Consider the following 70,027-nt stretch of genomic DNA (forward strand, 5'->3'; position numbering starts at 1 on the left):
TTGGAGCCGGGTGTGGGGGGGTATGGGAGGGGTTGAAGGTGAGGGTGTCCCAGTGGAACTCATTATGCCAAGACAGAGGAGACATTCACGCACACAGAGGCGCACACACACACACACACACACACACACACACACACACACACACACACACACACACACACACACACACACACACACACACACACACACACACACACACACACACAGGCACACACAGACACACAAACATACACACACACAAACACAAGCCTACACACACACACACACAGGCACACACGCACACACACACACAAACACACACACACAAACACAAGCCTACACACACACACACACACACACACACGCAATCACACACACACACACACACACACACACACACACACACAGACGCACGCACGCACGCACGCACGCACGCACGCACGCACGCACACACACACACACACACACACACACACACACACACACACACACACACACACACACACACACACACACATTTTAGGGCAAGTTATTGGTACACATAGGCGGGCACTGCATTGCTTCTTTAACAAACACACAGATGTATTACACTCCTTCTGCGGGCTTATTACTGAGAACCCATAAACACACACTGTTTTGCACACATAGCTATTGAAACCAACAGACCAGAATACTGGGTTTTCAGCAGTCCAGCGAGAGTTTGATGCCCCTGGCAATACCATAGAGTATAAGAAGCTCATCCTGAATCAGAATCCCTGTGTTGAAGAAATATACATTGCATTATTTTTCACAATGGAAAAACTAGCGTTTTATTAAGAATGTAGAGGTGTTGTGAACAGTGTGTTGACTGTGTTAACACCATTATGTCTCTTAAACAATGATTTGACAAGAAAATCTGGTTGTTTCCCCCCTGCTTCCCACCCTCCCTTTCTTTTTCTCTCTCTCTCTCTTTCTCTCTCTCACCCTCTCTCTCTGTGAACTTGGCAGCGCTTGTTTACAATAGTTGGTTTTACGACCATCCCTTTAATTGATAGTGAACCTTGAGCTCCTCTGCCATCTCTGGATTTACATAAACAAGCACTAAAGTGAAACATGTGTTCCCCCGTCCTTCATGTGTCCATGTGTGTCTGTGTGCGTGCGTGTCATGCGCGAGGGCACATGACCTAGGATGTCAGAGCCAGGAAAGCCAGACTGGTTTCATTACTGTTTCGACCTAGCCCATTATGGTTTGGAAAATAATCCAAAACCATATACAGTTACTATGGTAACCAAATCACCTCTTTTTTTAAGGGAGACCCCATCCCCCATGTCTTTTTTATTTTACTTTACTTCTGCTGCCCACCCACCCCTTTCAACTCAAAATACAAAGGTTTGTGTGTTAACACGTACGCACGCACGCACGCACGCACACACGCACGCACGCACGCACGCACGCACGCACGCACGCACGCACGCACGCACGCACGCACGCACGCACGCACTCACGCATGCACGCACGCACGCACGCACGCACGCACTCACGCACACACACACACACACACACACACACACACACACACACACACACACACACACACACACACACACACACACACACACACACACACACACACACAGTATTCCTCTTAACACCAGGCAGCGGTAGTGTTTCAGTGTGTATCAACTTTCCTCCCGCAAAAGTCTTTTGGGAAATAAACTACCTGGAAAGAAACAGATACAAAAACACCATGCTGTTTTTTTTCAAATGCTTTTTAGAAATGCTTTTTTTTTCTCTTGCTTGCCGATCCAGGTCTTGCTTGTTCTACAACATTTGCATTGAGCAATGATACCGAGCTGTGCTCCTCTATACCTTTTTTGTTGTTTCTGGGTTTGATCTGTTTAATAAGCTCCAGAAATGTGGAAAAGTTGTAATAAGAATACCCTTACTTACTTCAAGTGTTTAATATTTTAACACACACACACACACACACTGTGGCATCCCGCCACGTGGTCCTCGGCCTGGACGGGCCCGGGGTACCGTAGAGGACGGGGTGTACCACCCCCACCCACCAGCCGGCGAGAGAGAGCAGCCCTTTCGGCACCCCAATCAGGGTGATTGGGGGACACCTGGCCGAAAGCGGAGGAGCCATTTTAAGAGGAGGACCAGCACAGCACAGGACGGGCACGGGAGCAGGAAGGAAGGGCTCGTGGCAGTGAGAGAGCCTAGAGGCCCACGGAGGCCCGAGAGACCGCATCTCCTTCTTGATTTGATTGTTAAGTTGATTGTTAAATAAATGCCTGAAATGGCCAAAACCCCAAAGCCAAGCGAGTTCTGTACGTGGATTCCGGCTCAACCGAGCACCGGGATACCACAACACACACACACACACACACACACACACACACACACACACACACACACACACACACACACACACACACAGTTGAAATATTATAGAAGACTACAACACACTATACGTTGGGCATGGCGGATGCTCTTTAAGTGTCACTTTGTTGGATGTTTCCTGTTAATGGCACAGGGTCCACTCTGTTATGATGGCCCCTACACAACCACACACACACACACACACACACACACAACAGGCTCACTTTATTATGTGGAAAGCCATTTGCCTTGTCACCATGCATGGAGAAAAAGCCCTTGCCGATGCTGCGTTGGGTAGTTTTACACTCCAGACACCCTTGGGCCATTACTCAGGTGATGTGCCACCTAGTAGGTGATCAATGTGTCTCTAATAGAGCCACCGGAGGGAGGGGGTGGGGCCAGGAGACCGGGCAAAACAGGCAGAGAAAAGTGAGCCATATTGATAGGGAGAGATAAAAGATACGCATGGAGAGTGATTGCACTTTTACCTCCACATTCATCACCGCGCCTCCGGAGCGCTAACGAGCTCTCACCCGCGGTCACTTGTGTGTCCAGAGAGCGGCGGGAGGGGGACTGGCTGATGGCCTGTCGAGAAGGTGTATTTATGGGGCGCCATCAAAACAATGGCATCCATCTAGCCACTTGGATCATATGCTTTCATCACTTTTATTGTTATGACTCCTCTCTCCCGGTAGAGATGTGTACTTTTATGTCCCTGTGAGCGTGTGTGCGTGTGTGTGTGTGTGTGTGTGTGTGTGTGTGTGTGTGTGTGTGTGTGTGTGTGTGTGTGTGTGTGTGTGTGTGTGCGTGTGTTAACACACTTAATGACCCATACACTGATGGGAGTAAAAAGAGTCCAAGGGCAAGTATCTACTGGTTTCATATTTTGTCTTTCTCAAAGATTGCTTCTTATTTTACGTTTCCTACTCATTGCTCACTGTCTTGAACTGATTTCACATATTTTTTCAGGTTCAACAATACAATGGAGAGTTAGCAGGACAACATACATCTACATGGATCCAAGACACAAAATATGAGCATGCTACACAAAAGCGTGCTCATATACAATGGAGAGTTAGCAGGACAACACATCTATATGGATCCAAGACACAAAATATGAGCACGCAACACACAAGTATAACTATTGAGACACTGACCTTTTGAAACAACTGCAGTTTCACAGAACAATCCCTCTTCTTTACATGACCTCCCCTGGCCGTGATTAAAAAAAAAAGAAACACTGAAATAGTACTTCCAAAGATATTCACAGAGACACATTCTGTAATATTTCACTTGTAGGAATGATAGAGGGAGGGCAAAGTGGTGTTTGGATTTGATAAGAGGGATCAGAACTGTGTGTGTGTGTGTGTGTGTGTGTGTGTGTGTGTGTGTGTGTGTGTGTGTGTGTGTGTGTGTGTGTGTGTGTGTGTGTGTGTGTGTGTGTGTGTGTGTGTGTGTGTGTGTAAGAACGAGAGGGTGTAATGGAGGGTGAGGTGGTGCCAGGCAATGTGTGGGAGGGAGGGAGGGAGTGTTTCTGGAAAGCATCAGGATTGCAGTAAATGTATGTGTGTTAGGATTCTTTTTGTGCATGCGTTTCTGTGTGTGTGTGTGTGTGTGTGTGTGTGTTTGAGAGTGTGTATGTGTGTGAGTTTGTGTCTGTGAGTATGTGTTTGTTTGTATCAGGAAATCATGTTCTATTCTCTTTGATATGAAAGGGAGTTATTTATTTTGTCTATGGCTTAACCTTATGAAGGCTTCATGTGGGGTTCATATTCAGAACATTGGATGTATATACTATTCTTCTACTTAGCAAATACATGTGATAATGACTTAATGTGCACAGAATAAAACTGAGCCAGAGGGAGAGAAAATTGGATTCCAAATTTGTCTACATTTGCACTTTTCAGGAAACTCTTGACAATAAATCCATATCAAAGCCATAGTCAAAAGCTTTTGAATACATGATAAGAAAAGCTTTTTCCTCTAGAGGCTAAAATGGAAACTCCTTCTTGTATTCCTACTCCTAAGTTTTTAATCTTGCATTTGTGATTGACCTGAACAGTACAAATAACAGTCACCAAGCTAGACAATCACAGCCAATGGATCTCGTTGGGGAATATCCGTCCATGGTTGTCAGCAGAAAGGGCTGGGCCGTCGGGATTATGGAGCTTTAAAGCCAGAGTTTGATTTTGGATGGATAAATATGCATGTGTATTAAACTGTGATGCTGTGTGTCTGCATGTTCAAGCCATTTACCTGTATGTACATACATAGGTTATGTGCATCAGTAAAAAACTGAAAGAAGCAGGGGGTGAGAGGGAGGGATGTAGAGAGGAACAGAGGGAGAAAGGGAGAACGCGGTGGTGTACCAGCAGCTGGTACAGTGTTTGTGTTTTCCCCTGATAGTTGTGGCCAATGCTGGTGTTCGGTTACTCCCAGCTAGAGTGTGTTGGAAATGGGTGGGGATTGGGGGGGGGGTCGGAGCTGGCATGGGATTGGAATAGGGGGTTGGGGGAGGGGCTGGTGTGGGAGGGCAGTAGTGGGCCTTTAAGCCAGCGTCTAACAACCAGAGAGCCATGCATTCTCTGACACTGGGCATTGTAGTCTGGAATTTGAGCAATGTATTTGATCGCCGTGGCGCGTCTCTCTGGGAGTCACTTTGGGTGACACTGAGAAGTCAAGCATTCAATGCAGATGGGTACTAGATCTTTAGATAGAAAGAAGGAGGGGTTTTGCGTTGGACCTGATTATCACAGTGATAGTGAATTGAAGAGATCCTAGTGAGATCCCACTATGAGTCAGTGTGTGGCACTGCATTGTCTTTATAAAGGAGGATCACCGCAGGCTGATTCCCAGTAACACATCAACACAGACCAAAACAAAACGGTGAACTACTAGATTACATTGGGAGACAAAACATCAGGGACCTGCTTTGTGTATGGTCTGGAGGATTTAGTGAAGGGATGAACGCCCTCTTTCCTCCACAAACACACACATATATTAAGAAACCCTCCCTTTGTGGTGGTGGACAGTAGGTGGAGACAACAGAATTTAGTTGGGAGGGTCTGAAAATATATTTAATCTGGCCTCGCTTAGACTATGCTCTTCCCCACACTTGTAGGAAATCCCATCTGTTTTCTTTGGCTATCTTCAGAGTGCATTCCTGTCCAGCATGTGTGTGTGTGTGTGTGTGCGTGTGTGTCATGGGCATGATTGTTTTTACCTTCAGACTACTTTAAGTAATTCATGTGATTCTCTCACAGCTTTGTAGAAACAGTAAATGTTTTCCCCCAAAACGTTGAGTACTGAAGCAGTTTATTTTAGAATGTACGTCGGCATTGATGGGCCTATAATAATAATAATACATTTAATTTAGAGGCGCCTTTCAAGACACCCAAGGTCAATGTAAGTAGGGCCGTTCAAGCATAGCCTATGTTACTTCCGAGGCAGGGAGACCAATGGGAACACCTGATGCTATGTAGAATAAAGTAGCAGCTAAACGTTTTTCAGTACCTAAATGCTTAATAAATAGATCAACGTGATTTGCATTAATTTCAACTGAAACGATAAAATTACTAAAGATATCGTAGGCCTATGTTATGCTTTGAAAACATGAGTTGTAGGACCATTACAGTGTATGTGCCGCCCCCTGTTTGTGGTATAGGCCTATAGTACAATATTTTTTTATTTTTTGAGAGTTGTTGGGCTTGAAGAGAACGAGGAGGACATCTACTGGTCAAAGGGGAACACTAAAATATTGAGCATTGGGAAAGCTGCTTACATTTGTTTTTAATTGAAAACATTTTGTCTTGTTACTGTTACTGTATAGCACATAGGCAAAAAGGCTATTAGGAAAAACATTGTAGTCGAGTCACCATGTGGAAATTACTATTCACCCCATTTTAAAAGTGCATAATTTAAACATCTCTAAATGGTTCAGCTTGAACAATTAGGAACAATTACAGTCGCTTTGGTGCATTTCTCAGATCAGAATTGAAATTCTCAAAACTAACTGTTCAATCTTCACATATATTGTGTCACTTGTGCACATCAAAAAGGCAGTTTCTAATTTCTTTGAACAAGTTGCAAATGCTTTGGTACATTCATGCTAAGGATTATTTACAATTCTCTGCTCTTTCCTACATTATCATGTCAGGTTGATACAAATGTATTGTAATGGGTCTCTATTGAATAGTGTCACCCCAACAACATGTAGGCATTAGTTCATTGCATGAGTCTTTACATGCAAAATGGTTGAACAAGTTGTCATAATATGTCAAGCATATTTCTATACATTTACATATGACTTTTATTTTCTAAATCTGCCCTGTAAGTTGCTACCAGGTGAATCTTGCCTTTCTCTAAAGAAGGGAAATGTGTAAAGTTTTAGATCAACAAACTATCAACCAGTTTACTGAAATAGCTCAATGGTGTATCTCATGAACCATCAACTGGCAAGTATATACATAGCTGGAGCACAACACAATGTTACAATGTCTTACAATGGAAGGACAAGGTCAACAGCCAGAGAGAAGATGAGGAGGAAGAGGAGTGAGGCTGTGTGAGAATGGGAATTTGTTGCCCAACAGACGTCAGGTAGTGTAGGAAGACTGCCCTGTAATTCCTACAGCAATGCATGTAGAGTCGACAGTCAAACAGTCAAAGTGTAAATGTGAATCTTTTCCAGTCTCTTGCAATCAATCTCCCACATACACTAAGGTGTAGCCTACAATTGACAATAATTTTCTTGAAAGCTTTAGCCTTAGTTTACATCAGAACATCCCTCCAGAGTACTTTTATATTGACAACATGACTAATTTGACTGTCTTATCCGTACACAATGACTTGACATTCTGATGGTCAATGTTCATTGACAAAGATATTTACTTTTGAGAGATGAACTAAGGATTTTTAGCAAGAGACTTGCTTTTGCAGGTAATCCATGGTGTTTTGCTATTTGTACGAATTGTTTCGAGACATGCATTTACTGTTTTGCAAATGTTGATGATTCGAGAAATGTACCAAAGTGACTGAGAAAAACTGTAAAATGCATTATTTCACCCAGCCCCCCCCTCCCTAATTTAACTCCCTTCAAATTGGGATGTTTATATTAATTCTAACGGCATATACATATGCCCACAGTTTCAATCAGTACGCAGAAGTGTGCTCTGAAAGAAATAAGTCTTTATTGTTGTCATTCAATAACATGCATGTAGAGTATAACGTTACATGTTTGAAAACTCTAGAGTTCAGTTGATTTGGCGGTTTATTCTAAGTGCTCGCATACAAATCTTGGGATATCTGTAACATGATGAGAGTAGTGAACTCCATGGTGAGTTGGATTAGTGTAATTGGTGTTTGGGTAGTCTAATTGGCTGATCAGGGCTGGGTGAAGCGCAGGTATTTCTTCCCAGAAGGCAGTTCCTTGCATGTCACCCCATTAGGAAAAAGGGCGGTGGCCTCTGCCTCGGAAAGAGAGGGGATGACCATTACTTTATCACCAGGCTGAAAACAAAAAGTAGAAGAGAGGTTTGATTTGCATAACAATAATTACAATTTAAAAAATGAAAGCAGCTTTCGTCAGGACAAAATTATACAAACCATTTATAACCTCATTTTTTTTGTTCTATTGAAGTGTTCATACTATTAACTAGTTAAATTCCCTATGATTAAAAGTTTACTTCTAATATAAATGTTACTCTATCTGTGGATCTTGGCGTATCTATACCTTCCAGTTGACAGGGGTGGCCACCTTCTTCTGAGCGGTGAGCTGCAGGGAGTCTATGACCCTCAGCAGCTCATCAAAGTTCCTTCCAGTTGTTGCCGGGTAGAGAATGGACAACTTGAGCTTCTTGTCCGGTCCGATCACAAACACCTGGGGGGGACATAGTGAGTTGGGTTAAGTAGAAGATATCCCCACTGCTCAGGGATTAGACATCAAAGATTGTCTATGTCTATCTATATTTATGGATAGACATAGACGATTGTCTATCTATAGATATGTTACCACACGGTGGGATGTTAATTAGCCATGAGAACTTAGCATGCATCTGAGCGGACAAGGCCACATGTGGAGTCACTATAGGGTATTGAAATGGTGTGTCATGCCGTAACGGCATCGACCTTTAGAAAATGAGGATGGGCGGCTAAGGAAGACTCTTACACAGCGGGCAGTGAGAGGCATCCCATCCTTGTCGATCTCATCCGGGTCCAACATGCCCAGCTGGACTGAGAGCGATCTCTTGTCATCGGCGATGATGGGGAAAGGCAATGGGGTGCCAGTTTCACCGTTGAAGGCCATCACATCCTATCCAACAGAACAACAGGGATACTGTCACCTTAAGGAGATACATGAGCCTTTCCCCATCCCTTCAAAAGGGGGATTCCTCAATTGGATTGAGTTGAGTTTAGGGGTGGACAAAAAAATCAATATTTATTTCAATCTCGATAAAATGTACCGTGATAACGGTGACATTTTTTGTAGTAATTAAGCCGTCTAAGAAGAAATAGAAAAAGCAGCTGAACCCTTCAGTTGTGTTTATTTTTAATGCGGTACGTGACTATATGTTCAATTTGATAACATAACGGTGTACAGTTGTATTGTTACTGTGTGTGTGCGTGCGTGCATGTATGTTTGTGTTCGTGGCCATTCTTCTGTATCCTGAAGCACTGCTAAACTCTGTTAACATAAGATCAGCGTCGTTCTTTAAGATATACATTTTGTTTGTTTGGCGGTAATGATACGTGTACGTCTCTGAGAGGGGGGTTGACTTAAATTTGCAGGGTCACAAGTAATGAAGCGATGTTTTGACAATAAAACATATATTTATAGTTTACTATGGTAAAAATGGTTGAAAGGATGACATGACAAATAACATAATTAAATGTAGGGGTATTGTATTCGGCCTATTCGTGCCGTAGACATAATGTGTTATTGATTGACATGGGCTAAAATGATGTGCCTGCCATATCATTAACCTTCAACACTCATTCACTTGCATGCATAACACACACACACACACACACACACACACACACACACACACACACACACACACACACACACACACACACACACACACACACACACACACACACACACACACACACACACACACACACACCTTATCAATTTCATACACTCCCTCACGTTGACACTCCTCATTAAACCTGAAATACTGGTCTTTCTCTTCCTCAACTTTACTGAAAGGGGTATTCATTATTTAGCATCGGCCTCATTGTATTACCTGGGGGTACTCATTTCCTTGGGAGCAGTTACCAAAAGCAGGAATTGAAAACCACAGAGTAAGTGCATGACTCAAACCTTGCTCCAGTTGGTGTGGTCCTCCACACTGTCGATGGACAGCGCAATCATCTTGACTCCCCGTTTCTTGAACTCACCGGTGATGCCGGCCGCACATGCAAGCTCAGTGGTACACACGGGAGTGAAGTCCCTTGGGTGGGAGAACAGGATCCCCCACCTTCAAAATAAAGCATTATCGTTTAGAATAGTGTTTTTCAAACTTTTCCACTAGTGTACCCCCTCTAAGATGTTTTTTCAAGTGAGTACCCCCCTTCACCGCCACAAAATTAAATAATCTATGTGCGTTTTATTTGTCAGTGTTAACATGAACATTAAAAAGGGAGACGTTTCAACCACTTGAACCACTTGTACCACTCGATTTTCTATTCTCCAGCTTTCAGAATTTATAGTTATAGTAAGCTTTACATTATCTGAGTACCACCTGCTATATTCCAAAGTACCCCTAGGGGCACCACCCGTAGCCCCATTTGAGAACCAGTGGTTTAGAATGTCAGGTTAATCAACGATCATCACTAAACTTAAACCAACTTTCCCCACCAATGGACTGATTCAGTAACTTCAATAATTGTTAGGCGGAGTAAGTTGGGTGAGTGCTGTGTGTTACCATTTTGTTGAATAGCACCCATTCTGTATTCCGTCCTCATATATTATAAAAAGTTTCCATAATCCATATGTTGTTAAAAATGTGTTTACCTGCATCATTTGTTTATAATAATAACCAGGTACAGAACACTTGTAAAGTTCTCCGTAGTTGTCTTTATCTGAAATCCCTAAAACGTATATTAAAAGCTCTTGTTATTCATAACGTTAGCTGATGTAGGCCGGTTATGCAACACAGATGGGCCTCGTCATGCAAAATGATACAGTCAATTAAGCGAGTTACTAGAGTAGACCAACGAACTTACGAGTCTCCTAGGAAGTCGTGGAACTTAATCCTACCGATGGTGGTTTCGGCTTCGAAGTTAGGGAACACATCTCCAAGCAAAACCCCGGGCATGGTCCTGTCTCACCGGTAGGCAAAATTGGACAATGAATGGCGAGAGTAGTATTGGTTCGCTCGTGAAGTTCAACCGCACCATATGAACGGCCACAAAGTATGAGTGGTTGTGTGAACCCGGAAGAAGGCGTGATTTTCCCTGCTACGTAATTCGATAAAATTCGATATTTATTTTTCGAATTGAAATTACACTATGGACATCATTCTGACTAGCAAGGTACCTATTCTACAAAACCTGAGCAAATATATTGGCTACTCGAGGGAACTGTAGCGGAAGGTGCATAGCCTGCCTCTGAAAATACAGTATTTCCCATCTACCATTGCGGTAGGAACAACAACAATGGCGGCTTGAGGAAGTCGTTCGGGACGTGACAGGAATAGTCAAATGTGAAGCAATGAATTGAAATAAATAAATAAATCGACATCCTGCGCTCAAGTCACCGCAGAATACCGAAAAGCGTGGTGCATTTGGAATAGAGAAAACGGTGTATTTTCCAAGAGATACAAATGCCTTCTCCAAAAGCGAAAAACCCTTTACGGAGCGGTGGTAGTCCTGTGCTTGGCAACTCCAACGGCCGTTTCGAGTTCATGTCGCTGAACCGAACACCGCCACCGCACCTTATCCAGAGGCAGGGCTCCGACACTACTACTGCCCGGTTAAGAGCCTCGGAGAGCCCCACACGGCGCCGCGGCTCCGGTTCTTCCACCGGTTCAACCAGCGGCCAGGGGATGCCAGAAGAGGACTGTATGCGGCTCAACCCGTCTATCCTAGGAATAGCGCTTAGCTCTCTTCTTGCCATAGACCTGTGGCTTTCCAAATGCCTTGGGGTTTGCGCCTGTGAAGATTCCTCATGGGGTAGTATTCGACCGTTGATGAAATTGATAGAGATCTCCGGCCATGGGATCCCTTGGCTGGTTGGGACAGCCTACTGCATCTATAAGAGTGACAGTACTGCAGGACAAGAAGTCATGTTAAACCTTTTCATGGGTAACCCGTTTTTTGTTCTTATACTTTTGGCCTTGCCTACGATTCCAAATATTAAACATTTCTTTTACAAGATCTTTGGGAATTTTACATGCGGCACACTTCACGTAGCTGCAATCTGTGCTTGTTGTGAATGACCGTCAGTGTCGAAAATGTTGAATGAAATTTAAGGAATAGCCATTAGTGCAGCCAATGAGTCCATTCTCAGGAAATGCTGTGTATTCTCCACATCTTCCATGAGCGATAGAGATGTTGACCAAGCTTTTCCTAACCAAGACCAATTTAAGAATCAAATATAGATATAATCTGTCAACTATCAACGACTTAAAATCGTCGTCAGTCATTTTTTGTGCCACAGTGGGACCAACCAACTTGGTTGTATTGTATAATGTAGGAATTCGGTGGAGCCTTACATTCTCTCATACATCGATACATACTAATATGTAATACATTTATATATGTGCCTGGCCTATACATTCAAATTGTATCTTAGTTTATAACATCACATTATGCAATATCCATCTACATTTGTAGGCCTACTGCCTGTGAGTTCTGTTTAGAGATGTGAACTACTTGGTCAAGTTATATCACTATCAAGCCAGTGCCTTTCATTGCCAGAAATTAGTTACCTATTATATACCTTTGATGGTCTAACGTTCTCAGAGGTCAAAGGACAATTTGTGAAGAAATGTGTTGATCATAATAATAAAAACGCAAAGTAGGTTCTCTCACATTCGTTTAAACGTACAGATTGATGGCCTTTTTAAATCCATTATAATCCTTCGTCTCAAAAAGCAGGTCATTTTGGTACGTCAAGGTTTTTCCTTGTATTGAATAAATCATTACATCCATAAATAGAAATAGTAAAGTGAAAGCCAAGATCTGGAAGGAAAGGGGTAATGGATTCTGCATTCAGTCTCCAGTTTTACCTGATTAAGTTAAAGAAGATGTGTTATGACTATTTTAGAGACGTAGAATTCAGGCTCCAAGAAGAGTCCCAATAAGATTAGCTTATTCTGTGGTCCAGTATGACCTGCTATATGTAAGTGAATGCTTCTTTATTTATCTAAACAGGTGCCCTTGACCTTGTCACCATATACAACAATGTCTACCATTTTGTGCTTTACTGCCATTTCCCGGTTATAGGTTATACTGACATTGTTCTTCTCTCGCTCTCCCTTCACAGCCCTGCTACTGGACCTGGTCCTGGTGGGCATCGTCAAGGCTTCGGTACGCCGGCGCCGGCCTGTCCACAACCGCATGGACATGTTCGCCACTTTCTCCGTGGACCGCTACTCCTTCCCCTCCGGCCACGCCACGCGTGCCGCCATGTGTGGCCGCTTTCTCCTGGCCCACTTGGTGCTGGCGGCACCGCTGCGGGTGCTTGTCCTGCTGTGGGCCGGCACTGTAGGACTGAGCCGTGTTCTGCTGGGCAGGCACAACGTGACGGACGTGCTGTTTGGCTTCTGGATGGGCTACTGCCAGTACAACCTGGTGGAAATGCTGTGGCTCTCACCGCAGGCGCTGCAGGCGCTTCTGGGACAGCTGGAGTAATGAGGGTTAGAGAGTAGAGGGGTCCAAGGGTAGGACAGCAGGGAGCATGGTGGTTTTCACCGGCTGAAGCCAGTGTTTTGTTTTTCAAGTTAATGCATTCATCATTCCAGCCTGTGAAATAGCAATAGTTTTAGTTTTGCTTTTTCTAAATAACAAGAAGAAATGTAGGTGCATATTGACTAGACCTCAAATCTGAGCCAAGTTATTGCATATGAGAATACAATTTGTACATAGACCAATATTGCTCACATTCCATGAAGTTCTTCACTTAAAATAAAGTTTTTTTTTTTTTTATTCATTATAATTGTTAGCTCCCCCCCCAAAAAAAGAGTTAACAATAAACTATACATCCGGCATGAGCATCATAGGATTAAAGACAAAAGTAATTAATTAAAAGTGGTGGAACTCTGTTTCTATTTTTGCAGTATATAGGGGCACAATTTGTACCGTATTAAGTATGGACTTATTGTATATAATATATATTTAAATCAATCAAATAATTCAACTCCTGAACAAGGTCAAGATTATAATTTTGCACCTATTGAACTTCCTTAAACCAGTCAGATTCCATCTCCAGCCTGTAAAATAGTGCCAGAACACAATTAGCATTTCTGTCAACACATTGCATGTAGCATGCTTTTTTGAGTAGCATCTAAAAAAATACAAAGCCATCGTCTTATAACCTGCCTGGTGTATTCTTTAGGAGGCATTAAAGACTGACCAATTAATAAAAGAAAAAATCTGTTGCATATGTCCTGTGTACTTTGACAACTGAAAATTGTCAGTGTCTGAATATAGTGATTCTGTTTAAGAATAACTTGTTATATGGTACGAGATTGACCATATTAATGCTATGTTCTGTCAATAATCAGAGAACAGTTTTGTAATCTGACTTGCATGCAGAGTCTAGACACTGTAGACCGGTCATTTTAAGGAGTTGTAAGCAATCTCAGAGTAGGCCTTTGTTTCAAAAGCAATACAATACAATGCTGTTCCAAGATTTCTTTTTTTATTGAGAGACGAAGAGATGAAGGATCAATGAATGTTAATGTCCCAGAGATTTTATATGTTTGTGATGTTAATGATTAACATGTGGTGATATTCATGGATTTTCAATGTTTCCCCTGAGATTTTTCCCATCTACGGTGCAGAACTGTTTGTTCGGTGCGCTATGTTGATGTGTTTGACAGTGTGCAAGGTACTGATATGTGCGTGCAGTCGTCAACACAGTGCCGATGTGCATGTGCACAGTGCTGATATCCGTCCATTAATGCAATCATTCTTTTGCATTAATGTTAGCAGAAATATTGTTTTCTGTCTGCAATTTGTCCTCTGACCATCAGGTTTTCATTGTTCGGTTGCTTCTGTTCTACACAACCAAATATGTAGGCCAGCTTATAATATGGCGCTTGTTGGGTAACTGCATCCCTTAATGCTTCCTACATTTAGTCGTAAGCCATTCATGGACTAGTGCCACATACATTATCATCTGTCTTTCTTTATGGTCAGTATTTTTACACAATATTTCTCCAATGACAATAATAAAGACAATGCAACTCTTCAGGGCGGTGCAGTAGTGGGCAACTATGATATTACAGTTTTTCAATACAACAAATAGCTTTTGGGACGCCCAACATAATTTGTTATTACTATATATAGGTATGGTTTTCATGCCTGATTGCAGTGGCGCTAGTATTCCAGAAGCGGCGCTGTGCCACTGCTGGATGCGTGTAGGTGAAATACTGTCTTATTCACCCTTTGGTTTGATGGGTTTTTAAGTTTTTTTCTGTTGTCCTATAATCTGTGCTATGATCTTCTGCCATAAAGGTTCCCTAAATGCTCTCTTTTGCAAAATTTGAAGAAGCTGAAATTACCTCGCTGTTGGCCTTGGTATGAAATTGTATAGGCTAGTGCCTCCTCAACTTGATGAATCAGGATATTGAAGCATAGATAGATTCCGTAATAGTGGTGATATGGAAATACTTAAAGTAAGGTGCAAGAAAATAAAAACCTGCCTAAACAAACTTTTAACTTGTCACCCAAACAACTTCTCAACAATTCACAAAATATGAAGGGGTGTCCTTTTGCACGCTTGCTTGCCAAGTAGAATGGCTGTGAATTGGACATCTCAATCATAAATAATAAATTGAATTCTTATTGTCTCAATAATCACAGATGTCCTTGCACTGCACGACTGTAGGCAAGGATAGGGTCACTCGCTGGGACGCAGTGTTCGTTTTACACTTCGAGTCCTAGCCTTGTTAGCACTGCAGAATATGCCTCCCTGTCCTAAACTTCGCCAAACCTGTAGGCTACCCTAATGTATAGGTTCTACCCATCTGTACATTTATTCATAAACTCATAAATATCCAATTTCTAGTGAGAACCAAAACAGTTTCGGGCAGACACAATGCTCACAGACAAATTGAAAAGTAATTGGCGTTTTTATAGATGGACGTGTGAGCATGTTCATAGACAACATATTTTATTCTCTTTAAGACCCAGAATGGAATTAAGGATTCAAGACTAGAACTGGAACTAGGAATGAGGGCTCCAATTTTTTTTTTTCTAATTTAATTATATCATACTTGAGTTTGACGTTGTGCCCTTTACATCATATTAGGTGTTATATCTCTACTTTACTTCTGAATTAAACAGATTTCAGAATTGAATATAAATAATATGGACCACAGACACCTCCGTTGCTTGCCGTGTGCGTATTTAATTGAATAAAACTTCCTCGCCCCACCCATAATACCTACGAACATTCTGATAGGGCGTGTTCCTCATGGACATGAATTCCTGGACATCGCATTCCAGGAATTCTTTCTGAACGGTCAGATTTGTAACAACCACCAGAGAGGAACGTATACCTATTAAAAAATCAATCAATCAATTCAAATCACATCTTGGTTAGTACTATACTAGTCAGAACTCATTACTTAGTAAACATATTGCTTTCCTTTAAGAAACCTTAAAGCATGTGTGTTTTTATCTGTGTGTCAACGTAATTTCTGTTTTGTTGACTCTGAGTGTCTATGGTGTGTGTGTGTTCTTCTATCGCCTCGCTGGTTCCGGCATCATCCTCAGCTTCCTGTATTTCCCCCTTTTCTTGGAATGTCCCTTGCTTCAGTCCATTCCCTTCGTACTTCTTGACAAAAGTGGTGTTTCTCGCATACCTCGCTCCTGTTGCCGATTCCACTACCACCTTGTTTCCTGTCCTGCTGATTATCTTGTGTGGTGTTGCATTGAATGTGGTGGAGAATTTGTCCGTTTTGTCTTGTCTCAAGAGCACAGTTTCACCAACACCGACCTCTGATAGGTGTGCTCCTCTGCATACAGCTTGCTCTTTGCTTTTTTCTCTGTCACGATCACAAACTGCCTGATCAGTGTGCACTTCAATCAGTTCAGGCAGCTTTCCTCTTACTTTTCGGTTGAAATGCAATTCAGCAGGGCTTTCACCTGTTGTCGGATCGATGATGGTCCTGTAAAGTGTCACATACTTTCTCAGTTCTTTTTTCCAAACAAGTCCATCTGATTGAGCAATCCTGATCCTTTTCATGAGTTATGCGTTTGACGCTCAACCTCTCCATTGGCCTGAGCATATTTTGGAGTGTTTGATGCCATTTTCTGTCTGAATTATTCAACAGTCTGAATTATTCGGATCAGAACTGAGGACCATTGTCAGACTTACACGTGACTGGCAATCCGTGTCTGCTGAAGATTGACTCCAGACTGTCTATAATTCAGTCCCTCCAGAAAGATGGACACGGTGCAGCTTCTGGTGCAGAAAGATGTAGCGTTTTTTGGTGATTCTTGTGGCCAAAAATGAATGAAATGAAATTGCGGGAACTTGCAAAAAATGCAGCTTTTCGATTACGAAATCGGCAATTTATGCGGTGAAAGTGCGGCATATTAGAAAAAATGCGGCCCCCGCATGAATATGCAGACTTTGGCTAATTATGTGTTGAATTATCGCATCGATCGCATAATCACGTTTTTCTGGAGGGTCGGATAATTGTCTCTGCTGTGGTGGTGGTCATGGCATCATATTCATAATACCGAAATAATCTACTACCACCAGTATGGAGTGGTTGGACGGAGAGGTCCCAGTAAGTCAACTGCAACGCCCCGCCAGGGTCCATCAGGTAGCGTTGTGGGCCTCAGTGGTTCAGGTGGGTCAGGTCTAGCAACTATCTGGCATCCGTGGCAGGCTTTGCAATGTCTCTCAGCTGCCCTGTCCACGCCAGGCAACCACACTTTAGTCCTCTGATGTTGCTTTGTTCCCACTATGCCCAAATTTCCCTCGTGGGCTAGTGCAAGCAGGGCCGACGGACTGCGGGGGAAAGTGAGGCAGTCCTGGGGGGGCCCAAGGCAGAGGGGGTGCCCATGGCAATCCAAAAAAAAAATATATATATTTTTTAAATATTTAATTTAATTATCCACCAGCCCATAGTGTTAGGAGTCGCGTCTCCTACCTCCTACCCCCCCCCCCCCCCGGTCAACAATTGTTCTCTACCCCCCCCCCCCCCCCCCCCCCCGTCAACAATTCAGCGCAAGGGGCTGGTAGGGGGAATCGGGGGGGGCCCATCAGTACCTCTTGTATACAGGGCCCAGGATTTGGTGCAACGGCCCTGAGTGCACGTGTTTGCAAGGCCTGGGGCAGCACTATACGTGCGCCTCTTAGAACAAGATATCCTATTTTTCATAGCTCATTTGTAATGATAGCATAGGGGGATTTGCACTTCGCAAAGTGTCCAGTTCCTATGGCTTTGCGCACCTCCTGGAGCTCTTGATCAGTGGCAGATCCCTCCTCCACTTCTCGAGTAGTGAGTGTCTTTGGAGTCGCGTTCACTGCCACAAACCTTATGTACTCCACAGCTCTGTGCACATGTTTCGCCTGTTCCACGTTGTTTGGCAGGAGTCTTGATAGCGAGTCAGCAATATTGTTTTTCCTGCTATGTGTACTACTTTGAACTGGTACGACTGTCGGCGAAGAACCCATCGCTCTATTCCTGCACATGGTTTTGAGCGGGGACCATATATTACTTCCAGTGGCTTATGATCTGTGACTAGCTCAAACTGTCGCCCATACAGGTATGGATGTACAGTAGTCTCTCACAGGCCCAAACTAGACCTAATGCCTCTCTCTCTGTCTGAGAGTATCTCTGTTCGCATTCAGTTAGGCTACGGCTTACATAGCACACAGGGACTTTAATTCCTTTCTGGTTTTGCACTAGGACTGCGCCTAACCCCACAGGACTTGCATCCGCTATTACCTGGGTGGGTGCCTCTTTGTCGAAGTAAGCAAGGGTGGTTGCTTTAGCAAGACCTGCTTTCAGAGCACTGAATGCTTGTTTTTGCTCGGGGCCAAAATTGAAAGGCATGTCTTTCCTTGTCAGGCGCCTCAGTGGCTCTGACAGAGTTCCAAACTGCGGGATAAACCTATTGCTGTATCCAACGAGGCCCAAGGAATCTACGCACCTCTGTGGCGGTCTCCGGCTCCCGTGCTTGTCACAGCTCGCATTCTCTCCTCTGTCGGGCCAATGCCCTTTTCAGACAGCAGAATGCCCATGAAAATCAATCTGTCCATGTTGAACTGACACTTTCCGGATTCAGTGTTAATCCTGTGTCTCTGAGTCTTGCCATGACTGCGTGCAGCCGTCTGTTGTGCGTCTCTTGGTCAGATGCGTGTATGATCACGTCATCAGATATGTTCTCCACCCCTTCAATACCAGCTAAAGCATTGGCTATCTCGTGCTGATATTGTTCGCTGGCGGAGGACACACCAAACAACAGTCTTTTATACCTGTACACTCCGTTGTGCATAGCAAATGTGGTGATATCACGTGAATCAGGAGTCAGTTCGAGTTGATGGTAGCCCCATTTTAAATCTAACTTGCTGAATACGATTAAGCCATTCATGCCTTGAAGTACCTCATCCACTTTGGGGATTGGAAAGTGTTCCCTCACTATGGCCTCATTGGCCCGTCTCATATCCAAGCAAAGTCGGACATCATTCCGAAGGTTTTTGGACAATCACAACCGGGTTCACCCACAGGGTGGGTCCGTTTACCGGCCAATGATGTTCAAGTCCACCAATTCTTTAATTCTGGACTCTACTGCCCCCCTAAGGTGGAATGGAATGCGCCTGAGTGGCTGGGCTACTGGTTTCACCTCTGGGTTAATGTGTAGACTGACCTGTCTTGTTTTTAGTTTTCCGACTCCACTGAACACTTCGGGGTACTGCTGCTGGAGTGTTTGCTTAGTGCTTGTGATGGCAGCAATGTTGGCACCTATTCTTAGGACCCCCCTTAGGACCCCCAGTCCCCTCATTGTCTCTTTTCCCATCAGTGGCTCACCACTTTCCCTGATTACGATGAACTCAGCTTGTTCCAGGTTTTTGGCTATGGACATCTCACACGTGAATGCCCCCTTGACTGTTAGTGGCTGATTCGAAGAATATGAGTCAAGTTTCCTCTCTGTCTTAGGAACGTATAGGAGTGGCACTTAATGCTTTCTGCTTTCAATTTTCCCCATGCATTTTCTCCCATAATATTACTTGTTGCACCAGATTCAATCAGCATTTTTACATTTACTCCCCCAACTCAAAAGTTGAGTCTCTCTGGCATGTGGAAATCTTCAATGGCAAATGCAAAGTCCTCACGTTCATCAATATTGTTCACATTTTGTTTTGGTTTCCCTTAGTTTCCTTAGTTCCCTTATGCCTTTATTACGGCATACTTTTGCAAAGTTATCTTTTCCTTGGCACTTGTGACACACTTGCCCTCGTGCAGGGCATTTCGGATCACGGCCAATATGATCGGTATTCCCACATCTGTAGCATTTCCCATCATTTTTATTGTCTCTGTTTGGTTTACCTTTTGCGTTCCCATATCAATGCTTTCCCTTTTTTTCTTTAAGAGCAATTCGGGTAACAGCGTCTTTGAAAGGTCGAGCCAACGCACAAGACTTGTCCGCCATTTGTTCATCGATGCTCTCACAACGGGCAGCTATTTCCAGTGTAGATGCAAGCATCAATCCATGACCCTCTTCTATAAGTTTCCGTCTCACATATTCCGACGTTCCTTTCCTTTCCTATCGCATCCCTTATCTGATTCTCCGCCGTAACCACCCCGTCTCTCACACCTTGTCTCTCAGACGTGTAGCAAACTGCTGTACCATCTCACCTGGCTTCTGGTGCATTTTTTGAAATGCATGCCTTGCCAGCGCTGTGTTGACTTGGGGTACAAAGTATGCATTCAACGCCTTCACTGCCTCGTCGTATTGGGTTGCCTCACCCGTGTCCAGAAGAGCTGAGAAGATGTCCAGTACGTCTGGTCCAGCAAGATGAAGTAGCAGTGCACGTCTCCTTTGCCTCGTAGCATCAGGTGAATCCGCGGCTACGATAAGCCCTTTGCCGTCTGCATACAGCTGGAATGACGTCAGCCATCGCTTCCATCTGGAACCAAGTGTGGCTGGCTCGGTGTAGCATGCAAAATGCTGAATCCCTGATTTCTCCATGCTAACTAACTAAACTGTAGTTTCCAACTAGCCAACTCAAATGAATCCTCGTCGCCATTTTTATATCTCTACTTTACTTCTGAATTAAACAGAGATTTCAGAATTGAATCTAAATAATATGGACCACTCTTAGACACCTCTGTTGCTTGCTGAGTACGTATTTTAATTGAATACAACTTCCTCACCCCACCCATAATACCTACGAACATTCTGATAGGGCGTGTTCCTCATGGACATGACATTCGGTAGCCTCAGTATACCCATACCCATACCCTTTTACGCTGCTAGGCAGCCTGGATTCCATGGATCCGATTTTCTCCTGAGATAGGGAACCAATCACAGAACGGGGAGGGACGGCAAGACGATGACGACGCCTATGCGACACACCCATCGTCTTCTTCCTCATCGAATTTCTGTAACTTTACATACGTCATCTGGTATAATTGATACGATCGGCTATGAGCAGTGTTCACGTTAGCCGGATATAGCCGGACATTGGCCGATTGCACGCACGCATGGCCGGTATAATAAAATGTAAACGGCCCACATGTCCGAGAAAAAAAAGAAAGAAGTTCGCATTTATGTATGAATTAATCAGTAGCATATGAAAACCAGTAGCGGTTCTTGGCCGAGCTAACCAGGGAGGCAAACACGAACGTGCATTCATGAATGCGCGCAGTGCACCCGCACATGCATAAACATGTCACTCAGTGGCCACGCTGTTTCAACTCGAGCGAATTTGTCGCGGCACAAATCCTCGTGAACGCGCTCGCCTGTGCACGGCGAAAGTGTGGCGCGACAAATCAGAACTTGTTGCCGGTTTTCTCTCACGAAAAATTTGCCTGATGCGCGTCTCTGCGTTCACTTTGTATGGGATCTTGTCGCCCCGTCGCGTTTGGTGTGAACGCACAAATCTTTCCCGACTGGGCAAAGCTGGCCAAAATCACAAGTACAATCCCCGTGTCCAGTGTTCCTGCGGAACAAGCCTTTTCTCTCCAAAACAGGATTAAAACATCTATCAGAAACCGCCTAGCTGAGGAAAAGGTGACAAGGCTGATGCGCATATCGAGCCCTGGGCCGGGGTTGAAAGACTTCAACTTTTCGCGAGCAGCGGAGCACTACCATGCCATGAAGTTGCGCCGAAAGTAGCCTGCAAGAATTGCAATTATCGAATTAATTATTTTATACCCGTTTACCATTTTTGCCGAGAATGGCTGTTATGTTTTTTTTGCCTAGGCTAATTTAATAAATGGCATTTATTGAAGCAAATTAGTTTGTGTCGTTTGTCGTTTAAATGTGGACTTCTGGTGATTATTTAATTATTAGTGAATAACGTCCGGAAGATATTCCAACTGTCAGATATTCTGGAATAGTGTCGGACATTTGTCCGCCCAAGAAAAAGTCTAGCGGGAACGCTGGCTATGAGCTACATACAGCCTTATATGATAGAAATTCGTAGCGCCCAATAAACGGCTCTGGGCAATCGTAAACCACGCCTCAAATACGAGAAAATTAATGTATGGTTCCCAGACTTCTTCTCAATGTAGATTGAGATGAGGTCTGCCGTTAGCCAGGCTAGACATTAGGCTACTTTAATTCAAAGCTGGGCCTGACGTAGCCTACCAATGCATTCGATTTCACTTACATAATTTTCATCAGTTTAAAAATATAGCCTACTATGAATTGTATTGTTCTGTTGTCGAAGATAAACCGAGATATAAAACACTTAGACTAATTCAAGAGAGAGAGTGTATAAGAAATCGAGGGGTCCGGAGCAAGAATTGAAAAAAGACTTTATCTTGAAGAAAAACAACAACGATAACAGCCTGAGTAGATCTATAGAGTCACTGCTCGTCAACAGATTCGAGCCTCTTCTTAAACACACAATAGCACAGTCCTCAGCAGTTTCTTGTTTTTTAGGTGTCCACACATAATCAAACACAAATACTTCTAAACAGATGGTCACCGAGATAGTCTAGGGCCCAGGAAGTGGAGTCAGCATGCATTGTGTCAGTAGCTTCCTGCTCCTCCCAACCCCTGCTCTGACCCAAGACTCCCAGGCCTCGTGACCAGCCCTGGATCAAAATCCAAGACGCTTTACATGTTTTCTACCATTAGATATACAGGCCTAATAATAATCATAGTTTACCATATGTAGCGGTTGCGTACTCTCTCGTTGCGTTGTGATTGAGACCACGATGGAACCATTGGCAGCCAGCCGTTTATTCTGGTGGAATATTTAACATGGGGAAATGCTCGTTGAGAACCCTCACAATGGCAGCCTCTCCCAGCCGGGGTATACATAGACTAGCCATTTACATGGAAATAAATATCACATTAAACAAATTTATATTTGAATGGGCGTTTGGTGACATACCTGGTGGAATATTTAACATGGGGAAATGCTCGTTGAGAACCCTCACAATGGCAGCCTAACATGGGAGAAAGACATGCTGAAGTAGCCTACACATTCTTGGCGAAGTCCACGCTAGCTAAGTAGCTACGACCAAAGCACATGGTAGCCAAGCTAGCGATCCTAAGCCTAAAGTCCATTTAAATGTAATAACCGATTCCAAGGAACACAATATATATATGTACAAGCAACACTGAGGAGAGGAGGCAGCAACGTACAATACAACCCCCGCATTCCGCTAGGGGGAGCTCTAGCACTCCAACCAAGGCTCCCACTACCACAGCCAGCGCAAGGATCTCGCTGGCAATGGCAAGTGGGAAGCATTAACCCTGCTACACATAGAATATAATCATTAATTTCTATCACACTGTATCGTCTAGTCTGGCATATAGCAGAATGCTGGTTTGATTGTCGGATATATATATATGTCAGTGGAAGTCAAATGAGGTATGTGGGAAAGGCGCCATTATTACAAATGTTTACTTTTGGAAGCTTACACTTTGATGTGATTGTTTAAATAAAATATCAAATATGTATTCAGTTTATCATGAATGGTTTACGATGTAGGCCTAGGCCGAGGTATTCCGAGATCTCTATTCAGGGCTTTGACGGATTAACATCAGAAGTAACCAATGGAACATGCATTGATCGACGGGAAACATGAAAGGTGCTGACACAATACTTGTTCATCGGGCTACTTGAGAGGAGTGAATAAAGTTCACGTTTATTGCCAGACCACCAAACTGGTCAATTGGGAAATATTCTGCACTTTGGTCAAAGTGAAGTTATTTGGCCAAAGTAAATATATAACATTGTGCTTGCCCTTATAAGGTCATGATAGGATAGGGGGGGGGGGGGAAGTCTACACTCTCAGTATAAAATGTTGAACCTATTTGCCCTTTTCCCATTTGGCTTGGTAACGGATCAACCCGCAAGGTAGGAAAACCCCACAGCTTTATGTGGCCTGATATTGTATAATATAGTGTAGGCCTAATGCACATAGTTGATGTTGTCTTTTATAGTTTAATATTTCCTGCACCACTTAATCAACTCAAACTTACTATTTCATTTTTATCTACTTATATACTGGGTTTATATATGTTGAGGTTAAAATGTTTTGCTTGGTGAGCATCATAGCACCCATTGCCTTATCTAGAAGTCAATGATTTAAGTGTAGGATAGCCTACTATTGATATTTTTTAGGTTTGAACACAACCACTGTATCAAACTGCTGGTCGAAGACTGCCTTGGCATCCTTTGAAAGGCATTCCGAGAGCAGCCAAATTGAAAGCCTGATTTACTCAACCAGAAACACAGCTTTTACAGATGGCCTACATGATAGTTGTCGGAGAGATGATGTTCCATTTCCAGCAGAACAGTATAAACCAGGGGTGCCCAACCAGTCGATCGCGGTCTACCAGTAGACCGCCGACAGATCCCAAGTCGACCGTGAGGGGTGAAGAAAAAAAAAAAAAAAAAGATATATATATATTTTTAATAAAATACAATTTGCGCGGGACATATACGCGCGGTAGCGCATGCGCTGTCAACAGCAGTTGAAAGCCGTCAACAGTAGTTACGCACTCCTAAACGTTGGCATGGCTGAGTGGGAGGAAGATTATTGATTATTGTTGAGAAGGTGCCGTGCGCAGACGACATGAAACCCCCACCGAAGTCCGTAGGTCCCCCCCCCCCCGCTACGTTTCTATTATTAAGTCTCTTTTTGATTTCTCTTTATGCTTCCAACATTAAATCCAAAGACATTCATGAGCTAATGATACCCTACAATTTCATCATGTGTTTTTATTGTTCTATAGCAGATCACAATATCTTGCTGACTGTCAGTATTCTTCCGCAATATTTATCAATGACCATAATGATAATGTAACAGTTCAGGTTGTTTCTGTTGGGGTACCTGTGAAATATATTTATGCTTTTAAATAAAACTAATTGCATTTTGGGTATTGGACAAAGTTTTCGTGCTCGTGTCAAAACCACTCTAGGTAGTGTAAATATAATAAAGAGTTCCAAGGTCTCAGAATTAACAGAAATAAATATTACCAGTGTATTGTGTGTTCTTAAAGCAATTTTTTACCAGGTCTCAACCCAATAGAGAATTATTTTGACAATGGGGATCAAATTCCAAGAAAGTCCAGCAATTTGCGGGTCTGATTGAAGTGGCTCATAACACAATCTTTGAGGCGCCATTTTTAGGCCAACTGTAGTTAACATATAGCCATTATAGACATTACAAGATCAATTCGTTCATTTTAACTTTCAACGTTTCTGTGTCAACTGGCACAGACCAAAATGCCTCTGGATGCAATTAGATGGCTTTAAAACCAATCAGAGCAATACAATTGGTGATGAGGTACTTCTCCGTCACACACAAGCCACCCCATATTAGGTAGATGGTTGTGATGGCCTGACCTGGACCAGATTGGGCCAGACCATCTGCCAGAGCAAATAAAACATGACCTCACTTATTCGTCTAGGCTAGTGAACATATCCAAGAACATGAGGTTAAGTAAATTGATTGATATCAAAAATTAAACACTGTTCTTACAAATTAACAAACATTTCTGTATGTAAATTATAAATTATAATTTTTTTTCTTTTTACAATGATTTTAATTTGTCCCTTTTTAGGTCCTAACATGGTGAAAAGGGTGGCAATAATCGGGGCAGGGCCCTCTGGTCTGACCAGCATGAAAGCCTGTCTAGAAGTGGGAATGGTGCCCACCTGCTTTGAGAGCAGCGACGACATGGGGGGCCTGTGGAAGTTCAAGGCAAGACCATGTCCAAACCAGGGATTGGCAACTTGCACCATCCCTTCTTTGTGGCCCTGTTAGATAAATAGGTCCTTGTCTAGGTCGGGGCAAATATTGAGCCATTCCCAAAATCTATCAATGAATGAACCTCTGTTTTATTAGTGTGTCCCCCCCCCCCCCCTTTATAAGTGTCCCATATAAATTATAATTGCAGGAGAAAATGCAGTTAAGAAATACTAGAACTTTTTGAGTGAATTATTTTGAAGAGTAGTATAACATGAGAAATAAAAGCATCAAGGTGTTACTTTTCAGGCAGGAAGACAGTCTTCCTTGGTTTCCACAGTATATGACACAAGTCTTGGCCTCATTCTGATGTGACAACCTTTTTAGATGACAGTTATAACTACAACTCCAGCCATGTAAAGGTTGGAGGTAAAGCCTCTCCTAAAAAACCCTATCCTCCTCCAGGAAGTTTCTGAGCCAAACAGGGCCAGCATCTATCGCTCACTCACCATCAACATCTCCAAGGAAATGATGTGCTACAGCGACTTCCCAATCCCTGCCGATTACCCAAACTACATGCACCATTCCAAGATCCTCAAGTACTTCCGCATGTATGCTGAGCATTTCAAACTGCTGGAGTACATCCGCTATCAGGTATAACATCGGAAACTTGCACAAGGAAATCAGAGAGTAATATTAGCTTTTATTGATTGGTGAAATTTGCCTTAAATCCATAACATAATGATTTATGTTGTAATGCTTAGACCCTAGTGAAGAGTGTCAAACAGAGACCAGACTACTCCCGTAGTGGGCAATGGGAGGTCTTGACCCAAAGCAAAGATGGACAGGAGGAAAGACATGTATTTGATGCGGTCATCTGCTGTTCTGGCCACTACACTTACCCCCACCTGCCTCTCAAGGAATTCCCAGGTAACCCAACATCAGCCAATCTAACCAACATTTTCTCATCTCTGTGGATTGAAAATTAATGACTACCTTCTTGTTTCTCTCTCTTTCTACCATGTTGTGTGTATGTGCACATGTTTGTGTGTTTTTAGGAATTGAAACATTTGAAGGGAAGTACTTCCACAGCTGGGACTACAAGGGACCTGAAGACATGCAGGGGAAGAGAGTGGTTGTGGTTGGCATTGGCAATTCTGGAGGGGACATTGCTGTGGAGGGGAGCAGAGTTGCAGAGCAGGTTGGAAAAAATATAACCCCACTTTTGCCTTGAGATGTCTAGTTGTATAATATATATAAATAATACCTTTGCAGGCACACATCTACAACATGATATTGAAGCTTGAATCCACAGGTCATCTACGGGCTCGGCTTTCCCCTCTCTATGACTTTGACTTTGACTTTATCTGACAGGTGTCGCACTGTGTGTTCACCATGGTATCATTTGGGTGTCGCAGGTTTATCTAAGCACTCGCCGCGGTGCCTGGATTGTCCGCCAGGTCTCTGACAATGGCCTGCCTTTGGACATGAAGTACAACACACGCTTTGTCCATATCCTGTTCCAGCTGATGCCTGTCTCCTTCCTAAACTGGTTTGGTGAGGGGAAAGTGAATGCTATGTACGACCATACCATGTACGCCATCAAGCCCAACCACAGGTAAAATTTTTCAGTTCACTTTATAGCATTTGTTGGTGCATTTCTCATAATTATAATTGCTTCTTTTTTTTTTTTACATTTTTGTATAGTCCACACCGTTAATATTGGCCCAACATAGCACAGTACACTCATATAGGAAGAATGAAGAGACCCAGGGATGGAAAAGGACAGTATAGTTGAGGAGAAGGAGCATAGCATTATATCTGAACCAAATACAGATAGAAATAAAGTACTAAAGTACTGAGAGATGACGATAGAAGGTCTAGGAGTTATGTAAAATTACAAGGCTTCCAACAGGGCTACACAGTGGGGAAGAGTCTTAAGAGAATAACAAGGCAGTCACATATTTCACGAATTTACCTATCGATCAGCCACATTTTATTTATCCTGCAATATGGTTATCTGTTCTCTAATATCCCACCAACCTTTATCCATGTCCCCCTCTGTACCCCCCTGTCAAATAGACTTTTTAGTCAGATCCCAGTCTTCAATGATGAACTGCCCCTCAAGATTCTGTCTGGATCTGTGGTCATTAAGTCAAACATCAAGGAGATCCGTGGGTCTACGGTGGAGTTTGAGGATGACAGCGTGCTGGAGAAGGTTTGACGGAGATACATTGAATGTTTTTCAACTATAGGTCAACATCAGTTTCGGCCCTGATCTCTGCATCTGTTCACAGGTGGATGTTATCGTGTTCGCAACGGGGTACAACTATGATTTCCCCTTCCTCCCCCAAAATGCGATGTACAAGACTGGGCACCGCGTAGGCCTTTACAAGCACGTTTTCCCACCCACCCTGGAGCACTCCACACTGGCTGTGGTGGGTTTCATCCATGCCCTGGGAGCCATTATGCCCCAGGCTGAGATGCAAGCGCGCTGGGTAGCTAGTGTCTTCAAAGGTGAGTTTTAGTTGTTTTTTTATCTACGTTGTCACCACCTGCACTAAACTAAATTAGACTGTTTTTGACCTCAAGATATTATTATCCATTGACTCCAAGGCACGAAGAAGCTTCCTCCCACGCAGACCATGATAAAGTCTGTCGAGAAGGACACCAAAGTTATACAAAAAAAGTATGAATCAAGTTTTATATATTTTCTATATGTTTCCTAATAACCTTATACTTACATAATGCTGACTGCCAATGTTATGTCTCTGCAGCTTCATCGTTTCCAAGCGGACACCCTTGCAGGTTGACTTTGTCGACTACATGGATGACCTTGCGGGGGAAATTGGAATACGCCCCAGCCTTCTCTGGCTCTTCTTTACAGACTATGCCCTGTTCAAGAGGCTGCTGTGGGGCCCTATGACGGCATACCAGTACCGTGTGACGGGAAAAGGGAAGTGGGATGGGGCCCGCAAGGCCATCTTCACTCAATTTGACCGCATGTATGAACCACTGAAGACCCGCAAGGTCCGTAAGCCTGCCCTGCCACCCCTTTATGATACAATGGTTTAGAGAAGATTTTTCCTGTTAAAAATGTGGCCAGGCAGGTCGTGCGATTTATTCAAATTCGCTTCTTGTTCTTTTTACATCTCTCGTCAGGTGGACAGTCAGGACCAGGGAACTTCTCTTGCAGGTCTGCTGTTCAAGTTGAGCCTGACCGGCATGGTCGGAGGAGCCGCGGCATACTACGTCCATGCCCGCAACCCCAACACCATCCTAAACCTCATCGCCAGGCTGCGCCCACAGATGGCCTGAATGGGGTCTAAAGGCTGTGCTGGAATAAACATTATAACAATAGGAAACCATGTGTAGATGCTACAGCACATTTGGGGTTTTGTTTCTGACGTCTTCAGTGAAGTCATCTCAAGTTCAGCATCGTAGTAACAAGGCTAGGTCTTTGAGTATGTTCTCTTTGCCAGAGGTCTCTAATCTATGAGTTGATCTTGTTGGCTTTGATAACACAGCACCATTTCGATATGTCTGTCTTTGGTAACTATGTCTTTAATAGATAGACATTAGTACTTTTATTAATTTCTGATTGTTATTCATGATATCTTAATTGTTAACTACTAATGCAGATTACATTGGCATGTACTTCAACATTTTAAACAAATATTTCTGTTGTAGTTAAGCAATAAAGTCAGAATTTAATGAGAAAAATTAAACAAAAGTTTGCCCATTCTTTTGATCTTGATAATCAACCATTCAGTTGGATGACTATCAGATTTACGTCACTGTCAGTCCACTGCCGGTAGAACATAATCATTACTGGGAATTTGAACCTCATGGATGTCCAATAATTTAGCTGTTATATTGCATGGTCATGCATACTTTTTTGTATTTAATTGGATGACAACTTTGTTGATGATAAGTTGAGCAGAATGCGATGTGCCTTCATCCAAACCTTCAATCCAAAAAATATGAGAAGCATTTAGCACAATTTGTTCAAGATCTATTTTTATTCAACACAGTCTTTACAGCTCAGGCAAAGGTTCAATCGGCTCGCCTGTTTTTCTGACCTTTGAGTTCAATTGCGTTCCAACCAGTTGTTCTGGGTTTGGACTTCAGGACGATCAGCAAGCCCTAACTGCGCAGACTGAAGTAGGTGGCTTATTGTTTAATTTAAAATGGGTTTCCAACCTATGTGTTCAAGATAGGCCAACAATTTGTTTCTATTAGAAAAACTATTTGCCAATGGTAAATGGTGGTTTTTCATCAGCTGTGCCACTAGACTCGTGTAAGCTTACTACAGTCTTGTAAGAAAAAGGAAATAAGAAAAAGAACACCACAAAACGTTAGATCTAGATTCTTAATCTCGATTGGCAGGTCTAGATTCTCGACCTTATTGTTTAAAAGCCCCTAGCGATGTGCAGTAAGGATAATTGTAATGCCGCGTCAGTTCAGCCATATCTGATTTGTTGAGTATAATTTCTACAACTAGATTTTGGTAGTGTTTCGGTTTCAGTTGTCCTTCATACATCCCCCATACACATCCACCTAAATCTGTCAAAGTAGGCCTTCAGACAAACCTTCATATAATATTCATTTAATATTCATTTAATATTCATATAATATTCATATAAAGGAGCTCAGAACAAAGGAAGACTTCTCGATTTAATTCCACCGTGGGGTAGGCTACATGGCGGCTGGATCCCTACTGCACAGAAAAGCAGTGTTATCCTTCATCAAGTCTCGAAACGGGTGAAATATAGTCCATTTGTGTTTTCTTTTTTTCTTTGGGTGAGCTTCTGAAACTCCTGGAATTGTAGGCGCAAGCGGCCACCCAGCCGCCTCTTCCCCTGGAACTGGAAGAGGCATAGAGCTTCAGGATCACAACATTGGCTGGGGATTCTTCAGTTTCGTCGGGAATATCTGATCTGAACCGGAGTTAATAAACCTTATAGTAAGGGGGATGTAGAAGGCCTACCCTATTGTGCCAATTACATCTCAGTTTTATGTTGAAAAAAACGTATAAATGGGCTGCTCAATCGTCTCTTTCTTCCCATTGAAGTGCACAACAATGGTCCGGCGGGTGCTAGTTATTGGAGCTGGCGCTTCGGGTCTGGTCTGTATCAAGACCTGTCTGGACGAGGGTCTGGAGCCTGTGTGCTTTGAGAGCAGTGATGACATTGGCGGACTGTGGAGGTTTGAGGCGAGTTTGTACGGGTCTTGTATTAATGTTGTAAAATGCAAATGCCATACAATTACCTCCCGTAAAAAAAAAAGTCACTGTATTGCTGCACCAAAAAGAGAAGTTGATCTAGTCTCATATTCTTATGTTAATATTATTACATAGTCATAATGGTAGTCATGTCCGAAGTTGTTACCTTCAACTTCGTTTGCTTTTACTCAAACAGGAATCACAGAGTGAGTCAGAGCGCACTAGTATCTATCGCTCACTGGTAACCAACACCAGCAAGGAGATGATGTGTTTCAGTGACTTCCCCATGCCTGCTGATTACCCAAATTATCTGCACAATGCCCAGCTTCTGCAATACTATCGGCTTTATGCAGACCACTTCGGCCTGCGCAGACACATTAGTTTCCAAGTAAGTGGAAATTCTGTTTTCTGTGTGTCTGGTTGTCTATGGTATAATCCCCATAAAAAAATATTCTGGAGATGAATAAATTGAATAGATGAACGGTCAGGTGTAATAAGAAAAAACATGGCGGTCAGTAGGGTTTGGTTTCAATATAACCATAACTTATTTTGGAGTCAGCCCCGCAAAAATCATAGCAATTATTTTAGCCCCTCATAAATAATTGCTGTGTGTGTGTGTGTGTGTGTGTGTGTGTGTGTGCGTGCGTGCGTGCGTGCGTGCGTGCGTGCGTGCGTGCGTGCGTGCGTGTGTGTGTGTGCGTGTGTGTGTGTGTTTCAGATCAAGGTGACACGTGCCAGGCCAAGGCCAGATTTCTCCCAGTCTGCTCAGTGGGATGTGATCACAGTGGACCGGGAAGGACTGGAGGAGAAACACATCTTTGATGGGGTTCTGGTGTGTTCTGGACATTACACACAGCCAATCTGTCCCCTAGGAGAATTCCCAGGTCGGTAAATTGTAGTGAATGTGCTTGCAGTTGATCACAAATAAAATTGGTGTGTCTCTGATATCTGTGACACTGTCCAATGATTTTGAATAGGCAGAATACTTTTCACGATGACATTACATTATTTGAGGAAATCTCTACATTTCATACATGTTCTGCCACTTTCAGGACATGAGCAGTTCACCGGCAGATGCCTCCACAGCTGGGAGTATAAAGACGCAGATGATTTCAGAGGGAAGAGAGTGGTGGTGGTGGGCATCGGTAGCTCTGGAGGAGATTTAGCTGCGGAGATAAGCAGATCTGCAGCCAAAGTCAGGCATCGATCGATTACCTATTATCATTTTGATTTGTCAGTTATCATAGTTATTAATTCACTTGCGTTAATTCTGCTTCATAGTTCTGCGTGAATATTTCTTTATAAGAATTCTAACTACTATACATTTTAAGTACATTTAATATCTTTCCCCTATTGTGCACTCATATTAGGGCTGCACAATACATTTATTCAGTACTATTTTGCAACAATTATAAAGAGATAAATCAATCTGTTTTTGTAAGGCTCTTACATTAAACAAAATTACGACTTTTTATAACTCAGCGAACACTTTGTATATTTCGTGTGTGTATGTTACTCATAGACATTACAGAATACTAAGCAAATCAATAATCAGTGAGAGATAAATAACCCCAATCATAATATCCTTAAATAATCGTATCATTTTGGCATAACCGTGCAGCCTAACTCACATCCTTCTCTTCCTCAAACCATCAGACATTCCTTAGCACACGGAAGGGGGCCTGGGTGGTGGGTAGGATGTCCAGTGGGGGTCTTCCCCTGGACATGATAGCCATCAGCAGGTTCACCAACACCCTAAAGAACCTTCTCCCCAAAAGGCTGATAAACTGGGCGTCAGAGAGAGTCTTGAACCAGAAATATGATCACAGACTTTACGGGCTGATGCCAAGAAAAAGGTAACACGCGTTGCGGTGCTTTGGGAGGAACATTTCTGGGGAGGATGTACTTTCCGTTGGAGAGGGGAGGGGGTCATCATGTACAACTGTATTTATGATTAATCTCTCAAAGGTTCTTAGATGGAGGGGTGTTGATAAACGATGACCTGCCTGGCCGGATCCTACAAGGAAGGCTGGTGATGAAGACCCACCTGTGTGGCTTCACAGCCTCCGGGCTTGTGTTTGAAGATGGAACAGTGGAGGAAGACATCGACGCCGTGGTCTTCTGCACAGGATACCGGGCTGTTTTCCCATTCCTGCCCCTGTCTCTTTCTGATGGGCCAGGAGGCGAGTTGTCCTTGTACAAGTAGGTAACCATCATGGATTTAATTGTTTTTGTCTCTAGAACTGGAGTGGATATCACCTTTGCTAAATTTGTTTCTTCTCATGTCTTTGATATATGTTTCAGAAGGGTGTTCCCTCCTTCTCTGGAGCCGCCCACACTGGCCATCATGGGTTTGTTTCGGACCAAAGGACCGGTCATGCCCATAGTGGAGATGCAAGTCCGGTGGGCGTTAAAGGTTTTTACAAGTAAATACCAAACTGGAAACACTCAATTGCATTAGATCCCTGGCAAAATGCAAGCACACACAGACAAACTCACTCACATTCTCACACTCTTTCTCTATCTCACTCATTCACTCACTGACTCACACATTCACACACAAATAATAACATGTTTCTTTTCACAAGATTCATGCCATCTTGCCACTAAAGAGAGAATGCTGTGTGTCATTGATTCTGAGAGGAGGATATTCATGGGGAGGTAACTGGAATCATGATCACTGGTCCAACAATGAGACAGGGAAAACATAAAACAAGCATAAAGATCAGGATATCAATTATCACCATATAAATATTGTCAGTTACTAAGCAGAACATATCCGTCACATCACAGTAATCCACAAGACGCCGCATTGCAAGTGGAGTACATCCCATACCTGGATTCCATGGCTCAAGAGGTGTGTTGTCTAATGATTGGTTACGAATCCATTGTTGTTTAATACTGTCCAAAATGTAATACAATGGTCTTCAACCTGCACTATGTGTGTTCCCATTTCCCACCCTAGTGGTTGGAGTAGAAGTTGTAGCTACAATTATAGCTAGTTGACCAGAATAAACAATTCATTTCAGATTTAAATTTTCTGAATGGATTGACTGGATGCATTTTATTTATTTTTTCAGATAATGTTTTATGCAGTAATGAGCTGTATTAAAGAGTTACATATGCAGGATTAAGTGTTTGCTATCTGTACTTCACCTACAACTGTTGTTAATAAGACTCTCCTATCCCAGATCGGTGTTCGCCCAAACATTCTGTGCCTATTCCTGACAGACCCTAAGCTGGGGTTGAAGGTGTTCTTGGGGCCATGCACACCTTACCAGTACCGCCTCACTGGGCCTGGGCGCTGGAACGGAGCCCGCCAGGCTGTCCTCACTCAATGGGATCGGGTGGAACAGCCATTCAGGACCAGAGCAGTGCAGGATACAGAGTCAAGTAACTGCGGTGCCCTTTCCCTTTGGCTGCTGTCTGGGGCAGCCATGTTGATATGTGGTGTGTCGTGGTGGACTCTGGAATAAACTTCCAGCACAGCTTCCATTGTCAGCCCATGACAGATCCCTGTGATCCACAAAGCAGGACAATGTGCAGGGACAGGATGAAGACCTTGGGTCCAGGATGACCTTGGTATACAGGATCAAAATATATATATTATAATAATGTGATTCAAATATATATTCTTCACATCAGCAGAGAAGAGATCACAGCCTTCATGATTTATTTCACTAATATATCACCTAATTATCTGTGAGCCTTCTTTACCCTATACCCTTTCGACACTGTAGACCATATAATACTTTTGGACAGGTTAGAAAACTGGGTGGGGCTTTCAGGCACAGTCTTAAATTGGTTCAGGTCCTACCTACAAAATAGGAACTACTTTGTTTCCATTGGCGACTTTGTATCAGAATCAACCAACGTGACATGTGGAGTCCCACAAGGTTCGATCTTAGGACCCTCTTTATTCAACATCTACATGCTCCCACTAGGGAAAATCATGCAAAATAACAATATTGACCATCATTGCTGTGCTGATGACACACAAATCTATGTATTGCTATCACCAAATGACTATCGGCCCATAGATCTGCTGTGCCAGTGCATTGACCAAGTGAAAGACTGGATGTGCCGAAATTTCCTTCAACTAAATGAAGACAAAACAGAGATAATTGTATTTGGTTCTAAAACGGAATGGCTTAAAGTAACCCAACACCTTCACTCTCTGTCCCTGAAAGCCTCAATCAAAGCCAGAAATCTAGGGGTTATCATGATTCAGATTTACATTTTGACAGTCACATCAAATTAGTTACAAAATCTGCATATTATCACCTTAAAAATTTAGCAAGACTTAGAGGGCTCATGTCCACCGAAGACTTACAAAAACTTGTACATGCCTTTATAACTATTACGTTTCATTACTGCAATGGTCTCCTTACAGGTCTCCCAAAACAAACTCTAAGGAAGCTTCAGCTTGTTCAGGATGCTGCTGCTAGAGTTCTAACAAAGACCAAAAAATGTGAACATATTACACCAAGTCTTAAATCGTTACATTGGCTTCCTGTAGGTCAGAGAATTGATTTTAAAATCATGGTGCTAACCTATAAATCCCTACATGGTTTAGGCCCAACATATTTAACTGATATGCTTCCACTACATAAGCCTTCTAGACCACTAAGATCTGTTAATTATCCCCAGAGTAAACACGAAACATGGGAAAGCAGGATTTAGTTCCTATGCAACAAATAGCTGGAATAAACTCCCTGAGGATTTAAGACTTGCCCAAGCTCTGAGCACCTTTAAAACAAGACTGAAGACTTTTTATGTTTGCTTTAGCTTTCTGCTAAATCTTAAATACATTGCTTTTTTAACTTTGCCTTTATTTTCTATTTTATTACTAAAATGCCTTTTTAACTTACTATTTTACTCATTTCTTTGCATATGTTTTCTTTTACTTATCTATTATTTTATTTTATTGTATGACAATGTTTATATGTGAAGCACTTTGAGTCTGCCTTGTGTATGAAAAGTGCTATATAAATAAACTTGCCTTGCCTTTAATATTCTGAAAAACAAAGTGCTATAGATTAGGCCTGATGTGATTAATGCCTTTTTGCTATGTAGGCCTACTCACCTGAAGCCTTTTTAATTTAATCATGTCTGAGTGGGTAGGGTGATACAATTAGGCCTTTTGGAAAACCATTTTTCAAGTCTATCTGTTGAGGCAAATGTATTCTGTCTGGAGTCACCTAATATTTAATATTATCCACATGGGTGAAAAATATCCTCAAACAGCCTGTCCCTATTATGTTTGAGTGTCCCATGGGGTAGCCTAGGTTTTTCAGATTCTATGCAAATTTACAGCATAACTTGGTCCTTATACAGCGCAACAGTGAACGTCCCCTGTTTGAACTGCTCTGGTTCTGGAAGTTCATTTCCCATTCATGTTCTCCATTGACTTTCAGAAAATGAATTTAAAATTGTTCCTTTCTTGGGGAGCCAAACTTGTTGTCTACGCCTCATCCAAGTTACTCAGTCAATGAGAGGCAGAGTAGGGCGGGTCACGACTTCGCCCTTTGTCTGCTAAACTTGTTTGCTGCGAGCCACACTTCCAGGCAGCGTGGAGAACACAAAAACTGTAAGCAACTTTATTTTTTTTAAGTAATTAAGCGAATGATAAGGTTAGCTTGTCAACCTAAAGAGTAAGTGATTCTACTGTTTCAGCTGGAATTCGAACTCTGAGATAAAAACATTTTTATTTTGGGTTGACAGTTTGAGGAAAGAGGGGGGCGACCCATGAAAACTAACAAGCGAAGTTGTATGTAAAATGAGCCCCACACCATAGTTTAATGCAATATACATACAATATAACGATATAGTGGGAAGCCTAACCTTCACTCGGACACGGATGTGAAATGAATCGCTGCTTAGACGGCGCTTCACCATACACACACACCGTAACGTTATGCTATAAGGGTCCGAAAGCTAAATTTTCTCTTGGATGCCATGTCTACACACGGTGTCCTTTGTGTTTCAAGGAGAATGGCAAGCAAAAACATAGGATTTGAACAAAATTTGGGACTTATTTCATTCACAGAGATAAAAAGGCATAGATTACTATGTCGACGATCATAGAAAAAAAAATTAACACGTTAGGTTTAGTTAGCCATTGCGGTTCTCCATTGACCTGCACGGCCGATAAAAGAGTTTGTATCGAACCCATGCCGTGTTGTCTGTAGGGCTCGTTAGATGAACTGCTAATTGTTATGAACAAGGTTGAACAAGTCTGTGTTCTTATTTCTAAACTTAACTGAGTATTGATAGTGTTGTAGCATTAATAATAACAACTTATCTAATTCATTTCAACTAGCTAAAAGCAAGAGGAATCGGGGAGTCCAGGTCGAGTATAGATGGAGAGTTTATTGCCACCCGCAAATGAGAGACAACAAAGCCGAATGGTATCCTCGAATACACACTACTGAATGAATCCCAGACAGCTCCTTATATCCCCGAATTTTACACAATACAAAGTTGGACTTTCATCAAATATAGAATTTCCCATCAGGGTCATACTGTGTGGATGTCAGCATACCCCTATGTCTTCTGAATCCCAATGTGACCTTAGAACATATATTATCCTTATACAAACAGAGATGATGCAGACGTGTGAATGTAAGCATTGTCTTCAGAGAGTACATCAAAATGGGAGTAGACTGGACTCTCTGACTGATGTGTCACATGGCCCATCAGGTGAGAATGTCCTGGACCCACTCACTGGTGTCACACGGCACACAACATCTAGGTTAAAGGTGATCAGCTCTTCTCCACCATTAAAGTATATATATGATATGTAGGCCTAATAATAATCATATTTTAACATAGAATGTAAGGTTAATTTCTACCACAATAGCAGGAGAATTACTTATTGAATTGACAGTTTTGATGCTTCATATAATAGGTCTGAAAATCCCTGACAGGCTTTTATGTGTCAACAGAGTTTGTTTAGGAAATGGGAAGGGACCTGGGCACCGTGCATCACTACTTGTCTTTATTTTCCGGCAAAAAAAAATTCCCTTTTTGAGCCATCAGCAGTTTGCATGCCTGCAATTAAAAAGGGAATGCATATAATGGGTCATTTTTCAGTATTTTGATTTTGGGCAAAATGATTATCAATATGCTTATATATTTTTAAACATATCCAACACCAACACTGTTCAGAGTCGAAATTGCAACACTACAGTGTCCAATTAAATTAGTCAATTTAATATTAACTCATTAACCAATCTATTTACCAACTCTGGCTTTGAAAGCTACCTTTGACCTTTGACCTCGACTTTGATTTTTCTTTGACTTCTAGTAAAACACAAGGTATCAGCTTTAGGTTTGGCATTTTATCCCTTACCCTCAAAACAACACATCTGCTGCGGAGATGGTGCAGAGGGTGGCTGTGGTTGGAGCGGGTCCCTCTGGGCTGACCAGCATAAAGGCCTGTCTGGACGAGGGTCTGGATCCCACCTGCTTTGAGAGCAGCAATGACATCGGCGGCCTGTGGAGATTTAAGGTGAAATTCCATTAGGCACAGTGATAATGAACAGTTAATATTAGGGACTAACATTTTCCTCATAGTAGGGGTAAGTGACAAACCTCATTTATTTTTATGCTAATCATAATATTTCAATATAGTATAATTGTCCCGGACAGATTGAGGGGGTACCACATTCCAACATGTTGCTCAGACGTTATTATTTCCATAATAGCAACATTTATCCTATGTATCCCACGTTGTATTACATCCTATGTGTCGTCAATCTCATCGTTCCTCCACTAGGAACAGCCAGAGCCTGGCAGAGCCAACATCTACCACTCTGTGGTGCTCAACAGCTCCAAAGAGATGATGTCATTCAGCGACTTCCCCAGCCCTGCAGACTTCCCCAACAACATGCACCATTCTGAGGTGCTTTTGTACCTGCGGCTCTACACCCAGGCCTTCAAGCTGCTGCCACATATACACTTCCAGGTAGAGCAATCTGGCGAATAGGCCTCTGTTTGGTCCTTTTGGAATGGCCTTGAGCTGGAATTGTCAAGTCAGTTGAGACTATAGTATTGGATCCAAAAGGGATGGCTGCTGTTCTATTTCATTCCTAGTGACCACCAGAGGCGGTGCTTTAGCACTGGATGTTCCATCTTGTGCATGCGCAGGTCAAGTAATTATAACAAAAAAGTCACCTGTGACACCTGGGTGACCCGAGAAAGTCTATATATTCCGGAGTCACCCGAGGATCTGTTCTCCTTCTATCTTCTCGCGGTAGCGTACTAGCAGGACACACAAACATTGTTTGTTCTAAGAGATACCATATTAGCTTGTCGCAAGTAGCCTTGTAACCCAAGGGTTGGTGCCTCGATTTGACTTCGTCCACCAAGGGCTGCGACTTGCAATTTGTTCGATTTCGGCAGGGGTGAGTAAAGTGTGTAGGCTACGCGTAGTCGACTATCCGTCGGCTAGCGCGGCAGCTGATTTCACCTTTCTACCCTTTGCTTCAATTTTCTTAGAGCATTAATTGACGGCTAGTTTTCAGTCGCTGTGTTATTCTTTTGGTCTCGCACCGTTTCTCGTGTGCGTTCGCCTAAGCCCGGTTGCTCATTTGTATGCGCCAGTGCGCGGCTTGGGGTCCAAGCCGCCGTCACTGTATTTATTTAGCCAGTTGCGCTCTTTGATTTGATCGCCAGTGAGTGGCTTTGGTTTCCAAAAGCCGTCACTGTATTTTCCTGGCGCCGTCACTCTATTGTCGGGCGCATTATTGCTCAGGTGCTCTCGCCTGTAGCTTGATTGCCTAGCCTGCGCTGATTGCTCTCCGGTGGGCTGCTGGGATTACCAAGGCTCGCCGTCACTGTGTTGTTGCCGGGGTGTCGTGTCGTTGCTCAGGTGCTCTCGCCTAAAGCTCGATTGCCTAGCCTGTGTTAATTTGCTCTCCAGTGGGCTGCTTGGGTTTCCAAGGCTCGCCGTCACTGTTATTGTGGGAGTGTCGCGTCTTGGGTGCTCTCGCCTGTAGCTTGCCGTCACTGTTATTGTCGGGCTGTCGCGTCGTTGCTCGGGTGCTCTCGCCTAAAGCTCGATTGCCTTGCCTCTGTTAATTTGCTCTCCAGTGGGCTGCTTGGGTTTCCAAGGCTCGCCGTCACTGTTATTGTCGGGGTGTCGCGTCGCTCGGTTGCTCTCGCCTGTAGCTTGCCGTCACTGTTATTGTCGGGGTGTCGCGTCGTTGCTCGGGTGCTCTCGCCTAAAGCTCGATTGCCTAGCCTACTGATTAATTTGCTTGCAATTAATTTGCCGACATGCTAAGCGCCCATAGTTGTGTCGCCTGCATGGCCTCCCTGCAGGCGGAGGATGGCCATGACCAGTGCCCTGCGTGTCTCGGGGTTGAACACCTGAGGGAAGCAGTGTCAGATAACCCGTGCATGAACTGTAGTTTCATGCCTCATGCACTGAGGCTAGCTAGGTTGGCTGAGGTGGAGGGCAGACCAGGGTTGCCCCCTTCGGGTCTTGGTCCTAGTGGCACCAGGCGCCGTGCCTCGGCAGCTGGGGGACCCCCCAGGGAAGTCCCGTAAGGTCGAAAACTTGGCGAACCAAGTGGATACGCTCTCGGATGAGGTTGCTCAGATTAAAGCCCTCCTACAGAACCTCCAACCAGCTCAGGCTGTACCAGCCGCGGCCCCTGCGGCTGCGCAACCCACTTATACAGAGGATGACATGCTGTCTACAGCTGCGTCCTGTAGCCTCTTTGCAGAGGAGGAAGAGCAAGCGTCCCTTGCCTCTCAGGCGTTCTCTCAAGGGTCTCTGGGCGGCTCGGGTAGAGGGTCAGTGTCCGGCCGCGACACTGTTAGACCAGCCGTGCGAATGGCCCTGGCAAGACTGGGGTTGGATGAAGCTCCTGTTTCATCTGCACCTGTGAACGCCTTTTTTCCACAGGCCGCTCAACCTTCCGTTTTCTCTTTGCCCCCCTCTGAGCCGTACATCGCAGAGCTTCATAGATGCTGGCCAGATTCAAGGGCTCTCTCCCAGCACACTAGTGATAGCAGAGGTCTGGCAACTATGGCCAATGCTGATTCTTATGGCTTGGACCGGTTAGCTCCGATTGAGCCTGCTATAGCGTCCCTGGTTGTCTCCCCGGACGAGGCTCTGAGAACCGATGCGCGCTGCCCTCGGCCCCAGTGCCGGATTACAGAGGACCTCCTTACCAGGAGTTACAACATTGCTGCCCGTGTGGGACGTCTTGGGAATTTGCTTTCTCACATTGAAGTGGCGAACACTTTGTTCGCCCTATGTGTTCCTGAGGCAGAGGTAGTCCGACACACATTTCTTGAGAAGCACGCACAGAGATTGTTTAACTTGTTGTTGATTCATTTATTAAGCAATAACTCCGGTTGACTTTCCAGGAAAATAACTAAACATAAAAACTCCAAACAATGTATCTGTTTGCGGCCAAAACAGGGTTCTTTCGTATTGGACAAAAAGGGCTTTTCAATGTAAAATAATCTGTCAAAAATGCGTCCAATAATGCGAAATAATGCAATAATAATGCGAACTAATGCGAACAAATGCGCTAATGCGAAATGCGCTAATGCGATAATGCGGTCAAAAAACTGTTGGCTCTCTGCCTTCCAAACCCGAATTGCAGTAATTAGCCTGCCCTATATGAGGGCCTCCAATAGGCTCCCGGTAGAGCGTGACACACCTACTTCCCCAGGTGACACAACGGACTAATCACCACGTCATCACCAAATGCATAAATATACATATGAATGAAAGTTGGATTAATATTTCAGACACTTTATAATTCATAACTCATACTTTTAGCCTTAGACTCAAAATATATTTACTTAAAAATATTCAACACAAAAGACCTCTAAATGGCTCCAACACACATCGTTCTGGCGCTGTCTCAGACTATACAGGGGTCAGGTGCTGATCCTTCAGCACAGACCCTCAGTGATGCTTCACTGCAAACTTTTGCGTACATGACTAGGGAGCTAGGCAGGTTAATGTCAACTGTTAAGTTGGCGCGCCGCCAGGTTTGGCTGGCGCAGTCACCCCTTTCGGAGGGTTGTCGACGGACCCTCCGTTCTCTTCCAGTGGTCCCAGGCCAGACGTTTGGGCCAGCTGCTCTTCAGGCCCTGGAGCGAAGTGTACAGGTTGGCCAGGCTAGCCAGCAGTTTGCTAGCTTACGGCGTGCACCTCTGCTTCATTCTAGGCCGGGGGCCTCTGCGGTACCCCGTGCCAATAGCTCTCAACCACGTTCAGGTGGGCAATCGAGGGGCCAGCATTTCTCAGCACGGGCTGACCAGCGCCGTAGCTCTGCGCCACGGGTGGCATTTCAGGCGCCAAGAGGTTCGGCGCCCAGCCGCCGCCCCCCCAGGGCCCCTAGGGGCAGGGGGGGTAGGTACTGAAGTCCAAGGGCCGGTCATCGGACGCTTTTCTCAGCAGCACCTGAGCTACTGGCAAGAGCAGACCACAGACCCTTGGATAGTGTCCACGCTATCCAACGGGTACACACTCCAATTCCGACGCCGGCCCCCAACTTTCAGCGGGATCAAGGTTACTGTGGTCACCAATCCCGACAGATCCCTGGTCCTGAGACAGGAAGTAGCCACCCTCCTTGGGAAGGGTGCTATCGAAGTAGTAGAACCACAAGAACAGCTTGATGGGTTCTACTCAACCTACTTTCTGGTACCGAAGAAGGATGGCGGGTTTCACCCCATTCTGGACTTGAGAGGGCTGAATCAGTTCCTCAAGCTTCTTCCCTTCCACATGCTGCGTGTTGCGGACGTCCTCCAGGCTATCGCTCAGGGGGACTGGTTCGTATCAATAGACCTGAAAGACGCTTACTTTCACGTCCCTATTACCCAACGTCACAGGCGGTTCCTCCGCTTTGCTTTTCTGGGCAAGGTGTACCAGTTCAGGGTTCTTCCGTTCGGGCTGTCTCTGGCCCCGCATATTTTTACACGGTGTGTAGCAGCAGCCCTGTCACCATTACAGGCCACAGGTATGGCGATACTGCCATACCTGGACGACTGGTTGGTCATTTCCCCAACTCGGGAGCAGGCGGTCAGGGACACAGCCATGCTCCTCAGCCATGTGGACCGGCTTGGCCTTATGGTCAACTTTACCAAGAGCAACCTTACACCATGTCGGCTTGTGAGCTATCTGGGGCTGGTGCTCGACTCGGTGGCCATGCGAGCCTGCCTCTCTCCAAAGCGCGTAGCTACCATTCTGCAGCTGCTACAGCGCTTCAGGCGGGGGAAGTTGCTGGAATACAGCCTCTTCCTTCGACTGATAGGTATGCTGACCTCAGCATCCATGGTGGTCCCACTAGGCCTTCTGGAATTGCGTCCCCTTCAGATCTGGGTGAATGGTCTCCACTTGGACCCCAAGTGGCAGAGACACAAGATGGTCAGGGTGTCAGGGCGGTGCCTTCGGACCCTCAGACCCTGGAGAGACAGGGCATACCTGATTGCGGGGTCGCCCTTAGGGAGGATAGCCTCCCGGCGGGAGGTTGTGGAGACGGACGCCTCCCTTTCCGGCTGGGGTGCAGTATGGCAGTGCAGGACTGTCAGAGGCCAGTGGGATGCCCAGCAGAGACTGGAGCATATAAATGTGCTGGAACTCCTTGCGGTGTTCTTAGCTCTCAGGCACTTCCTTCCAGTTCTGAGGGACCGACATGTTCTTGTCCGGACAGATAACACCTCCACAGTCTACCACGTCAACCATCAGGGGGGCACCAGATCGAGGCAGAGCCTGCGGGTCACGCAAAGGCTCTTTCCGTGGGCGTTCCCCCATTCTCTAAGTCTGAGGGCTGCCAATGTTCCAGGTGTCCGGAACACAGCGGCAGACCTTCTCTCTCGCCAAGGGCCACCCCCCGGAGAGTGGGGACTCCTTCCGGAGGTGGTGGGGATGATTTGGGACAGGTATGGCAGGGCAGTGGCGGATCTCTTTGCTTCCGAAGAGACCACCCACTGTCCCCTTTGGTTCTCCTTGACGGAGAGGACCAGTCCCCTAGGGCAGGACGCTCTGGCTCATGCTTGGTCAGACAGCCTGCTTTATGCATTTCCTCCAATTCCCCTTTTACTGGCAACGCTGGACAGCGTGGCTGTCACAGCCTACTTCTGGTGGCTCCACATTGGCCAGGAAGGCCATGGTTCCCACCGTTACTGAAACACCTCAACGGAGAGCCTTGGTGCCTCCCAGAGAGACGGGACCTTCTGTCTCAGGTAGGCGGACGCATATGGCACACTTATCCGGGGCGCATGCGGCTGTGCGTGTGGCCCCTGAGAGCCAGGACCCACTGCTGACGTCTTGCGACCAGTCAGTGGTCCGTACCATTTTTTGTTCAAGGGCACCCTCCACTAGGTTGCTTTATGCAAACAGGTGGAAGTTGTTTTCACAGTGGTGCGTGGCGCGGGGCGAGGTCCCGGAGACTTGCTCAGTGGTAGTGATACTGCACTTTCTGCAGTCTGTGTTGGACAACAGAAGAGCTGCGTCTACCCTGCGCGTTTATATGGCCGCGATCTCGGCCACACACGCAAGGGTGGATAACCAGACGGTAGGGTCCCACTACCTAATCAGGCAGTTTCTGAAGGGAGCCCAGAGGCTTCAACTGCCGCGATCCCTGAGGGCACCATCATGGGACCTGCAAGTAGCTCTGAGGTCCTTATGTCTACCCCCATTTGAGCCACTAAGTCAGGCAGACCTGACGCGGCTGTCCATGAAGACGGCATTTCTCCTTGCCATTGCGACTGCAAAACGGGTCGGTGAACTCCATGCCTTGTCAGTGAGCCAGGCGTGTTTGCGCTGGCACGCAGATGGGTCAGGAGTGGTGCTCTGGCCGAACCCATCCTTCCTACCCAAACGATTGTCTCCCCATCATGTAAACCAATCAATCGAGTTGGCTGCTTTCAATCCCCCAGGCTCTCCAGGGGGTGCAGAAAGAGTGTCAGACCTGTTGTGCCCGGTGCGGGCGCTTAGGGCATATGTTGAAGCGACAACCAGCTTGCGTAAGACGGATAACCTCTTTGTCTGTTACGGGGGCTGCAGGAAGGGGGCTGCCCTGTCGAAACAGAGACTCTCCCACTGGGTTGTGGATGTGGTCTTGAATGCCTATAGGGCACAGGGGCTCCCTATGCCCTTGGCCGTTAAGTGCCACTCTCCCAGGAGTATGGCTACATCATGGGCTGCCTTGAAGGGGGTTCCACTTCAGGACATTTGCTCCGCGGCTACATGGTCCTCATCATGTTTGCCCGATACTACAGGGTTAATGTCGCTGCTCCTCATCCTGTGGCGACGGCTGTCTTGTCGACGGCTTCGAGCCCTTGATTGGTGAGCACTCTTCGTGACCTTTTTGGTATTAGTCATCCAGTGCTAAAGCACCGGTCAGTAGGAATGAAATAGAACGATAGTTACGTATGTAACTACGGTTCTATGAATTCCGGATGACCGCCAGAGTTCTCTGTCACTCAGACTTCTCAGATTCCGCGAGAAGATCCAGTTGGAACAGATCCTCGGGTGACTCCGGAATATATAGACTTTCTCGGGTCACCCAGGTGTCACAGGTGACTTTTTTGGTATAATTACTCGACCTGCGCATGCGCGAGATGGAACATCCAGTGCTAAAGCACCGCCTCTGGCGGTCATCCGGAATTCATAGAACCGTAGTTACATACGTAACTATCGTTTTCATCCAACTGTTCCACACATAAAAAATTGAAGATTCATCTGCAAATTATTCTTCTGTTTGAAAATTAAATTCATGCTAATACAATATTTCTAATAAAAAGAAATGGAAGCATGCTCATAGCTGGTTTATTTTATTTTGTGTAAGTGAAAAACCTGCACTATATGTGGGTTATGTGTGTTCATGCAGATGTGTCTGCATTTACTTTTGTGTCCCATTGTGTTTATTTTCAGAAAACAGTGGTGAGTGTGAGGCAAAGGCCAGACTTTCCTGTGACAGGCCAGTGGGAGATAGAAACAGAGGAGAAACCAGGGCAGAGGGAGACACATGTCTTCGATGCTGTGATTGTCGGCTCTGGGCATTTCACAAATCCTCATCTACCACTACACGACTTCCCAGGTACCCTATCAAGGACAAAATGGCCCTCAAACATGCATTAAAATCAGATCCATGATTCAACCCGTTTATGTTTTTTGGTAAAAAAATATACATGTATACTTTGCTTTTCCTTGCTGTGTTTTGTAGGCATTGAGAGATTTGATGGGAAATACTTCCACAGTTGGGAATATCGCAATGCTGACAGTCTGCAAGGGAAAAGAGTGGTAGTGATTGGGATTGGAAATTCTGGCGGCGATATTGCAGTCGACATAAGTAGAGTTGCAGAAAAGGTAAATAAATTAAAAATCTGCAGTAAAAGAGGAGTTCAATGACAGTTTATCAGGGGAATGCCTAGTAGTATTGAATAGAGGGAATGTTTTGTTTTCGGTTTTATAGGTGTATCTCAGCTCCAGAAGTGGGGCGTGGCTGGTCGGCCGTGTGGCGGAAGGGGGGCTCCCTTGTGACCTGGTGGGCACTTCGCGCTTTGACCTAGCGCTAGCGGGCTTACTGCCTACATGGAGCGCTAAGGCGTTTGAGACCAAGCTGAACCGGGCGTTTAACCACAGCCTCTATGGCCTCCAGCCTCAACACAGGTAACCAGTGCACAGAAGAGCTAGACGCTAAGAGCTTCCACAGGTCCATCTCTAAATTCATTTGTGGCATTCTGATCTCAAGAGGGAATGCCTGGAACTTAAAATGTTGGTTATTTTTGAGAGAGAGAGAGGGCAGGTCTTCTGAGCATGCTTCGGAAGGAGTGATTTCCGTTTCAGTTCCATGGGTTTTGCGGCACAAGGCGAGAAAGTGACAATCGTTTCCATCACGTTTTTTTCCATATTTATTCCCTCTTCTCTTTATTCTATATTCTTGTTGTTGTTCTTCTTGCCATGTTCATAATATTCTCACTCAAAGAACCATTAACTGGCTTACACAGCTCAGGGGGAGATGGAGAATGCGAATTGTGTTGGAGTACTCCGGGATAACGCTACAATTCTTGATCCTCTCTCAGCTCAGCTCTTACCTTCCCAATCATGGACCTTAATTGTTAAACTTTTCAGCTGTGAGCCGAATTCTCTTGAGAGAGCTAAGGTCAGAGATCACTTTGCATACATTAGTTGATGATCTACTAGATATCGTGGTTTGTTAACTGTACTCCAAACAATGCTCGACTTGCGATTATCCATATGGACGGAGGTATCTTTTCAATTATTAATTATTATGTAATGAAAGCATCCACCGTCTTGTTGGCAGGTTTTTTGCGCAGATCCCGCTAGTGAATGATGAGCTCCCAGGTCGGATCATCTCAGGTCGGGTTCAGATGAGGCCAAACGTGAAGGAGTTCTGTGATTCCAGAGTGGTCTTTGTGGATGGAAGCATTATAGACAAGGTGTGCTTTGATCATCTTATCATGTATTTTTCTGCTATTGCAATAATGAATTTCTCTTTTAAGTAGCCAGTTATTTTTGCATTTTTGTTTTTTGGTTTTGCACTGTGAAGGCGACACCAAAAATGTATAATTTTCCATACCAAACTTGTTAAAGCACATGTTGTCTTTCCATCCAGGTGGATGTGGTGGTGTTCGCCACGGGTTACCACTACAGCTTCCCCTTCCTGCCCCGAGACCTGCAGGCTAAGAGCGGCCACAGACTGCGACTCTACCGCCACGTATTCCCTCCTGGGATGTCCCGACCAACGCTGGCCGTGGTGGGCTTCATCCACGCTCTAGGAGCCATCAACCCCCTGGCTGAGATGCAGGCTCGCTGGGTCACACGTGTATTTAAAGGTACACTTGGCTCCTCGGGTTCAGGCTCCAGGCCCAAACAAGACCATAGGCCTACTCTACTACTGTTTGCACACACGTTCCATATCTGATTGAATCAGATGTCTTGCAGGATATCATTGATGATACTGATATACTTAATAGATATCCAGAATGTCAAGAAAAACAAGAATGCTACAATAGCTGTAAACTAACTATAACTCTTGATTGATTTTTCCTTAGATCTGATAGCACTTCCAACACAGGACGCAATGCTGCAAAGCATTGAGAAGGACACAGCCACCATGCATCAGAGGTGTGTGTGTGTGTGTGTGTGTGTGTGTGTGTGTGTGTGTGTGTGTGTGTGTGTGTGTGTGCGTGTGTGTGTGTGCTAGTCTACTTACCAATAGGCCTTATAAAATAGGATATTGTCAGCTCTGCAGGATGGAAGAATCATTTATTTTGTATTAATCATTTTCTTCTGCCATGCCTTTCCCTCTCCTAGTTTTGCCATCTCTGAGCGTAATCCCCTTCAGGTTGTCTATCTACCTTATATGGACTCTCTGGCAGAGCAGATCGGGGTACGACCGAATATCCTCTGGCTCCTGCTTAAGGACGTCCGTCTGGGGCTGCAAGTGCTCCTGGGCCCTTGTACACCGTATCAGTTTCGTCTGAGTGGGCCGGGACAATGGGTCGGGGCCCGTGAAACCATCCTCACCCAGTGGGAGCGGGTGGCCCAGCCTTTCAAGACCAGAGTGTCACCAGTACCCGAGCCTAGTCCGGATCACAATATGAGGCTGATGATGGCTTTATCGGGTGTAGCCGCCCTGTTCTGCTTCTGTCTCCACGCAAAATCCTTCTTCTGTTCTGTGCCCCCTCCACTCCTCGCGTGGAGGGCTCTTTAAGTGTCTCATTGGTGTTGAATGGGATGGTTGGTTTGCTGGCTCTCTGTCTTTTGCCTGTTTTAATAACATGGGAACATCACATATATTTTGGATGTTTAAGGTAACACTTCTGGCAAGCGTTTCATGTAGATAGATACACCGCCTCCTCCTTCTGAATATCTTAGCATGTCTTTGAGAAAAGCAGTGTCATTGTTGACTTGGTCTGATGTAGACGAAACGTGAAGCTTGGCATCATAAGATTAAAAAATAATTTAGTTTATCTTTAAACCTGAGGACACCAGCACTATTGCAGTTCAATATGTTAAACTATAATCTTTGCAGTTGTTGATGGAAGAGTGAGGCTGCAAATGATTTTCCTTCCCTTGCCTTAGAACATTTATCTATGTGGGGAATACAAACTGGCTTTATTGAACAATCTTGGAGAATCACATTTTAGTTACATTTTGACATGATACAATTTGGAATGATCTGTTTAAAATTGTTTATCCAAGTTTTAATGTATTTATTGATGTTTGGGATACCTTCCTTAAACCTGGTCATTTTAAACCATTGTTAAAAGAAAGTAATATATTAGGTACTACAATCCATGTTTTGGATACAATGCAGTGATTTTTGGTCTTGTTGGCTTGGTTTAATAAATAAAATTCATGAGATCTTAAATACAATAAATTTATTCTACCAGATCTGCCTTATAGCATTTATACCTGACTTGCAGTGGTTGACCATGCCTTATTCATACTACATAAGCAATTGGCAGATTTATTTTAGTTTCATAAATGTGTTATCTTATTCCGACCATGTATTCATAATTTATCCTCCATCCTGTGGTATATTTGTGTACGTTGATTTGTTTGTAGTAGTAGTTTGTTGATAGAAACTGTTTATTAAGTGAGTGAAGTTCTCAACTTCTATTACGATTTAAATCAATTGGCAAGGAAGTGTTAGGGGCCTCAGTTCAAATAGCCCATATTAATATGTTTATAATTGACAATAAACCACCACACGTTATATTCAACGATTGATTTAATAGCATGTTATTAATAGAGCGAATAGGATTAGTTTATCTCAATGCAGTATGTTTTAACACAAGTAACAACTGTATACTCCTGCATAATAACTAAATTAAGTATCTACATACATCTTACAAAAACGTTTAAATTATTAATGAGCTGACTGAGGGACTCTAGTGATCGGTCCTATCAAGTCTAGGCAAAAACAATGATTTAGCAAGAGATTATTTAGAGTTAATCCTTTCAATTGATATGTGCACATATTTGAACCATATCTATAGTATATTTCATTGTTTAAAAAACCTATTCTAACCATATCTACAGCATATTTAATAATTTAAGGTTAGAAAGATCCAAACCTTGCATCATCAATTTTGTTGTGTCAGGATGATTTGTTAATAGTTTTTTGGGCATTTTCTTGATCATGTCAAGTGCATACAATAAGCATGTAATATCTTCAGACGTTATTGCTACATGTATATATCTTATCACCTCTAAAGATTGATAAACTACCTCTTAATATTTAAATATGGATTATTTATCTTGACCCAATCGACTGAAGCAATTACTCTGAATCAAACCCTGAAGCACCAAAATGACATCAGCCCTAAATTTAGGAGGAGCATAGCACCTTGTCTTTAAACACAATTTCCAGCTCCCCATGAAGGCATAAAGCCCTGACCAAGAAATGCAGACGGGTCCTGCAGTATGGAGGGGAGGCTGTTCCTGTTATAATAGGAAGCCACACCCAGCGCAGCAGCCAGCAGAACCAAGGGCACTAGGACAGAGCGCTTGGGCTCAGGGTGATTACATCCATTGGTCATCATGGGTTGGATCACCCTGTCCCACTGTGTCAGAATAGCCTGACGAGCCCCGGCCCACTTTCCTGGACCTCTCAGACGGTACTGGTAGGGGGTGGAGGGGCCGAACAGTACACTGAGTGCCACTCTGGGGTCGGTCAGAAACAGCCTGAGAATACTGGGTCGCACCCCAAACTGGTCTGCTACCTCATCCATGTAGTCGACAAAGTCAACCTGGATGGTGTGCCTTGGACTGGATACGTACCTGAGACAGAAACGTGTGTTAAAACACATGTTTAACCAAACCAGCACCATTGGTAGACTTCACTCATCGCAATACCTTCTGGCCATGGTCTCCTGCTTGCACTCAACCTCTTTCAGCATGGCGGCGACCGAAGGACACTTAGAACATCCTGTGTGGAATAAGAATATCGTTGAGTTTGAGTGGTTTCCATTGTAGGTGGAGAACAGGGTGACTTGAGATGCTTAGACAAATAGAGCACGTGTCACCTTTGAAGACACGGGTGGCCCACCGGGCCTGGATCTCAGAGATGGGCATGATGGCTCCCAGCGGCTGCACGAGTCCGATGACGGCCAGCGTGTTCCTCTCCAAATCCGGAGGGAACACGTACTTATAAAGTGAGGCCTTGTTCCCAGAGACTGGCAGCACATTGGAGGCGAGAAACGGAAATGAAAAGCTGTACCCAGTGGCAAATACCTGCAACACAAGGGGATCACATTGATAATATGATAAAGAATACGGAATTGGGAAATAGCACTGTGTGTGTGTGTTTGAGGTACTGTGTGTGATTGTATTCACCCCTACCACCAGGTCAATATTCTCTACTACACTGCCATCATCAAACTCCACACTGGATCCTTGGAATCTGCGGATGTTGGGTTTCACCTGAACTGTTCCGGACAGGATGCGGTTGGGCAGATCATCACTGACGGTTGGATGTTGACTAAACAACCTGCCATTTGAGTGTGGATGCTTTAGTAAAAGGTTCTGGCAGGTTTGCGAAGCCCATTGGTTAATTGTTGGCATTATCAATGTCGATGATGATTTTGGTTTAATTTATCTCCTCTCGTGGTGTCTGGCATTCTGAAATTGGGAAGCAAGCAATTTACATCTATTCTATTCTATTCTATTCCATTCTATTTTCTTTTTAGCTCTCATAGATTTACGTTTGCTTTATCCAACACAAGTGAGTGCATGCAATCTGCCCTAGCTAGGTAATTTTCTCCAATATTGGACAAATGAAAAAAATGAAAAAGCGCTTTTAATGGCAAATGAAAAAAATAAGATTTGATGTTTAGATGCCACATGCTCGCAGACTGGTGACTGAGGCACGCAGTTGGAATTCTGAGCGAAAGATGTTGGCTTCGCTTGAGGTGATGTGATAGTTCAAAATGATGAGTGTAGACTAGAGCAACATTTCAATTAGTTGCAAGGGTCAGTGTAGGAGAGGGCAATTGATGGAATGCAGCAAAAGCGTTGACTTCTTAATAAAAAAGGAAGGGCATAGGTCCCGGTTGTATGAATGTATCTAGAAGCCTCTCAGTCTCCAAGTCCATGAGCATGCGCAGTGCTTGTAAATACCGGATCGATTCTTATTACTTATAATTTGAGATTTTTGAATATTTCATCGGTCAACATAGACAATGTCAGCCATGAACCTGGGGTCTTAGCAAACCAGCCAAAAGCCTTCATCTATCCAAAGTACGACTTTGGATACACGAAGCAAACAGTTGACACAAGACTGTTAAAACATGACTCAGGGCAGACAACATCATGTACTGAATACCTGTGTTTTGGTTTTAGATTGTACAGCCTGTGGTTGAACCGTTGATTGAGGCTTCTCTCTACCATGTTGCAGACGAGATTAAATGGGAGGAGTGATCTAAAACGTATCAAGGCCCTGCTGACAGTCATATCCCCGGGCCAGCCATTGTCTCCAACTCGGTTTCGGATCCAAGCACCCCTCCGAGTGCTCAGGTAAACCTGAAGGGACAGGTCAACAGGTTAAGAGATGCATGAATCATTCAAATGGATGACGATGATTAAGAATAAAAGATTCCAATGTGATTTAGCGAAAATAGGTAACACATTTAGATATTCCATTCTAGGTTTAGTTCACGTTTATGGGTCTATAAAGGACACGTGTGATGAACCTGCTTGGTGACCCTGCTGAGTTCCACAGCGATGTCTCCTCCCGAGTTTCCTATTCCAATCACTACCACCTTCTTGTTCCTCCACCGCTCAGGGGTCTTGTAGTTGCGACTGTGGAAGTACACTCCCTTAAACGTTTCAATTCCTAGGAGTATAATATTTCATACTTTAAGGACGCAGAAATCAAAGACTAAACTGACTTGTTTTCCGTAATCTAGGCCTACTAGTTGGCAAGATTCCTAACCCCTATATTATCTTATATGACATGCATGTGAAAAAACTAAATACACTGTATTGATATGCTTTGGATAAAGGTCTGAATGACTGTATCTGCTTATAATAATATAATATTGAATATAATATTGAAAACAGATTAAATTGTCGATTAAATTGTGCTCTGAATCAATGCTGGAAACTATGGCACACCCAACAACTATGACTGTATTGAATGAATATTTGTTGGGATTCTATTTTCATAGACTATGTACTCTTCGATATAGTTTGAAAACGTTGAATATACTGCATACAAAAAGCAAAATGCAGTCACACATAATATGCCTCAATTTATACAAATTGTACATTAAATGCATACTTGCACAATTTGGTTATTGAAGTCAGGCACCGTCTGTCCCGATTTGGGCAGTGTTAAGGGAGTGGTGTTTGAACAGTGTTGTGATGAATGGGGAGGCGATACCTGTAAAGTCGTGCAGGGGCATGTTTGGGTGACAGTGGTGTCCAATACAGATCATCACTGCATCAAAGATGTGCTTCTGCTGCTTCCCTTCACTGTTCTTCGTCTCCACGTCCCACTGACCAGAATGGGAGAAGTCAGGTCTCTGCGTCACCTTGAGCACTGTAGTCTGAGAACCACAGGCAGAGAGAGAGAGAGACAGAGAGGGTAAAATGCACGTTGTCATCTTACTACTGTAATAGCAGGCCTGTCGCACCAGTTACTCAAGTTACTCATGTGCGCATGTGCCAAGCAGCCTGCAGCTCACACACATACACAAACACTCACAAAGCTCGCGCGAACGCATACATAGACCCCTGACATTTGTACCCTGAAAATCTCCTGATTAATACTACCCCTGGTAGTACTATTTTCTCCGTAGGAAATGTTAATTATGTACCTTATATGTGAATGACGAGCAGAAAGTCTGTATTTCTCATACCACTTCAGTGGGCGTGTTGATGACGCTTCTGCATGTCACTGAGTGGCCCCCTCAATTATAATCAGCCTGTTGCCTTTTGTTCACTGAATGGTTAAAAAATATTTAAATGTTGGCACTGCTTTTAAGAGTAAATTGTGGTGAACGAATGGTATACGATGTAAAATTATAGGCAAAATGTTATTATATTATGCGCTCAGAAATTTGTTAAATTATCGACTGGGGTTTCCACATTATTGCTATGGGTTTAATTACAACTAGAGGTTGAGCGCTTTCATGGCAGTTCTTCTATCAGATATTGTGTCTAAGACTGATTAGATATTTAGATGCAAAAAGCAAACAATACTTGCAGGCAATTGCTGGTCATATATTTGTAATAATGGTACGAACAAAGATACATCACAACATGCATCAACAAACAATAAAACAGGCATACAATAAACTGAGGCCTCAGATGGAAGTTCGCCCTGCGTCTCTCTAAAGGTTCGCAAGGAGAAGTCCAGTGAGTGGCTAAAGTCAGGAGTTCTTATACACTTAGGCCCTGTCCACACAGAGCCGATTTTTGGGTGAAACCGCGTAAGTCTTGTGCGTTTCGGCCGACCATCCAGACCAGGGATGGGCAACTTTTATGATAAAGAGGGCCACATTTTTCATCATAACCATCGGAGGGCCACATGACTGCACACTTCAACTAAACGTGAGCTGAGAGAAGCTACACAATTTTGAATTTGGTAGATATGATTTCCTGTATTCTGGTGCATTTTGGGGATGGCCACTACCTAAAAAATCATCCAGAATCATAACCTATGTACGGTATGTTAATTGAACCAACATACATTCATTTCATGTTTTCCATGCTCAAACAGCCACATGAATGGTCAGTATTTTTATCAGTGCAAAGGGCTCACATACATCATCATTCAATGAAGTCAAAAAACTGAAAAACAGTGGCCCAACATTAAGTGCAACAACTCAATGAACTCAAACCCAACAAGCAGTTGTAGTAGTTGTAGTGGCGACTTAAGTGGATATCTTTAATGACTGATATCGCTTCTAAGCAAACTAGACCCATGGGTTTGCCTTCGAATTCTATGAATTCACATCTTTCTTGACCGAGTTTTCTGTAACTCGATCAATTATTATTATTCTTTTTGCATGCGGCCCGTGGGCCGCCAGTTGCCCATCCCTGATCCAGACGGAGCCGGCGAATCCGGTGCCCGAAACCGCACATTTATGAAACCACCCTCGGAGGTGGTTTCAAATCTATCCGGACAAATGCGGATTCGTGTTAGGATTCGGGTAGACGCCTGAAACGCAAACGATGACGTCATTAGCCCCCCACCAGCTGGGGGACGTCAGAGTTGTGTTGAATTTTTTATTTAGTATTTAATTTGTATTCTTTTTGTAGCTTTAAATAAAGCCCCTTGATAAATGTAATTACTATGTGTACATTAAAAAGTATTTCGGCTCAATTTAAAAGGTTGAATCTCCTCGTGACTGCACGCAGGCTTGATGCGCTCCACTTTTTTCTGTGGAAAACCAGCGCCTTGAATATTTACTGCAGTGTTTCTACAGCTCGATGCGGTTTCGCAATGACTCCGTCTTTACGGAGATATTCTTGAACGGCATAAAACGAAACCGGATCGTTTTCGCCCGTTTGGGCTCCGTGTGGACGGGGCCTTAGATCGGGTTCTTGAGGGCAGCTGTCCCCCAATAAACCAAAAGCCTTTGTTAACCAGATGGTAATCTATTGATTACAGTTCCTTAGGATGTCATAAAAGTGGGTCGCGGGCCGTGGCTGTGCCATGTAACCCTTTGCTTCTTGACGCTCCCCAGGGGGTCAAGGAAACAGGCCCAAACCAACAAAGGCAGTACGGGAAGAGAATGTGAAAACAGATTAGGCCTACATCAAATAAAACACAAAGGTTTACATTTTATACATCATACATACTGTTATACATCATATTTCATCATATTTATTTATTTATTTACACACAGGTCTCCTACAAACGGATAGTTACATGTATATAGAATGTTTATTTTATCTTATTCAAATAGATTTGTACTATAATTTTATTTTAAATTAGTACATTTATTGTATATATACTGTTTTCGCACTTCTCTTTTCCCACTGTACTGCTGGTCACCTGTGAATTTCTCCCAAGGGGAATTAATAAAGGACTATCTTATCTTATCTTTTAGCCGACCCTGAAGAAGAGCAGGATGGCAAGACCATACACGGAATAGTAAACAAAACCTAAATTCATAAAGAAAAACGTAACATGTGGTTTTTCCATCACAGCGTGTGCAACGCAAGCGTGAAAACTGTAATACAGAATGTCTACTTGAATGCTGATATTCAGGTCAGCACATTGTTCTCCCAAAATTTCCAAGGGCTTCAGTATCATTGCAGTCATCCCTTAGAAACACTTAATCGAATGTTTGCAAGCATGAAACTTGCTGGATCTTCCTCACCTTGAAGCATATGTGGTTGATGAGCTGGAAGTGTTCGGCGTACATCCTGAAGTACTCCATGATGCGGGAGTGGTGCATGTAGTTGGGGTATTCAGCAGGGATAGGGAAATCACTGTAGCACATCTTCTCCTTGGAGGTATTGATGATGACCGAGTCATAGATACTGGCTCTATTTGGCTCTGGGTTCTCCTGTGGACATCGTCATAACCACCAACACACCACCATAAGTCTCACCCCCACCATCGGAATCATCATCATCATCATCATCATCATCATCATCATCATCATCATCATCATCATCATCATCATCATCATCACTTGAATGGACTACATTTCTAATACTCCTATTTTTTTCAGTAATTTTGGAATTGTTTTTCATATTCTATTCAAATAATTATTCTCTAGAGGTAAATGCGACCGTAGAGGACATGTAAGGAGCTCGAGAGTATGCTGTACCTTAAATCTCCACAGACCACCGATGTCATCGCTGCTCTCAAAACAGACGACCTCCAGGCCCTCGTCAAGGCAGGTCTTGATGCAGACAAGGCCCGAGCTCCCTGCTCCAATCACGGCCACACGGCGAGCCATGGTAGGTTAATCAATATTGTTCCCCCAAACTTTTACTTAGAGCCAAATTAAGAAATAGAAAACCGTGTCAATAAATGAATTTAATGCAATACATGCTTATTTAATGAGAACACTACAATGTTTTTGGTCCGTGAATATTTTTATAATTTTCGCCACGCTATTTCAGCGACAAGCTTTTAATCTAGCAAGATAAAAAAAAATAATAATTCACCTATAGGCCTACCACTTAAGCCTACAGAAAAGTCGCTGTTTCACGGTGCACACATATACGAATAAACACGTTACTGACAATATGCATGCCGCGTTCACTTGGCACACAGCTATTGTAAACTTAAGAAATAATACCAGCGCCTACCGATTGTGATGGGATGAAAACAGCTCCTTTTGCTTTGATGAGTTGTGGTCACTGGGGTGCATAAAACTACCAGAGCAAAACAAGTCGTGTTTTTTGTTGCCGCCCACTTAGGGTTTGGTTCAAAATGGACCAAAGGCAAAGTCTTTGCTTTTCGATAAGAAGTTTCAGACCAAAAAAATAACCTGAGCATTGCAGAAATTTCATTGGTAGGGCTGGGTATCCTGTTAACAAACACGCGTAGCCAGGGGGCAATATGTTATGTTATTAACATACATCAAACTATTGTGGTTACATTTGCGACTACAGCATTGTAATCAATGTATAAACAAGGTTAGATAGCATTTGTCCTTGTAAAGCCTGACAGTGGAATGATAAAACGTTTGGCAGAGCAGAATTTATAGATATTGTTAACTTTTTGTGGCATAGTAGTGACACAACTCTTGCGTCCCTTACAACGCACGACGACGAGAGTTACATTTAATTGTGGTAATATAAATATAATTGTAGTTTTATTTTTTCCTAAATAATTAATGTTATTGTATTTGTAACTCAATGCCATGCAGGGCTCTCAAGTTTTGAACTGAGTTGTCACGCCGCGTCCTGCTACGCTGTCCATCACCCCCATCTAGTGGCCTCTTGACGCTACTGTACCTCATTCCGTCACACCTGTCTTCAATCATCAATCTCCACTTCCTTCTTCCGCCGGGGATCTCCATCCAGCCGGCGCCAGTTCGTCGTTTAGAACTACCCAGTTCGTATCGGTCCTACCAGCATTTGTAGTCCCAGTTCAATGTTCCTGTTCTCTTGAAAACCCTCTCCCCTCTTCCCTAGTTCTCCGTCCGTCACTCTGCCTACCTGTTGCCCAACCACTGCCTGCCTGACTACCCGCCTGTCGCCGAACCCCTGCCTGCCTGACTACCTGCCTGTCGTCGAGTCCTTGCCTGTCTGACTGCCTGCCTGACGCTGAACCCTCGCCTGCCTGACTACCCGCCTGTCGCCAAGTCCTTGCCTGCCTAACTGACTCCCTTGCCTGCCTGACTACCGCTTGCTTCGCCCCAGCTTGTCACCTACCCCGTGTCCCAATAAACCCTGTTTCCTTTTACCCCGTCTCTGCCTCCCTGTTGCCGTGTTCTTTTTGGAAAAAGTCTGCCGAATCAGGATCGCTTTAACTCACTTTATTTGGTAATGTTTTTGACTAGTCTCTATGAAGCAAAAGGAGGGGAATTGTATGGGCACGCATGGAGATACACTTAGTTTCTCTGAAGGATGCGTTACCTGGAGCGTTCTAGCCCCCTGGGCTATGTGTTGTGACTTATCTACTGGGCAGGCGTGGACTCAGTTATATGCTCTGATTGGCTAAGCATGGTGCTGAACTTCCGCCCCCCTGGATACCCGTATGTGTCTTTATGCTGTCCCTTGCGGCTATGTGTTGGAACTTGGCATTGCAACTTTGTTTGTGGCTATGTGCGGGAATTACACTTGTTCTTGTGGCCTTGAGCTTCTGGGTCTCTCGAACATCTTGACCGCTCGTATCTCTAGAATTGACACATGATGAATGGCCTCCTTTATGAGCAAGGGCATATGTGGCCTGTTGGTATGAATGTGTGAATTATGTTACACTGTGTCGAGCGCTTGGGTCCCCTCGCCCTGTCCCTTAACAGTACGAACTGGCCAACATGAACCCAGCTGACACAGAGGCATTCCGGCAGATAATCTCCCGCCAGGGGACTCTCCTGGGTCAACACGACCAGATGCTGCAGGAGATCACCTCCAACCTCCGTGAGTTGTCCTTATCGGTACACTCCTAGCGCCCCGTCACCCCGGAACCAGCAGTCCCAGTCCCGGGTCCATCGGCTTCATCCCGGGAGCCGTTCATCCAGCTCCCGAACATTACGAAGGGGACCTGGGATCCTGTCGGTCCTTTCTTCTTCAGTGCTCTCTGGTGTTCGAGCTGCAGCCCCTGATCGGCTCCTTGCGAGGTGAGGCTCTCGCATCGGCAGCGGCCGTGTGGGAACGTGTTCGATCACCCGGTCCGGGGCAGAGAGGCCTCAACGTCTTCGGCGTCTTCACTAGGGATCCCGTAGCGTCGCCTCCTTCGCGGTTGAGTTCCGCACCCTTGCGGCTGAGAGCGGCTGGAACGAGGAGGCTCTGCAGGGGCTTTTTCTGAGCGCGCTCAGCGGTGACATCAAGGACCAGTTGACCTCCCGGGAGGAATCCGCGGATCTGGATCAGCTGATCTCTCTTGCCATACGGGTGGACAATCGCCTACGCGAACGCCGCAGAGATAGGGGTCTACGCTCATTCTGCATGCCCTCTTTCGAGCCGCCTGCATCACCTCGGCCCTCCTCTTCGTTTTCCGCTACACCCTGCCGCGAGAGGGGACCCTCTCTTGAGCCCACGCAGATCGGACGCACGCATTTCTCCTCAGAGGAGAGGGAACGCTGTATGCGCTCCGGTGCCTGCCTCTACTGTGGTCTATCAGGCCATCCCCGGTCAGGATGTCCCTCACTCTCGGGAAAAGAACGGGCTTGCCAGTAACCCGAGGGATCCTGGCGAGCCGCTCCCGTAATCCCTCGGTCTACCGTCCCCTCCTGGAGGCGGTCCTCCTGTGGCAGGATCAGACCCTCCCGCTCTCTATCCTGCTGGACTCCGGAGCTGATGAGAACTTCATTGATCGGTAGGTGGTTCATCGATAAGATCGAGATCGGTACCGTTCCTCTTGACCAATCGAGACCCAGGCGCTAGACGGGAGGACACTCACGCGGGTGGAGAGCCGTACCGTTCCGGTCAACCGGCTCTTATCGGGAAGAAGGATGGCTGGCTTCATCCCTGTATCAACTACCGCGGTCTGAACGATATCATGGTAAAAAACAAGTATCCCTTGCCCCTCATTAGTTACGCCTTCGTTCCCCTCCACGGAGCCTTAGTTTTCACCAAATTAGACCTGCGCAACGCATACCACTTGGTCCGCATCCTGGTGGGAGACGAGTGGAAGACCGCGTTCAACACCCCATAGGGCCACTTCGAGTCCCTGGTCAACAATGTCCCCCGGGACATGTTGAACTGCTCCGTGTTCGTGTACATCGACAACATTCTGATCTCCGTGAGATCCGCGGAGGAGCACAGGGTTCACGTCCGACAGATCCCCAAATCGCTTGTTCGTTCCAGTTTCCCTGGGTCGAGTATGCCCACAACACGCCAGTCAACGCATCCTCCGGCTTATCCCCGTTCATGGCCTCGCTTGGCTACCAACCACCCCTGTTCCCCGAATTGGAGGACGAGATCTCAGTCCTGTCGGTCCAGGTCCACATGCGCAGGTGCCAGCGCACTTGGAAGCGCACACGCGCTGCGCTTCTCCGCGCATCCTCCCGCTCCCAATTGCAGGCCAATAAACGCTGTCTACCTGCCCCCCAGTACGCTCCCGGACAGAAGGTGTGGCTTCGCGTAAAGGACCTTAACTTGAAGGGAGTTCCTCCCAAACTCTCCCCCGGGTTTCATCGGCCCCTTTGAGATCGAGACTATTATTAACCCCTGTGCCGTTCGTCTCCGACTTCCCCCATCGCTCCGTGTACATCTGACCTTCCACGTCTCCCAGGTCAAGCCTGTCTCCACCAGCCTGTTGTCTCCCCCCACTCCGCCCCCATCTCCACCCAGGGACATCGACAACCACCCGGCATGGACAGTCCTTCTGGAGATACAACGCCGCGGCCAGGGTCACTAATACCTCGTCTGCCTCACAATATGTGACTGCTTACAAATGTGACTAATGTATGATAGTAAGCATTATTGGCCCTTAACACTAATATTCAAGAACGACACTGCCTCAAATGGATATTGGCCTAAGCAACACCAGTAGAGGCATATACTTTTCGCTGAACTTTTAAACGTTGCAAACGTGCAAAAACATAATTATATATTTATGTGGCATTCAGTCCAATGCTTAAAATATGGCATTCAGTAGGCCAATGCTGTGTTAAAATCTGTAAAGTATGACCAAGTGTTTCTTTCTGTTCAATAGATAGAACTTTATCAATCCCCTGTAGGAGAAATTTGTTAATGTTTGTCCCTATAAAACAATAATGGTAAAAAAATTAATACAAAACATGGCGGTAACTCTAAACTCAAACCGTCCAATCTGAATGCTCTACTTAACCACTCCCCCTACTCACTTCAACCAATGCAAAGCGAACAGAACTCAGAGTGATAGATATAACAGAGTGGCGACACTTCCATTGGACTCCGTTGTAGCGTTCTTTAATGGACATATTATAGAATGGACACCGGAATCCAAAATGGCGCCCATTCATTCCTATGTAAACTGCTCAATGGCGCAGGGCAACATCAAGGAGAGATATGCTTCCGCATCATGGGAGCCTAGCCACGCCACATTCATGACGTACCGGATGCAGAAATATTCTTGTTCTTTAGCATTGTTAGCATTGTAGCATCATAAGCGAGAGGTCTGAGCGATCACAGTCGCATTGTTTACTGACCATGGAAGTATAAGTTAACTTCATAAATATGAAAGATTGCTCCATATAACATATAATACCAACAACATATTAAATGTATGTTGGCCTAGAAAACCATACAGTTCAATGTTATTGCTTAAGAAACAGATTCCATCCATCTATTTATGAAAAATGCTATCAATAATTTATATACAAATAAATGGTTACATATCGATCAGCAACGAGGTTGGAGTAGCCTACCCACATAAATATTTGTAATAGGCCTACATCAACATTGTTAACTGTCATACATAGCTAAATAAGGAAATGAAAAATTAAATACTAACACAAATGAAATGTTTATTAGGCTATTAACAATATTATAAAAATGATACCGTAATGCACCCGTTCTTCGTCTTTGGATCATTTGATTAAATGGATCAATAAATGGTGAATCGCAATGATCACAAGCAGAGGTCGTGAGAGTCATTGAGCAGCAGCTGAACCAGTCTAAAAATCCCTTTGTCACTAAAATACTTTGGGTGATAAAGAGTCACCACAGCGCCTAAAAACCATCAACGTAATTCATGTTAAGTAAAAGGAAAAACCTCAGACACGAGAAGTTAAAGGAGCCGTGCACTAGGCCCTCTCGAATGCCGGGCCGAAACAACATTTGTTTCACTACGACTCCTTTCAGCTGCCCACCCCTCCTTCTCCAGCAAAAAATAATAACATAAAACGGCTAATGCTTGAGGAGGAGTTTTGAAAAGAGAAAACTTACATTTTTTTAGTACATGGCATAACGATAATTATGAGCCATTGATTGATATCCAGTAATTTTTTGCAGAGACACATTCCTGTTCCCCACTTTTATTGGAGTGAACAGAGATATCTACTTCTGGGCCCCTTGAGTCGAAGGAACCGTCCACAGCGGATTGGGGAAGTATGCACTGTTCCTGGGGGCTTGCGTTTTTTGCATGAACATATTATAAAATGGACAATGGATTCCAAAATGGCGCCCATTCATTCCGATGTAAACTGCTCAATGGCGCAGGGCAACATCAAGGAGAGATATGCTTCCGCATCATGGGTCCCTAGCCACGTCCTACTTCATGACGTACCGGATGCAGAAATATTCTTGTTTTTTAGCATTGTAGCATCATAAGCGAGAGGTCTGAGTGATCGCCGTCGCATTGTTTACCGAACATGGAAGTAGGCCCTACACGTTACTAATTCCCCGATGATTCTCTAAATGTTTTAACAATTATTATTTTAGATTAGTTGGCCCCTTTTTTACTTTGTAAGAAAAGCACCTTGTATATACCTTTTTGAATGTTAAAACAGAAATCATAATTGCCACTTGTTTTTTTAATATATTTCTGTTTCTGAAAACGAGAATCAAATGCCCAATATATACACAGACCCATCAGCTGGTGTACCCAGGGAACTCACAAGATGTTAGGAAGCAAAGGAGTCTGAAATGACCCCACATGGTATCATGGACCTATTAGGGTGCAATTAAAATTTTCTAACTTAAGATTTTCTAACTTAAGATAAAATAAAATATACTCTGAAGTTTCCAGTTTCTGCAAACAGAAGAGAAGGGGTTTAGTTAAGGCTTTGTATCATTAATAAGATAGACTGTGACAAACAATCAATAACAAACAAAAAAATATAAAAGGCCTGTCTTAGTTTAAAGCCCATTCACCACGTCAAGGTGCAGGCCAAGAGTGGGAGCATAGAACAAAGACTCACAAACTACATTTACAGTAACAACATGTAAAAAACATATAAATACATGAAACATGCACATAAATACGAGACAATAAGGTATTTTTGTGTTTCTCTTGTTTTATCTTAAAAACAAAATACACGTAACATTAAGAAAAGAAGGGAAGAAAATAAAAGTAATAATAGATAAAGCTAAACTCAGTTAGTGATGGGCATACATTTGAATGTACAAAAATTACAGATGTCACTGATCGGATGTGCTGTTCAAAAAGAAATGCATGATTAAACTATGCCTTGTGCTCCGTTATGCAAGCTCCAAGTCTGCAATTGAACAATGTCTTTTTTCAGTTTTGAGTACCTTGTGCCAACTTGTGCTCCGTCATGCAAGCTCCAAGTGTCACAATGCTTAAGAAACATATTCCTTCCGACTAACTATTTACGATAACTACTGACGGTACTTATGTACAAATAAATGGTTACATTTCAACCAGCAACGAAGTTGGAGTGGCCTACACACATAAATAATTGTAATACACCAACATTGTTAACTGTCATACATAGCTAAACAAGCAAAGTACCAACGCTACTGAAATGTTAATCAGACTATTAACAATAATATAAAATGATACCGTAATGCAACTGTTCTTTGTCTTTGGATCTTTGAATAAATGGATCAATATATGGTGAATCAAATGATGCAAGCAGAGGACCGTGAGAGTTATTGAGCAGGAGCACTGAACTAGGCCCTCTCGAATGCCAGGTCGAAACAACATTTGTTTCACTATGACTCCTTTCAGCTGCACACCCCTCCTTCTCCAGCAAAAAATAATTAGAATGAACGGCCAATAAAACGCTTGAGGTGGCGTTTTGAAAAGAAAAAACATGCATTTTTTTAGGACATGGCATAAAGATAATTATGAGCCTTTGATTGATATCCAGACATTTTTTGCGGAGACACATTCCTGTTCCCCACTTGTATTGGAGTGAACGGAGATATCAACTTCTGGGTCCATTGAACCGAGGGACCCGTCCACAGCCCGCTTAAACTGCTGCAATACCAGGCTTGGCCGCTGAGCACTGGTGGATTGCGGAAGTATGCACTGTTCCCGGGGGCTTGGTTCTATTTCATGTAGGCTACGCCGTCTAGGCTTCGCCTTATGGGCTTGTCCCGTGCGCGTGCTTGCGCACACTGAACATTTTCAACTATGCACCAATCAACATGGGCAACGGCCACATTCCCACGGCACCGTGTATATAAGGCGGCGCAAACCGCCGCCCATCCTCCCTTTTCTTTCAGCATTTGTACTGATCAACGGAAAACGAAGATATGACTTCCATTAAGATGACCGGTGGCAGCGGCGTGGACGAGGCCACGGACCAACGGCCCTTTTCAGGACCACTGGAGAGCGCTCCTGTAAGAGCTGGCGGGCCCTTTTCAGGGCCTCAGTGCGCCTCCTGTCCCGCCTCCCTGGCTCCGGGTGACGGACACCGGGCGTGTTTCAGGTGCCTCGGCGCTGAACACGCCGTGGCTGCCTTCGTTGCCCCCGCCTCCTGCGCCGATAATAGATAGATAGATGGGTAGATAGGTGAGCAGGCATTTACTAACTGGTAAATGTTTTTTATTATTATTATTCACGTTATCCCCATTACATTTAGCTATTACTGTGTAGGGAAATAGATGCATACAATACAAATATAAAGTTAGGAACGCTAATAAATGTAATTTGTAAAATAAGTGTTATCTGTCTTGTCGCGCTCAATGAACGAGTTTGCGAATGTTCTTGAACCTTCCTACGTCATTCGACGCGATCGTCCGCGATCGTCTGTTGCCAGGCAGGTTTGGAATGGATTAGGTAAGGATGACGTGCCCGGTACAAATTTGGCACCCGGTACAAATTTGGTGTGACACCGGCCTGACGGACAGGGTATTCGTCTGTGCCTCGCAGTCTGCGGCGGCGGTCAACAACATCGCCCTGCTCTCCTCTGCCCTGGTCTCCTTGTCGGCTTGTAGGGAGGCTTACGGCCCGGAGGAGGCCGCGAGATGGCTGGCGGTTTCCCGCATCTCCAGCGCCATCCTTCAGCTGTGCCAGCCGGTAGCCGTTTCGGCCGGCCGGCATATGGCGTGGGCCACAATGATCCAGAGGGCCATATGGCTATCTCACACCGCGGTTCCGGAGCGAGAGCGGGTCGGCCTCGTCCAGGGCCCATTAGCTGCGGATGGACTATTTGGGCCCCGGTTCTCGGAGGTGCTCGCTCACCAGCAGGCTGTCTGTGAGAATCGTTCCCGGATTCTCACAGGCTCCTCCCACCAGCAGGCGGCCGGACGGCGTGTCTACATAACCTCTGGTTCACCTGCTTCTAAGAAGCAGCGTCCCTTTGAGCTTCGTGGGCGGGCTGGAGTCTCATTAAACGAGCCTGTGGATACGGACGCTTGTACTAGTTTCCTAGTTTCCCACATAATCCCCTCTACCTCCCTTCTACAGTCTGTGGAAGGCGAGAAGACGGGTCTGCGCGCTGTGGTTACAGCCAGCAGACAACGCACGGTCATGAGTGCTATGGCTAGACGGCTCGTTGCCTGTTCAGCGGACACGAACGCGGCGTCTAGACAGCTCGCTGTTTGTACAGCGACTAGCTCTCTGATGTCTACCACGCTCGCTGAGCCTCCTCCCTTTCATGGGATGCCCCCCTTGGTCCACACACTGTGTGGAGGCGGTAGGGGCCGAGGAATACGGGTTATTCCTGGACAGCGTTCCTCAGCTGTCAGCTCGCCCTCTCTCCGACCGCTACGCGTGTTGGCTAGAGCGGTGCGTTCTACCATCGTGGTTGGACAACACGGTGGGATGGGGTCATCCCATACAGGTCAAGCGCCGTCCCCCACCCTTTATGGGGTTGGTGGAGACCAGGCTACGGGATCCGGGGAACCGTCACCGTAGCCCCCCCCCCCCCCCCGCTCGGAAGACCTGTCCAGGGCGCAAGTTGATTTCAAGTCGTCTAGGGCGCCGAAACGGCCAGCGCCGGCTCTGCTCTCACGGACGGCGCTTGTTGGAGAAAGGTTTGGCTTTCTCCACTATCAAGGTCTATGTGGCAGCTGTTTCGGCTGGCCATGCGGGCTGTGATGGTGGACCGATCTTCAGCCATCCACTGGTCAAGAGGTTCTTGCGTGGGGCTAGACGGGTTAGGCCTGTTTCGCGCGTGCCTACACCACGCTGGGATCTCCCCACCGTGTTGTAGGCGTTGTCCAGACCCTTTCGAGCCTCTGTCTCAGGCCCATTTGGATGCCCTGTCCTTTAAAACGGCAATCTTATTGGCTTTGGTTTCTGTTGTTTGTGTGTTATAGCGACGCTAGCAGGGGCCGGGCTCTCTCTTAACAGCGGTTTTCTCGCTGGATATGTGAGAGTGTTTGCTTAGCCTACGTTCGGCAAGGCTTATCGCCACCATTGGGCGTTAAAGCTCACTCGACCGGGGCGTGGCCGCTTCAACGGCTCTACTCAGAGGCGTTCCGGTGGAAGACATTTGCGCGGCTGCGCCTTGTTCTTCCCCCGGCCCCTTTGTTTGTTTCTACATGTTAAACATGTCCAGGGGCTCACTCTGCAACTCTGTGTTGGTGTCCGGTGCTCCTTCTACGGCTTCTAAGTAGGGATCGACCGATACCGATTTTTAAGGGCCGATACGATACCGATATTTTTTCATCAGCCTTAGCCGATACGCCGATACCGATTTTCTTGAGCCGATTTTTTTTAATTTATTTTTTAAAGGAACATTTATTGAACTTCAATATAAAAAACAATATTTAACAAATAGTAAAAACAGGTGAAGTAGAACAAGTAAGAACAAGTAGATGAACAATATTTAACAAATATTAAAAACAGGTGAGGTAGAACAAGAAAAAAAAATAAAAAAAATAAATAAAATCGGCGAAAATCAGCCGCGTATCGGCCGATACCGATACACGTAAAAACCGCGAATATATATCGGTCGATCCCTGCTTCTAAGGCATGTTCTTTTAAGCGGCATCTTTGAAATTCCTCTCGCCAGATGGCGAGTTGGACTTGAACGCCAGTATTTCTCTCCCTCCATTTTTCAAATGGAAAGCGGAGTAGAGAGGTTCCTATTGGCTCGCCGTTTGACGAGTTGGTTTTGTCTGCCAGTATGGCACTCCCGCCGTTTTTTAAAATAAGAAACAGACGAGAGAAGCTCCTTATTGGAGAGTCGAACTCCGTAGCTCCGCCCCCGGTGGTAGCGGACCTAATGGAAACCGTATTACTCTGGTTTTTCCCTTCACTTTCATGGATTCCATGAAGGACGGGTCGGGGCCAGAGTCTTTGCAGACTCACTTTTTTCTCTTGATCATCGCCTTGCTTGATCTAGGAGGAATTCGTTTTTTATTAAGCTGTTGTGTTTTGCACATCCTCGGCTTTTTTGAGTCTTGTGTGCCCTGGTGACTTAAGTTTCTTGACTGGGGTCCAGCAGGAGTACATTGATTGGGCTCCGCTCGTAGCTTCACCTTAGCCCATAAGGCGAAGCCTAGACGGCGTAGCCTACATGAAATAGAACGATAGTTATGATATTATAACTCTAGTTCTATGATTGTAGGCGTAGCCTTCTAGTTTCCCACCTGCTGTACCCTCCAAATGCTGAAAGAATAGCGTGGAGGATGGGCGGCGGTTTGCGCTGCCTTATATACACGGTGCTGTGGGAATGTGGGCGGTGCCCACGTTGATTGGTGCATAGTTGAAATCTTTCAGTGCGCGCAAACACGTGCACGGGACAAGCCCATAAGGCGAAGCCTAGACGGCTACGCCTACAATAATAGAACTAGAGATATAATATCATAACTATCGTTTTTTGCCGCCTACTTCCGTGGTATGGAGCCTTGCATAGTTCCAAAACATTAATTTACGGCGTAGGAGATAATTCATTTCCATTGCTGGCCGTCGAGTAACTTCTGAGGTAAGTGCATTAAATAGCTACCTCTTTTGAATTGTCAACTGTCTATATTGTATCAGAGAGGCCCTTTATGATGCATATACTGATATTTATTTGTAGATGCACAGCGTAATTATGTATAATTTTTTCTTTGTAGACGACCGATTGCCTGCTAGTTTGTTAGCTTGACTTCACCATCTGTGAAGGTAAATAAGTAGTGAATCTCTGAAAACTTTTATTTAGTTAGTTATTGATACAGGATTACTAGGATCATTAAAGGACAATTCCGGTATTTTGAACATTGAGCCCCCTTTCTGGTTTGTTTAGGATGAAATAGAGTGGGTGACACCGAAATTTGAACTATTAGTCCTTTCTCGGGTATTTGGCTCATTTTGAATCGCTCCTGCCTGCTTCACAATGGTTGTCTGTGTGCATACACAAACCTGTCAACCCAGCAACCCTAAACGTTCGTTTGTTCAAGTAACCGAGTGGTTAGTGACATTCGTGAAGTTTAAAAAAAAAATATCGGCGCAATATATGGTTTCTGTCGTGTTTTATTGCACATTTATCGCCAGTTGATTTCAGTTGGAAGACTCATTACTGCATGATGATACTCCGCCGAACCGGAAAGGTGGGCTGTTTACGTTGGTTTGAAGTTTTGTACCGTGAGCACTTCGGATTAGGGAAAATCACATAGAAAATCACTGAAAATAGATTATGAAAGGTGGCTTCTGGAGGACGCACTCGATTTTGACGGCAGAGGATATCGTTTTGAACCAGAATTCACCCAAGAGGAGCTACGTGAGATGGAGGCTAGGGCTACGGAGGCGCCTGAAGCTCCGGCTGAAGCGGTCCCCCCAGGATCACGGGCGGGTGGTGTGCCTGTGGGATGTGCAGGCAGATGCCGACGGAAGTCGAAAGTAGGTGTGCGGAAGTTTATATGCGGTTGTGAGGTATCTGAAAAAATAGTTAAATTTAGCAACTAACACGGATGGAAAACATATATTGCGCCGATATTTTTTTTTTAAACTTCACGAATGCCACTAACCACTCGGTTACTTGCACATTTTTGAAAACGAACGTTTAGGGTTGCTGGGTTGACAGGTTTGTGTATGCACACAGACAACAATTGTGAAGCAGGCAGGAGCGATTCAAAATGAGCCAAATACCCGAGAAAGGACTAATAGTTCAAATTTCGGTGTCACCCACTCTATTTCATCCTAAACAAACCAGAAAGGGGGCTCAATGTTCAAAATACCGGAATTGTCCTTTAAGGATGATTAACGACGGTTTAATCTGCTGAACCTGACGGTGGTAGCTACGGTGTTGGAGCACTGTGTGTCTGATGCTATAGTTATAATAATGACGAGCTTTCAAATGATATTACACAGATAGTGTCATTATTTTTTTTCATAATGTAAGCTTCTGTCCACCCCTTCCCCAACTTGGCAGCAATTTGTCCATGTGTGGGGAAACTCATTGACCTACAGGCTACTC

General features: G+C 44.6%; 6 protein-coding genes across 15 annotated transcripts; 4 read left to right on the plus strand and 2 right to left on the minus strand.

Annotated features, from left to right (window-relative positions):
* Positions 1–7,506: 7,506 nt before the first annotated feature.
* On the minus strand, positions 7,507–10,819 carry prdx6 (peroxiredoxin 6). The gene is made up of 5 exons (XM_060066370.1): positions 10,574–10,819; positions 9,669–9,825; positions 8,508–8,651; positions 8,073–8,219; positions 7,507–7,849 (listed from the first exon to the last, which is right to left on the minus strand). The coding sequence occupies exons 1-5, from the start codon at positions 10,663–10,665 to the stop codon at positions 7,724–7,726; spliced, it is 666 nt and encodes a 221-aa protein (XP_059922353.1). The 5' UTR covers positions 10,666–10,819; the 3' UTR covers positions 7,507–7,723.
* Positions 10,820–10,996: 177 nt separating this feature from the next.
* On the plus strand, positions 10,997–15,228 carry plpp6 (phospholipid phosphatase 6). Its single transcript, XM_060066369.1, has 2 exons — positions 10,997–11,653; positions 12,837–15,228. Exons 1-2 carry the CDS (start codon positions 11,173–11,175, stop codon positions 13,202–13,204), a joined length of 849 nt encoding a protein of 282 aa, XP_059922352.1. The 5' UTR covers positions 10,997–11,172; the 3' UTR covers positions 13,205–15,228.
* An 8,746-nt stretch (positions 15,229–23,974) lies between these two features.
* Positions 23,975–29,441, plus strand: LOC132469099 (flavin-containing monooxygenase 5-like). The gene is made up of 11 exons (XM_060066979.1): positions 23,975–24,077; positions 25,790–25,929; positions 26,380–26,568; positions 26,679–26,844; positions 26,973–27,115; positions 27,333–27,532; positions 27,997–28,132; positions 28,212–28,431; positions 28,531–28,603; positions 28,692–28,944; positions 29,077–29,441. The coding sequence occupies exons 2-11, from the start codon at positions 25,798–25,800 to the stop codon at positions 29,230–29,232; spliced, it is 1,668 nt and encodes a 555-aa protein (XP_059922962.1). The 5' UTR covers positions 23,975–24,077; positions 25,790–25,797; the 3' UTR covers positions 29,233–29,441.
* Positions 29,442–29,958: 517 nt separating this feature from the next.
* On the plus strand, positions 29,959–37,388 carry LOC132469126 (flavin-containing monooxygenase 5-like). Of its 8 annotated transcripts, none has more exons than XM_060067026.1 (11): positions 29,959–30,078; positions 30,989–31,129; positions 31,335–31,526; positions 31,857–32,022; positions 32,191–32,333; positions 32,795–32,994; positions 33,107–33,340; positions 33,443–33,564; positions 33,727–33,799; positions 33,932–33,995; positions 34,330–36,868. In XM_060067026.1, the coding sequence occupies exons 2-11, from the start codon at positions 30,998–31,000 to the stop codon at positions 34,612–34,614; spliced, it is 1,611 nt and encodes a 536-aa protein (XP_059923009.1). In that variant the 5' UTR covers positions 29,959–30,078; positions 30,989–30,997; the 3' UTR covers positions 34,615–36,868. The 8 variants fall into 8 exon arrangements, with proteins under 8 accessions (XP_059923009.1, XP_059923010.1, XP_059923013.1 ...); XM_060067027.1 differs by lacking the exon at positions 29,959–30,078 and adding an exon at positions 30,610–30,880 and having other exon boundaries at positions 33,446–33,564; positions 34,330–37,388; XM_060067025.1 differs by lacking the exon at positions 29,959–30,078 and adding an exon at positions 30,616–30,880 and having other exon boundaries at positions 34,330–36,869.
* A 614-nt stretch (positions 37,389–38,002) lies between these two features.
* On the plus strand, positions 38,003–49,811 carry LOC132468747 (flavin-containing monooxygenase 5-like). Its single transcript, XM_060066529.1, has 9 exons — positions 38,003–38,651; positions 38,919–39,107; positions 46,047–46,212; positions 46,339–46,481; positions 46,588–46,784; positions 47,440–47,575; positions 47,752–47,971; positions 48,191–48,263; positions 48,453–49,811. Exons 1-9 carry the CDS (start codon positions 38,520–38,522, stop codon positions 48,850–48,852), a joined length of 1,656 nt encoding a protein of 551 aa, XP_059922512.1. The 5' UTR covers positions 38,003–38,519; the 3' UTR covers positions 48,853–49,811.
* Positions 49,812–49,857: 46 nt separating this feature from the next.
* Positions 49,858–57,552, minus strand: LOC132468745 (flavin-containing monooxygenase 5-like). 3 transcript variants are annotated; one of them, XM_060066527.1, is made up of 10 exons: positions 57,423–57,549; positions 56,936–57,102; positions 56,480–56,668; positions 53,530–53,695; positions 52,838–52,980; positions 52,471–52,667; positions 51,489–51,636; positions 51,173–51,380; positions 51,003–51,075; positions 49,858–50,927 (listed from the first exon to the last, which is right to left on the minus strand). In XM_060066527.1, the coding sequence occupies exons 2-10, from the start codon at positions 57,065–57,067 to the stop codon at positions 50,501–50,503; spliced, it is 1,683 nt and encodes a 560-aa protein (XP_059922510.1). In that variant the 5' UTR covers positions 57,068–57,102; positions 57,423–57,549; the 3' UTR covers positions 49,858–50,500. The 3 variants fall into 3 exon arrangements, with proteins under 3 accessions (XP_059922510.1, XP_059922509.1, XP_059922511.1); XM_060066526.1 differs by having other exon boundaries at positions 51,483–51,636; XM_060066528.1 differs by lacking the exons at positions 49,858–50,927; positions 51,003–51,075; positions 51,173–51,380 and having other exon boundaries at positions 51,495–51,767; positions 57,423–57,552.
* Positions 57,553–70,027: the final 12,475 nt, after the last annotated feature.

The sequence above is a fragment of the Gadus macrocephalus genome, chromosome 12, assembly GCF_031168955.1.
Source record: "Gadus macrocephalus chromosome 12, ASM3116895v1".
Taxonomy (NCBI): Eukaryota; Metazoa; Chordata; class Actinopteri; order Gadiformes; family Gadidae; genus Gadus; species Gadus macrocephalus.

Coding starts and splice junctions, on each gene's coding strand:
- LOC132469099 (XM_060066979.1), top strand. CDS start 25,798: ATGGTGAAAAGGGTGGCAATAATCGGGGCAGGGCCCTCTGGTCTGACC. Junction 25,930..26,379: donor GGGGCCTGTGGAAGTTCAAG/GCAAGACCATGT, acceptor ATCCTCCTCCAG/GAAGTTTCTGAGCCAAACAG. Junction 28,604..28,691: donor ACCAAAGTTATACAAAAAAA/GTATGAATCAAG, acceptor ATGTCTCTGCAG/CTTCATCGTTTCCAAGCGGA.
- LOC132469126 (XM_060067026.1), top strand. CDS start 30,998: ATGGTCCGGCGGGTGCTAGTTATTGGAGCTGGCGCTTCGGGTCTGGTC. Junction 31,130..31,334: donor GCGGACTGTGGAGGTTTGAG/GCGAGTTTGTAC, acceptor TTACTCAAACAG/GAATCACAGAGTGAGTCAGA. Junction 32,995..33,106: donor GGGCTGATGCCAAGAAAAAG/GTAACACGCGTT, acceptor AATCTCTCAAAG/GTTCTTAGATGGAGGGGTGT.
- LOC132468747 (XM_060066529.1), top strand. CDS start 38,520: ATGGTGCAGAGGGTGGCTGTGGTTGGAGCGGGTCCCTCTGGGCTGACC. Junction 38,652..38,918: donor GCGGCCTGTGGAGATTTAAG/GTGAAATTCCAT, acceptor TTCCTCCACTAG/GAACAGCCAGAGCCTGGCAG. Junction 46,482..46,587: donor TAAGTAGAGTTGCAGAAAAG/GTAAATAAATTA, acceptor TCGGTTTTATAG/GTGTATCTCAGCTCCAGAAG.
- prdx6 (XM_060066370.1), bottom strand. CDS start 10,665: ATGCCCGGGGTTTTGCTTGGAGATGTGTTCCCTAACTTCGAAGCCGAA. Junction 9,826..10,573: donor CACGACTTCCTAGGAGACTC/GTAAGTTCGTTG, acceptor TTTATTTTGAAG/GTGGGGGATCCTGTTCTCCC. Junction 8,220..8,507: donor TGCCTCTCACTGCCCGCTGT/GTAAGAGTCTTC, acceptor TGTCCCCCCCAG/GTGTTTGTGATCGGACCGGA.
- LOC132468745 (XM_060066526.1), bottom strand. CDS start 57,067: ATGGCTCGCCGTGTGGCCGTGATTGGAGCAGGGAGCTCGGGCCTTGTC. Junction 52,981..53,529: donor GCCCCTGCACGACTTTACAG/GTATCGCCTCCC, acceptor TTATACTCCTAG/GAATTGAAACGTTTAAGGGA. Junction 51,637..52,470: donor AATCTAAAACCAAAACACAG/GTATTCAGTACA, acceptor CTCAAATGGCAG/GTTGTTTAGTCAACATCCAA.
- plpp6 (XM_060066369.1), top strand. CDS start 11,173: ATGCCTTCTCCAAAAGCGAAAAACCCTTTACGGAGCGGTGGTAGTCCT. Junction 11,654..12,836: donor CATGTTAAACCTTTTCATGG/GTAACCCGTTTT, acceptor CTCCCTTCACAG/CCCTGCTACTGGACCTGGTC.